This window comes from Miniopterus schreibersii (genome assembly GCF_964146895.1).
Source record: "Miniopterus schreibersii genome assembly, chromosome: 14".
Classification (NCBI taxonomy): Eukaryota; Metazoa; Chordata; class Mammalia; order Chiroptera; family Miniopteridae; genus Miniopterus; species Miniopterus schreibersii.
Genome location: NC_138114.1, coordinates 12,049,774 through 12,119,527, shown reverse-complemented (window position 1 = coordinate 12,119,527; position 69,754 = coordinate 12,049,774). Strand labels below are relative to the sequence as shown.

Sequence of the window (69,754 nt, the reverse complement as noted above, 5' to 3'; positions counted from 1 at the left end):
GAATCTCTAGAACAGGACTATCGGTGCTGGAATAAGCCAGAGCTGCAGGCAGACATCTACAGAACCTGGAGAAAGGCACTGAGAATAGGAAAGTGCGAAAAAGATACAGGCTTCCCACCGGGGGACCCACAGAAAAGTAGTGCTACCAGCCAGAGACAGTCCTGTGCTTTCCTTTGAGACAAGCATACACTATATGGGTTCTCCAGTTTTCACATAAAAATTGGAATGATACCAGAGAGTGAAATCAAAGTTTCCCTCCTTTGTTCAATAAATACTGATAGAACACCTGTGTGCAAGGCAACGAGGCAGGTGCAGAAGGAAAACTAAAGCTAAGATGTGGTCTAAGGAGTAATCTAGTGGTAGCCGTCAGACCCCTGCGCCCTGCAGAGCACCGTGTCCAAGCGGCCATGTGGAGGCAAGGCCCACTCTGGCTGGCAGGATAGGGAGGGCATTCTCCAGTGCCCTCCTCTGGGGTCAGCATGGCCTCCGTACCCTTATGGAGCTGCCCTGTTTCAGGCACTTGCTATCTTCCTATCTTTCCTGGTAGTGTGAGAAACGGAAGTCTGAGAGGATAAGATCTTGCCTCACTGGTGCTAATAAACGTGTGTAGAATTGATGTGTTGTGGACATGTCATTCCATCTTGGTCCAGAAAGGTGGGAAACAGCCTGGGAAAGGAGAGCTAAGATGGAGGTGGTATGGGTAAGGTGTTTTAGTCAGAAGGTGGGAGCAGAATATGCCAACAAGCAAATTTAGCACATGGCTTAAACCAGATGGTAGGGAGAGGCCACCAGCACAGCCAAGGACTTCAAGAAGGTAGCTGGAAGTACTCTTCCAAATAGGTTAGTCTGCAGCACTGGAAAGCTGATACCTTTTCCTGTTAGCTACTCAAGCCCAACCAGAGAGTATGACATAATGAATAACTAGAGGGTCTTAACTTTACAGAAAAGAGAAAGATGGAATAAACACCCCGTCTACCCCCAAATAAAAGTGAGGTGGGTGTCAAAGTGTAGAGAAAGCTTTTAGATATCTTCTTTAAGTGTGCTTTTGGCGTTTCGGTCTGTAAGCAATCAAGATGGAGAGGGAGGCTATCCCAAAGAGGAAAGTCTGCAGGAACCACAGTAGTTGAGCCCGACCATTTGTGATGCCTTTAGACCTAAAAAAAAGAAGAAACAATTTAGCCACCAGAATTTTAATGTTATGGTTTTATAGAAATTATTGTCTTCTATTTTTTTAAAAAAATGTACTACTTCTATCTACTTTCTTTTTAAAAAAAATATTTTAAAATACATTTTTATTGATTTTAGAGAGAGAGGATGGGAGAGGGGAGAGAGAGAAACATCGATAGAGAGAAACATCAGCATCTATCAGCTTCCTCTTGCACGCCCCCTACTGGGATCAAGCCTGCAACCCAGACATGTGCCCTGACCGAGAATCGAACTGGCGACCTCTTGGTGCATGGGTCAGTGCTCAACAGCTGAGCAATACCAGCTGGGCTTATCTATTCTCATTGGGTTTATTTTGCCATTTCCTCCAGCTTCTTAACTCAAATGGTTAGTTCATTTATTTTCATTTTTCTTGTGCGTTTAGGATGGTACATTCTTCTCTGAGAAGCAGTCTGGCTACTGCCCAGAGCACTGTATTATAAAACTGCTTCTCACATGATTCTGATGAGTGGATGGGATTAAACAGCACTGGCGTGGCTTCAGAACCAGTGTTTTGAAGGCAGGCCAGAAGTGAGCCTCAGCTTGGCCAACTAACAGCTGTGGCCCTGGGCAAGCTGCTCATTCTCGCTCAGAATCAGGCTCCTTGTCTAAAAGATAGAAAAGAGGCTATTTATCTCGAGTTTGAGATGATTCACGAGATAACAGACACAAAGTGTTTGGTAAAGGGCTTGGAATATAGTAATAATAAACACCTGTAACTAAACTGCTTAAAACAAAGCTCAAAAAAATGACCCAACTAAAGTGAATGCTTGCTGTAGTCTTGTCTGTATATAAAAAAATCTCACGTGGATGACTTTTAATTTAAAACAAAATTCAAATACAATATATGTAAAAATGATAGACGGTTGAGCCTTGAACAATGCAGGGGCTAAGGGCATTGACCCCTCCAGGTAGTTGAAAATCTGTATATAACTTTTGACTCTCCCAAAATTTAACTACAGTTGGCCCTTAGTATTTGCAGGGAATTGCTTCCCGGACCCCCTGGAGATACAGAAATCAGAGGATGCTCAAGTCCCTTATATAAGATGGCGTAGAACAATGCAGTCAGCCCTCCACATCTGCAGATTCCCAACTGTGGACTGAAGATACTATTTTCAGTCAGCAGTTGGTTGAATCCACAAATGTAGAACCCACGGAAAAAACCCTGTGTTCTTCAAGTGTCAAGTGTAATTTTCCACACTAACAAATTAAAGGAGAAAAATCATATGATAATCTTAATAAATGCAGAAGCAGCATCTGATAAATTTCAACATCCATTCTGAATTTAAGTTCTCAGCAAATGTAAAAATACAATGGGACTTCCTTATTCCGATAGAGGAGATCTACACAAGTCTAGAAAAACATGATACAAAATGCTGAGAGCTTTTCCTTTGATCAGGAACAAGGCAAGGATGCCTACTATCACCATTTTTAGTTAACACTGTATTGGAGGTACTAGCCAGTGCACTAAGGAAAGAATCATATAGAAAAGATATACAGAAGTGAAAGGAAGAAACAAAACTGCCTATAATTCTAGACGCAATTGTGTAACTAGAAAATTAACGGAATCTACAGATGAACTGTTAGAATTAATAAATGAATTCAGCAAGGTCCCTGGCCAATAGATACAAATCAACTATATTCATACATTCTACCAGCAAACAATAAAAAAAGGGCCAGGATGTATGAGAAATTCATGTTCATGCAGTGTTACTTATAATAGTAAATACTAGAATTAAAACTCCATCAGAAGAGGAATTTGTTAAATATATAAATACTAAGGCACATCCATATAACAGAATACTGTGCACAAATAAAATGAATGAGACAAACTTATAGGTATAGACATGGAAAATTAGACATATAAAACAAGAAAAAAAGTGACAGAAGAGTTTAAATCTATATGAATATATATTATGGTGGCTATAAAGTCAAACATATAGCCCAAGCTTATCTCTGGTTAAAAGGAATTCACCAATACCTTTTCATTGCTGGATGGTACGATTTGGGAGACTACAAATGTATTACATGTCTTTGTGTACTGACTCATTCACTTAAATTCATTCATTCATTCATAATTCAAAAGGAATGTTTATTCTGTTTTATAGTGACCACTGATACATTTCAACATGTCAGACCATAAAGAAATGATTTCAAGAACAAAATTATAGTGCCCTAACCTCTCCACGCCTGTTCTCCCTCCGCCCTTCAAAGAACTGGATAGGAGGGTGCCCATGAGACTTTTGGTTTTCACTAGATGCTCCAAACTGAGAACAAAATAAGTGTCAAGTACTCCAACAATGTGAGTCGAGGGGCTGGACCACACACCTCCAAGCTAAGATTTCACTGAGAGGCTGAAGAGGCCACTGGAACGAGGTCCTAGTGCTGCAGCATTTCCTATCACAGGTCAAGCCCAAATAACAGCTTCAATAGAACCACTTGGAGAACATGACACAGTCCGCTGCAATTTGGGGGAAGGAATTAACAACTGACTCAAAGTTGAAAGATTGGCCGGCTTGCATGGTGGGTACATGGCTGCAGTGGGAACAGCACACACTTGCAGATTTAGCCCACTGATGGGACAAAGAAACTGGTACTGTGAGACATACGGATCTTGGGATGGGCACTGGGCGCGGGTGGGCTTAAAAGACCCTGGCCCAGAGTCTTAACTGAATGGCAGAAGAGATCTCAATAAAAGGAATTTCCCCAATCACAGATCCTGAGGGGAAATGGTAAGTGTCATGCTGGAGGACGTGTCTGAAGGAACCATCAGGGGAACTGCGGAAGGGAGATCCCCAGTGATGGGCGGTTTCCCAAAATCCACCAGGGCCCCTCTGGAGAGAAGAGCCAACGCTGGGTACACAACAGCCATAGCACCCAGCTGCCTGCTCACAAGACAGACTGTGCCCTGTTGCCCCAAATTACTCCCACCACCTCAAGGGGCCACAAGCAGCTGTTAGTGAATAGGGGAGAAAGGTGGAAGATAAGACATTAAATGTCTTTTCCCCACAGCAGGCTCCTGAGCCCCAGCTGGATGAGAGCAGACATTGTGAAATAGAGAAAAGTTTAATAAAGAGATTGGACTAGACTGGATAATATCACAAGGAAAACCTATGAAACTGCTTCAGATTTCATCCAGGGCAAGGGTGGAAGCTAGACAACAATCTATACGGTGAGTTTATTTGGAGAGATGTGAGAAAGAAGAAAGCTGCTTTCTGCTTCTCTCCTGGAAAGTCCAGTTTGTTTAACCAACCAGAAGACAGAGTAGCATAATCTACTTAAAGCACTTAGCAGTGTCTGCCATAGTGTGTACCCAACAAATATTATTTTTGAAAATATGTTTTGATTGATTTCAGAGAGAAGAAGGTAGAGGGAGAGAGAAATAGAAACATTAATGATGAGAGAGTCATTGATTGGCTGCCTCATTTACACACCCTACTGGGAATCGAGCCCGAGACCTGGGCATGTGCCCTGACCGGGAATCAAATCATGACCTCCTGGTTCATAGGTCGACGCTCAGAGAAGAGCCAACACTAGGTACACAATGCTGAACCATGCCAGCTGGACAACAGCAATTATTTTTATTATTAAAATACAGTAGTTAACTGCATTTTCCACTTTTATACAGCAATAATACAGCCATAATAGAGGTGAGAGTTAATCTTAACCAGAAAAAAATCAATTGCAAAGCAATTTGGCATCACTATAACCATCTCTTTCATTACACCATACTTTCTGTATATGCTACATGAAATACAAATGTAAAGAGAATCTTTTCTAGTACTCTCACACAGTATTAACCTGCACTGGCATCTGCTAAGTGGCGTTTAATCAAGGGGCTTTTAGCTTGCACTGCATCCCACAATGATCTATGAAGCTTGTAAAGATACATATTCCCATGTCTGAAACAAGGCCAACCAGATCAGGATCTCGTGGGTGTAGAAACCAGGCTTGTATATTTTGGAAAAGCTCCTCAGGTGACACAGTTGTAAAACTAGGATTGAGAATCATCAGCCCTGGTCAGTAACTAAACTCGGGGATAATACAGAGAATTAAAAAAGAAAAAGAAAAAAAAAAAAAGAAAAATCATCTAAATTAAGTAACTGATTAGCTAACACAAATGAAATAAATTCATTCATTAAATATTTATTGAGTACTCCCTTCTGGGTAGGCTCAGTATTAGGTGTGGGGATTCAACTCTACCCTGAGAATGCTCTAAATAAGTACATGAATTATTTAAATGTGGCTACTCAAATTAGATACCAAGAGAAAAGTGACAAATACCTATTAAAAGCACTTACTTGCACAATACCATGGCATACAAAGACTCTCCCACGTGAATCAGCCAGGCAAACCAATACCTGAAACAAAAGCCAGCCAGGTTTAAGGTGAGGGTTATCTGCTGATGAAATCTAACACAGAAAGATCGAAGAGACAGGTGCTTAAATGTGAACCAGCACCACTCTTAGATATCTACAGGTAACTGCGGGCCTCCCAGGTCTACAGTGAGACTGGAACTGCAGGGTCCACATCCCATTTCTGCACCCCTCCTTACCCATTGTGTAGAAGGCTGTGATGATGGTCCACCAAGTACCGGGTGAAGGGGCCCAGGGGCCCTAGGCTCTGATAAGGAATGCTCTGAGGCCAGAAGACAACCCACTGGAAGAGAACCAGAGGCACACAATGCCTGTTAGGTCACTTAACCTTTAAAAGACGGCATTTAAAAGACAGCATCATACAAGCTCCATATATTTTCCAGGATCAACTGTACAAATAATGGTTTCTTTCCTTTTGCCTGTAAAAAAGAATGTATATGCTTAGGTTTCTGAGTATTTAACCTTTAAAAGACGGCATTTAAATTCCATCAGCATTTAAATTCGGCCAGCGGGACCCACTCCTTGCCGGGAACTAAAGTTCCCTTTCATCGGATAAAGGTTAAATCAGCAAACGTTTATTTTTGAGAGAGGCTATGAAATAATCCTGATTCTACAAGTACAAGAACAGACCAAAGAAACTCTGAACAAAGTCATCTGGGGTTCCACTCTTGACTTCTATTTTCTAGAAACTATTCTAGTGGGAGATTTATGCTGAGGAAGCTATGTGATTATCAGACTCAATGCCCAGGTTGGATGACTTCTCTTCTTAACGAAGTCTACCAAAACATTATTTTATACAGTTTATTAACAAATTTTAAGAGTTTATGTGCCTTGCCTAGCTTATTTACTGCAGGAACTATGGCTTGGGCCAAAGCCCCATTTGTTACAATCCCTTTCTCTTCTTTCACTTTTTCTACCTCTAAAACTGGGACTGACCCACTGCACAGAATTGGAAAATAAGTAAGATCCGGTTTGGGAAGTGCTAATAGCAACCACTTAATCACATAAGGCTTTTGTAATCTTACTAACTTTCCCTCAGTCTCTGTGTTGTAACCTCTGTCACTCTAGGCTTCTGAGAATAATTAAGTCCCAACAGCCCTAAAATTTATTGTCCCCTTCTGATTTCAACCCAGAGCAGTAGTACTACCTCTCCCACTATGTTATTACACACCTAAAACTTAAATAATGCATAAAACATCACTCCATCACTCCAAACCAAGGAGAACACGATGGGCACCATCTACCAGCTACACGGTATCCCGACTTGAAGCCACCAAAGCTTTCCTCCGCCTATGTCCTAACTAATCAGAGATGCAGAATCACACGACAGGAAGGCTCCTTCGAGGTTCCCCAGTCCCACGCGGCCATGTCCCAGACGGGGAACCCGGGCACAGGCAGGCAGTCGGCTCTCACAGCACGCGCGGCGGACACGACCGGCACGTGTCTAATCCTCGGTCTCCAGGGTCTACCGGGCAATATCCAAATGGTTTTGCCTTCATTCAAAATGACACCAACTCGGCCCACAACCTTCCTTTCCAGTTTTCCCTGATATCTCTTAAACGAAGTCTGTCGGGCAGAGAGAAGGGCTCCGCCTCTCAGAGAGACCCGGCCTTCTCGGCTCCGCGTCCAGGCCGCAACCCCGGATCCCCACTGCTCCTTCCTGCCCGTTCAGTCCTGCCTTAGACCATCCTTCAGGTTTATCTCGTTTTCCGAGCACTTTTAACTGCCTCGGACATTCAGCTTCGGAGGCCCTAAGCCTGGCTTCCCGCGTGAGCTCTCGGACTCGGGTGAATCGGGTAAATCGCAGCAACCGCGGAGCCCAGAGAAGGCAGCGGCGGGAACGCGAGAAACCCGCCTGGGAGCCGCCGCACTTCCGCTTACTCCAGTAACCTCGGCAACCGCCCGGCGCGCACGCGCAGGCCCCCGCTCCCACAGAGCCCCTCGCCCTCCGAGGGCGGCGCGGGCCGCGAACAGGTGCCCCGCCGGGTCCGTCGCCTCACCGCGAAGTAGCCCAGCGCCAGGGCCGTGACCAGCGAGGGCAAGGGTCTGGCTGTGCGGAAGTAGGCGGTGGCAGCCCCGCCGGCCTCCGTCTTCGCCGCCACCATTTTGAAAGGTGGTGTGAAGAGCCGCGCCCGCCCCCGCGTAGGGAAAGCCGGAGTAGCCGGTCTCCGGGCGCCGGGAGCACCTGCGGGGGCGCGGGCGGGCGAGTGCGCCTGCGTCTTTTACCAGGCTCCAGTCGGCTCTCCCGCGGCTCCGAGAGCGCCGGGGCCGCCTGCGCCTGCGCGACCGGCCGTCTCCGCCGGCGGGCGCGCGGACCGCGCGGAGTGGGCGCTCCCCGCTCCCCCCGCAGCCTTTACCGTGTAGTAGCCAAAGGAGAGGGTGATGATCGTGAACCAGATCAGGCTGCCTCTCTGGAAGTAAGCCTCGTCGCCGGCCGCCTTCCCCATGGCTGCCGCACGTCCCCGGGAATGCGCGACAGGGCGCCGCCTCGCGGGGACCGAGGCCGGGTCGGAGGGGGGCGGGCGAGCGCGCCTCCCGCTTCCGCCTCCCCCCGCCCCCCGCCTCCTCTCGCCTCCTCCCGCCCCCGCCTCCTCCGCCCGCCGCCCGCCTCCCCCTCCCGGGCGGGAGAAGATGTGGCTTCGGGCTGGGGAATCCCGACGGCGACGGTCGCGGGCTCCTGGCCTGGAGGGCCGGGCACCGTCTGCAGGGTGGACCCCGCCCTCAGAGCCCCTGTCCCGCTCTGACGATGAAGGTGCGGGAACGTGAGGTGCTTCAGGCACAAGTCCAAGCCCCGCGGCTCTAGTTTGTGAGCTCAGCTCGGCTGTGCCCTGCGGGAAGCCACGCGCTCCCTTTTCGTCAGACGCGGACCCGCGGGCACAGCGGTGCGAGCAGGGCTGCGGGGGGGGGGGGGGGGGGCGCCCGGCCTCGCTGGCTCCGCGCTGACGCTTCAGCTCAGGGCAGCTGCCCACCCGCCTGCCCGCAGCCTGTCTGCCAGCGCCCTCCCCACGCGGGACCGGGTCGCTGCCGCCCTTACCTCTGGGCCGTCTGTAGCTGTCCCCTCTGGTCTGTGGCTGTCCCCTCTGGTCTGTAGCTGTCCCCTCTGGTCTGTGGCGCTGTCCCCTCTGGTCTGTGGCGCTGTCCCCTCTGGTCTGTAGCTGTCCCCTCTGGTCTGTAGCTGTCCCCTCTGGTCTGTGGCTGTCCCCTCTGGTCTGTAGCTGTCCCCTCTGGTCTGTGGCGCTGTCCCCTCTGGTCTGTAGCTGTCCCCTCTGGTCTGTGGCGCTGTCCCCTCTGGTCTGTAGCTGTCCCCTCTGGTCTGTGGCTGTCCCCTCTGGTCTGTAGCTGTCCCCTCTGGTCTGTGGCGCTGTCCCCTCTGGTCTGTGGCTGTCCCTCTGGGATGGCAGGGAAACCCCTCACCCCGCTGTACTTCAGCTCTCCCCCCTCCGGGTGGGTTGATGACCTAAGCATTGAAAATAATGAAGGGAACATGGAGAAGAGTTTTACAACTTTCGAGAAAGGGGAAAGAGACATCTTAGCAAGTTTTAAAATTAAAAGCCGTAGAGGGAAAGATTGAAAATGTAACGGCACCTACATTTAAAACTTCATCCTTAGGAAAGGCACCTAAGGCCGAAGGAGCTGGAAGAAGGAATTCTTCAGTATGCGGGAGAGGAGTGACGGGTGTGAACTGGACATCCTCAGGAGAGAAGACACGCATGGGCAAGAAACGTGGAAAGACGCTCAATCTTTTAAAAAAAGTTTGTTTGTTTGTTTAGGGTTAGTGTCATTGGGTTTCAGTTGGGGGTAGTTTTAGGGGTAGGGTTAGGGTTTGAGTTACAGGGTTAGTTAGGGTTGGTGTTACAGTTAGGATTAGGGCTAAGTTTGTTGGGCTACATTTAGAGTTAATTTTAGGGGTAGAATTGGGGATAGGGCTTGTGTTCGGTGGTTAGGGTTAGGCTTAAGGTTAGGAATAGGGTTTGTCTAAGGGTTATAGGTTTAGGGTTAGGGTTAGGGTTAAGGTTAGGGTTCCAGGATTAGGGTGGTTTGGTTAGAGTTAGGAAGATGTTCAGTCTTAAGGCAATTTGGGATGTGCAAAATAAACCAAAAATAATATACTGTTTTTACTTCCCCCTGAGATTGGCCTGCAAGGTATCAAGACACACTGTAAAGAACTATAATTAAAAGCATTTGGTATTTGACACAAATCAAATAAGTCAATGGAAAATGATACCCCAGAGATAGATCTGACGTATACCCACGCCTTTATTTTATGATATGGCTAACATTTCAAATTAAGGCGGAAAGAACGATTATTCATGAAATTATTTTTTGGATGATCGGTTATCTATTTGGGAAAAACACACAAAACTCTACCCTCATCCCAACACAAAAACGTAAATAATGCCACACAACATGAGGCACAAAGATAACAGTCCGCCTAAGGAAGCTCTGAGGATGTAGAGTGTGATGGGCATGTGCTGATCCAGCAAAACCCCCACACTTTCCCAGGAGCATGGAAGGGGGGAGCAATCTAAACAAATTTATGGAAATGCATAGCATTGTGTGTCCAGAGAATTAGCAATCTATTGTTGCAAGAAGGGGCAATGTGAAATTGAGTGAAGGAAGGTGAGGCTGGGTCCCGGTCATCTTAGTTGTCAAACTGAGTTTTGATTTGATCCCTTAGCTAAGGTGAGTCAGTGACGTGTTTTTTGTTGTTTTTTGGCGGTGGTTTTTTTACATCAGTGGAGTGAAAATGTCTGGTATACATTGGGTGGAGGTAAAATTGGAAGCAGGGAAGACGAAGGGTTGATAAAGTAAAAGAATGGGAATGGAGAAAAGGGTATATGGTTCATCAGATATTCAAAAAATATTCCCGAGAACCCATTTAGCGTCAGGCTCACTGGTAGGCTCTGGAGATACAACTGTGAACAAGACAGATGCAGTCCAGGCTTCAGTTGGGCGCAGTGTAGTTCTGATGACAACCAAATCCATAGGGGTTTACTAAAGGCGGCATAACTTAATGTTTTAATACATTGACCATTTTCACCTTCAAAGTATGAGATCCTGCATTCAGAGGTTACAAAGAGAAATGCCCTCAGGGCATTGAATTAACAAATGAATGAAGGGGGCAGTGATTATCTGGTAGCGTGTGGTGAGACCAGTGTGTGCTCGTCTCGCCTAAAAATGTTCAAATTCAAATAATGATGATTGATGATGGCGATGATTTTTTTAAAATACATCCTTTCGAAGTGGTTAGTTTAGAGGTGGCATAAAGTACAATTTCAATAAATGTTAGCTATTCTTTTTACTACTGTTACACTTGAGTAAAATAAGTGCTGTAATATGGGAGATGAGGCAAGCAAATGGCTAAAATTAACTTTGAGAGAATACAGTTCATTGAATGGGCAATTTACAAAAATCATCTCAACCAAACTCAATGTGCTCAAAACCAATTTGCTGAATCATCAGTTTGCCAAATTCATCAAATTTATGGAGTGTGGCCGAATGTTAAATAGATTTGTCAGACATGTTTACTCTTGGTCATGGAGTGACTTTTCTGTTTATACAAATGTCTTGTGAATCCTTTAACATGTCATTTCTTGTTTTGTTGACCTTTAGAATTTTTAAAGGTTTTTTTAAAGCCAGTTTCTCAGGTAGTATATTGTATTAGTTAGGATTAGATATGGTGGGAGAAAGTAAACCCTATTTTTCTCCCACAAATGTTGACTTCCAGGCTTGGGGGCTCCCATAGGGCCCTTCAGGCTGTTCTCAGTTTACCCCTACTGGGCTGGTGCTGTGGTTAACCCTCTCAGGCAGCCTCACTCCTGGGTGAACGATGTTACTCTTTCTTGTGGAACATTGCTGCACATTGCATACAATTTGACAGAAGTCAACCTCTCATGAATAAACAGTATTTCATCATAGGGTAGGGGTGGAAAGAAGTGCAAATGCCTAATAATGTCCCTTTGAACACATACATTGAGAGGGAGAAAATGTTATTGGGAAACCCCAGTGGGGTTCAGGCTGCCTGTCACTGTGTCCAATTCAACGGAGGCAGGGTTGAATCACATAAGGCATTTATTGAGAAGGCCGGCCAACCCAGAAGACAGGGAGCATACGAGCATCCAAAACCTGCCTTAAGGAATGGCCTGACGGGATAGGGTTATATAGGGAAATGAGGTAAACTGAGACTGGGAACGGAATGCAGCTACTGTGCAGCCCCGGAGGTCAGCAGGCATCAGCTATTGTTCTCGGTCATCTGGCGATGTCTCAAAAGATGATGTCTTGGCTCCTGGTTGGGTTGGCCTGACCACATCTGTTCAAGGACACATTGTCCACAGCTGCGCCACCTCCTAAATTGCTTTGTCCAGAGTTAAGGGCAGTGTACGGGCGCAAAGGCCTAGGAAAAAGAAAATTAAGGAAAAAGAAACTTAAACTCTTCCTCACATGAGTATATGAGTTCTATAATTAATAAGTGGTATAATTATATTTCAGATTAATTCAGGTGCTCAATCCTTGGACATTATAAGTGCCCCTATCAAAAAGAAAAGAGTGTCACCTGGAGACAAATGTAAAATCTTTGTAAAAATAAAAAACAAAGAAAAATTGACCCAAATTTGGATAAAACAAACACATTATTGCTAATCTCTGCATAGAACAATTGTGGAACACAGTAGAAACTCAGAAATATTTATTGCATAAATGAATGAGTGAAATTCTCTGTTTCAAACATCCATAAAGAAGGAAAATGTTACATTTTTGAATTAGGCAAACTGAGGAGTAACCAGATTTTTGGGCATTTAAGTTTAATTTTTAACATCATAGAAACAATGGGGAAAATGAATTAAAAATTCATGGAATCCAAAAAGTGGAGTACAGGTCCCAAAATTCTTGGAGTGGGGGGACCTGGGAAAAAAACACCTAAGGAAAGCAGAACTACTCTACAGAGCACCAAACTCTTAAAATCACCTGTTGTTATTGTTGCCTTTTTCTTTTTAACCAGATGATCATTAATCAAATTAATCAAATTGCCATGTTGTAATCAACTTGCTTTTGACTTAAGTATTTTTTTCTAAAGTAACCTGGAATTCATCTTTGTAGTACCTGAAACAGATGTATAGGCGAAGAGGGCAGAAAGTATCTCAGTACCTGGAAATAGCCTAGGTTGATTAGAGAGCTAAGCATTTGACAGAAGGCCACAGAGTTTCAAAGGAGAGGCTGACAGGAAGGTAGGCAAGGTCATGAAACTTCCTTTTAGGCACTCTAGTTAAAGTTCTGACTTTTCCTTGCAGTTGATAATTGGGAGTTAAGAACTTAAAAGTTTGCTGAATGTTGGTTTTCTGAGAGCAGAGGCTGAATTTACAGGGCTCAGTACATACCTAGTTGTTATTGCAAAGAACCAAGGTCTGAGAAAACATCAGCATATTGCTTGCTGATACCAAAGAAATAAGCCTGAGGACTGGCCTGAAAGAGATAGGTTTATTAAGACTTATGTGTGTACCAGTGGCAGCTGGCAAGTGAAGTTTTCATCAACACAGGCTTTCCTAGATCAGGGTCATATAGAGCACAGAAAACAAAGCAAGCAGGGTGGGGATGGGGGGTGATGTTGTTTACATTCCGGGCTCACATCTAGAAGCAGTTTCTTTTTGGAGGTACCAAGGAGCTGGCCAGGCTTCCAAGGTGTCATAGTCTTCTTACAGATGGCCTTCATCATACTCTGACGGGGTGGGAGGGGGAGTTGGAGCTTGGGAAGGGGCCTATGTTTTCACATACCATACACTCCCTGCCGACATGGGTACCTTCCTTCTCAACTCCCGTACAATCTGCCCCTTACATCATCCGCATATATCCTGGGAAGGAAGAGTAGGTAAGACATTGTATCTATGTTCTACAGCAACTATATAGCATGTAGCAAAGAAATGACAGACTTACACATATCATTATCAGAGTATACAGAGGTGGGCAATGTAGGTTTATAGTTGCATTGTGATTCTTTTTAGTTAATAAAGCTATTGTAATGATTATAATCTTTTTTCATAGGAGCAGCTATACCTACTTTTGCCCACCCCTCTATAAAACTGATCGCGAGTCCCAAGACAACTTTCGAGACCACACTGTGATAGGATCATTTTGTTAGGCTGACTGGATTCATTTTCCAAGGTCGCCCAGTAGTAGCAGAGAGTGGGTATCAATGAACACACCCAATAGTTTGAAACATTGGACCAGAGAGCCACTTACTTCATCAGCCCATCTCGAAAGCTGTTAGCCTGCACTGAACTAAGGAGAATCAGACATGTTTAGTAGACACCAAGAGAGGTAAATCAGCACCAGTGGGTAGTATACAGACCCTTGTTCTCCTATGCCATGTCTTTGGACCGGTGACATCCCCCTTGGCCTAGAATGCAAGCTGTGAGAGGAGGAGTATGAATCTGCCAGGTGGAAATCATTAAGGCACCTTCCCTGGTAAGTTTCCCAGGGTTATTGCTTTAATAGTAGTTGGCCGTTTACCAGTTATGGCAGGTCTTATAAGTGAGCCTTGGGCAAGACCCTCCCCCACCATGGGGCCAGAACAGACCAGCAGGTACCAGTTTGAGTTTTCCAGGGCCAGGGTAATGCATTACCTCCAGGATATGTGTCCTGGGTTTCTGGCAACAACAGGTTATTCTCCATTCCCCAAGAAGGTCTTAGCTTAATATCTGTCGTTCAAACTTGTCCTCTCAGTGGGGATGCCAATGTCTGCTGCAGCATGTGGAACGCTGTAGGGTGATCTGGTTGGGGCTTTTCATTCATTGTTAGTAGTATGTCAGAGAGTCCTGTGGTCTGTCTTTGTAATGAGCCTCTCTCAGTCTTCAGGGCATTTTTCAACAGTCCGTTGCAATGTTTTATCAGTCCAGCTCCTGTTGGATTATAAGGGAAGTACAGCTGCCATTCAATGTTGTGGCTCTCAGCCCCGTCTTGCATATAATGTCCTGTTGTTGCCAGCAAGGAACAGGGATGCTACTCCACACATACAGACAAGCTGTTAACAAGCTATAACAACATCAGTCATTTTCAGTGGGAGGCCCCAGGCTTTAGCTGTTGCCCATAGGGTTTTCTGCCCTGCATGTTTCATTTTTCTGTGTAGCCATATAGCCAGGTGTTCTGCTGGGGCCCCTTCTAGCCATCAAATGCCAGCAAGCGCATCTGCTTTATTGTAACAGTTGATGTCCTGAGACATGATATAGGGTCACCTCCTTAGTCTGTACAATCATCCATATGTCGGGCCACATGGTTTGTCCCCACAGGGGTCTGTTGTTGATAGTCCAGTCCTGAGTGTGCCATTTAGGGGCTGTCCTTTGCATGGGCCATCAGTATACCATGCTTCAGGTGGTCCAGGGGCCATACCTACTCTCACTGGCGAAGGGCCAATAGGCTCTTCCTCAAATGTCTTTTCCTCTGACATAAAGGTGACTGGCCCCAACAATGTCTGTAATTCCTGGCTAAGAGGGAATGTTGAATGGACATGTCTCTGCTGCAGGTAAACACTCCATCTCATTATAGTTTGTGTCTGTGCTGCACCAGATTTTGGAGTGTGAGACACGTCGTGGGTCTTACCCTGTGATGGGAAGGTGGTCCAGCAGAGCTTCCAGTTATAGGCTCTGTTGCTTGCAGGGCTTGGTAGGTGGCATAGAGCTGTTTCTCCATTCAGCTGTATCTTTCTTCAGCCCCTTTCTATACCTGGGACCAAAAATCTATTGGGGTGGGTATCATCCCCTTTCATTGCCAGAGACCCCACAACACCCCCTCCTGGGTCACATGTACATCCAATTCTGTAGGTCGGTTTGGATCATAGATACCAAGCACCTGTACCTGACCTGCCTGACTGCTCTTTTTGCTTCCTCAAGAGCCCACTGATGCTTCTCCTGCCAACCCCACTGTTGCCCTTTCATGGTAAGAGCACACAGAGGTTTCAGTACCTAGGCTAAGTGAGGGATGAAGGCTCTGCAATAAGTAACCGAACACATTCTTGCAACATATTCCTCATAGCGGGGATGGGATAAGCTTGTATCTTGTCTATAACACCATCAGGTAGTACTTTCATCTTACTGGACCAGGTAAGACCCAGGAACTGGACGGACAGCCCAGGCCTTTGTATTTTATTGGGGTTTATTCCCCATGCCGGTGCTTCTAGGTGAGTTCCCACCTGGAATGCCCTCTTCTAGACTTGGAGAGAGGGAGGTTGGCATAATGTCCCTTTCCATCTTGACCTTCACTTGGACTCAGTCAGAAACAACCAACTTTAGAACAACCTATTTTTTTATTTGTTTAAAAATATATTACTATATTGCCCGACCAGAGTGGCTCAGTTGGTTGGCGGATAGTCCCATGAACCAAAAGGTTGCTGGTTCAGTTCCTGGTCAGGGCACATACCTGGGTTTTGAGTTTGATCCCTGGTAGGCGCACATACAGAAGGCAGCCAATGAAAGCTTCTCTCTCTCTCTCTCTCTCAGCATGTCCTTGGGTGAGGGTTAAAAAAAAAAAAAGAATATATATATATGTCTATATATAAATCCATATCTTAAACCTTTATTACCAAAGCCATATACTTTTTCCCAACTTAATTAGAATTCTTAATTCTTAGAAATCTTAACTTTTAGTGACAACTAAAAGTAAGTAGCATTTTTTAGATTGGCAAATTTATGAATATATTTCATAACTTCTAGAAACAGGTTTTTTCATTGGCAAATACACTCACATTTTCAAGAGACATACTTCAAATAAAGAACAAGATATATTAACAGATTAAAATTTCTTTGTTCTTAACAACTTTATGAGATTTTAAAGAAAATTATTACCCAAGCCATTTTCTTGACAAATTTTGTAACAGATAAATAACATGAACTCATTTTTGTAAACCCAGGCAAAACAAACATTCATTTTATGTTAATAACTTTAAAAGACATTCACTGAACTTAAACCACCCATTTGGATTCTTAGTGATTATTGCATTCCTTTAGTGTGTTCAAAAGTGTGTTGTTTAATTATCTAGTGCCCTTGCCAACTCTTAAAAAGGCTGGATGCCCAACCGGGCGTGGCTCAGCTGTTGAGCATCGACCTAAGATGCAGGTGATCGGGGTTCGATTCCTGGTCAGGGCACATGCCAGGGTTGCAGGCTAGGCAGCTGATCAAAGACTCACTCATCATTGATGTTTCTATCTCTCTCTCTCCCCCTCCTTTCCTCTCTCTGAAATCAATAAAGATATGTTTTTAAAAAATTTTAAAAAAAGATATATTAAAAAATAAAATAATAAAATAAAATAAAATAAAAATAAAAAGGCTGGAGGCCCGGCTGGGTGTGGTTCAGTGGTTGAGCGTTGACCTAGGATCCAGGAGATCTCTGTTCTATTCCCCGTCAGGGCACAGGCCCAGGTTTCAGGGCACAGGCCCAGGTTTCAGGCTCGATCCCCAGTCGGGGGCGTGCAGGAGGCAGCCGATCAATGACTCTCTCATCATTGATGTTTCTATCTCTCTCTCTCCCTCTCCCTTCCTCTCTCTGAAATCAATAAAGATATATTTAAAAAAAAAAAAAGGCTGGAGAAGCGGGGTGGGCGGACATCAGGCTTGGGTGACTCCACCTGCTTGAGTTTTTAAAGTGTCAGTTTTTTTTCACTTCACATTGAGATGGGGCAGTTGCCCCTACTGCTCCCACTGCCTGAACAGGGCTTGGGTGGCACCAATTCCCCCACTGTGCCCAGGACCACAGCAGCCTCCGGGCCTCCTGGAGGACTTAGGGTGCTAAAAACCCCATTTTCTTCATTTTCCTTTCATTTTGCCAGTGGCAGCTTTCGCACCACTGATTCCAGGACCAAAAATAGTACTCTTGGTGTTTTCCAGGTGTCCCTGTACTCACACGGTGGTCCCCAACTGTCAGTCAGGGTTGCCACCTGGAATTTCCCCCATCGTGTGGAGCTCCTTTTCCAGCATGCGGTTTCCCAATGCATTCCCATTGCCTCCCATCCTGCCTCCACCAGCTGTCAACTCTACAGAATTTCCCCGAATCCTGCCCACTACAGGACAATTGTTATGCAAAAAGCCAAGGACTGAGAGAACATCAGCGTGTTGCTTGCTGATTCCAAAGACAGAACCTGGAGGACTGGCTGTGAAAGACATGGGTTTATTAGACCTACGTGCACACTAGTGGCTGCTGGCCAGTGAAGTTTTCCAACACAGGCTTTCCCAGGTCAGGGTTATATAGAGTATGGAAGACAAAGCAAACGGGGATGTGGGGGGGGGGGCCCTATGTTCCCACATTCCATACCCTGGTATATGTTGGGCTCTTACAGATATGAGGTATTTTTCAAAAGCATAAAGGACTCAGTGGATATACCTTGAAGCTAAGCTTAATATAAGAATCTGAAGTAAGAGAGTTTTAAGAAAAAAGGTCTGATGACTTAGGAAGATTAACCATATGGCTGGGCAATTTAGGAGCTGATTTATTGACTTTTGCCAGTGATCTAAATAATGGAATAGGAACAGAAGCAAGACTGACTGGAGGTGAGCAAGGAATTGAAGGTCTGGCGGAAATGTGTTTTGGAAGCGGCTTGATAGAGGAGGTGCAGGGAAGGCTGCCAAAATAATAGGGCTATTTGGGGGTCTTTGTAGATTCCACATAAATCTGATGGATTTTTTTGTTCTATTTTTAAAAAAAAGGTCATTGGGATTTTGATGGGGATTGCATTAAATCTGTATATCATTTGGGTAATATAGCCATTTTAACTATGTTGATTCTGCGAATTCATGAGCACAGAATATCTTTCCACTTCACTGTGTCTTTTTCAATATCTTTTAATCATGCTTTGTAGTTTTTAGTATACAGGACCTTCACGTCCTTTTTCAAGTTTATTCCTGGGTATTTTATTCTTATGTTTGAAATTGCAAAAGGATTTGTGTTTTCATTTCTCTTTTTGAGGTTTTATTGTTAGTATATAGGAAAGCAGTTAATTCTTTTGTTGTTGTTGAGAGTATTACAGAAGCAGTGAATTTTCGTACATTGATTTTGTATCCTGCAACTTTATTGCATTTGTTTATTATTTCTCATAGTTTTTTTGGTGAAGTCGTTAGGGTTCTCTCTATATAGATCATGTCACCTGTGGAAAGTAACACTTTACTTCTTCCTTCCCAATTTGGGTGCCTTTTATTTTTTTCTCTTGCCTGATTTCTCTGGCTAGGACTTCCAGAAGTATGTTGAGTAAAAGTAGTGAGAGTGGACATCCTTGTCTTCTTCCTAATTTTAAAGGAAAAGCTTTCAGTTTTTCACCATTAAATATGATATATGGCCTTTATTATGTTGAGGTAACTTTCCTTCTATATCTCTTTTATTGAGTTTTGAATCATAAATAGATATTGTATCTTATCAACTGCTTTTTCTGCATCTATTGATAAGATAATATGATTTTTTTATTCTTTGTTAATGTGGTGTACTACATTGATCGACTTGCATATTGATCAATGTAATGCACCATCCTTGTGCCCTTGGAGTGAACCTCACTTAATCATGATGTATTATTTTTTAAATGAATTGTTGTGTCCCATTTGCTAGTATTTTGTTGAGGTTTTCTGCATCTGTGTTCATCAGAGATATTGTTCTGTAGTTGTCTTTTTCTGTGTTATTCTTGCCAGGTTTGGTATCAGGGTTATGTTGGACTTACAAATGTGTTAGGAAGTATTGCCTTTTCTTCATTTTTTTTGCAAGAGTTTGAGAAGGACAGGTATCAAATCTTTGAATGTTTGGTAGAATTTACTAGTGAAGTCACCTGGTCCTGGACTTTTATTTTTGAGGAGGTTTCAATTTCTTCACTGCTTATCAGTCTATTTAGAGTTTCCAATTCTTCTTGTTCAGTCTAAGAAGGTTATATAATTCTAGGAACGTGATCCATTTTAATCTTGATTATTGAACTTGGTGGCATATAATCTTTCATAGTATTCTAGTATGACCCTTTATATATCTGTGATGTCTGTAGTAACTTCTCCTCTTTAATTTCAGATTTTGTTTATATGAATCTTTCCTCTTTTTACTTAGTGAGTCTAGGCTTTGTCAATTTTATTAATCTTGTCGAATAACCAGTTCTTTGTTGTATTGATATTTTTGTAGTCCTTTTGTTCTCTATTTCACTCACTTCTGCTCTAATTATTATTATTTCCTTTCTTCTGTTGACTTTGGATTGTTTTTTTTGTCTGGGAGATCTATCCAGTGATGTCAGTGGGGTGTTGAAGCCCCCTACTGTGACTATATTGCTGTCAATCTCTCCCTTAAAGTCTTCCAAGAAGTTTTCTTAAGAAATATATTCAATCCCTTTTGTATTATGTAGTGACCTTCTTTGTCTCTTTTATGGCCTTTTTTTTGAAGTCTGTTTTGTCAGACATAAGCATTGCTACCCCCTGCTTTTTTGGGTCATTGTTTCCATTTGTTTGGAACATTTTTTTTTTTTACATCCCTTCACTTTAATCTTTTGTTCTGAGATGGGTCTCTTGTAGACAGCATATATATGGGTCATGTTTTCTTACCCATTCAGCTACCTATGTCTTTTGATTGGAACATTTAATCCATTTACATTTAAGGTTATTATTGATAGGTACTTATTTATTGCCATTTTTATTCTTTATGCCTATATTCCTCCCTCTATTTTTCTTCTTACAACAGTCCCTTTAGCATTTCTTGCAATGCTGGTTTAGTGGTAATAAACTCCTTTAGACTTTTTTTGTGTGTGTCTGTGAAGCTCTTTATTTAACCTTCAATTGTGAATGATAGCTTTGCTGGATAGAGTAATCTTGGTTTCAGATCCTTGCTCTTCATTACTTTGAATACTTCATGTCATTCCCTCTGGCCTGTAGTGTTTCTGTGGAGAAATCATCTGACAGCCTTATGGGAGCTCCCTTATAGGTAACTGACTGTCTCTCTCTTGCTGCCCTTAAGATTTTCCTCTTTGTCTTTATTGTTTGCCATTTTAATTATGATGTGTCTTGGTGTGGGTCTCTTTGGGTTCATCTTTATTGGGACTCTCTGTGCCTCCTGAACTTGTGCAACTTTTTCCTTCACCAGGTTAGGACAGTTTTCTGTGGTTATTTCTTCAAACAGGTTCTCTATCCTTTGCTCACTTTCTTCTCCCTCTGGTACCTCAATGTATGGATATTGTTACATTTCTCATTGTCCCAAGGTTCCCTTAAACTATCCTCATTTTTAAAAAATTCTTTTTTGTTTTTGTTGCTCTGATTGGGAGTTTTTTCTACCTTGTCCTCCAAATTGCTGATTCCATGCTCTGCTACATCTAGCCTACTTTTATTTTTTTCCAGTGTATTCTTAAAGTCAGATATGGTAATCTTCATTTCTGACTGGCTCTTATTCATGGTTTCCATGTAATTTTTCATGCTGATAGTGCCCACTAAGTTTTTTGTAGTTCCCATTAAGTTCCTTGTAGTTCTCACTAAGTTTCTTGAGCAACCTTGTAACCATTACTTTGAACTCTATTTCTGATAAATTGATGGCCTCCATTTCATTTAGCTCTTTTTCTGGAGATTCTTCCTTTTGTTTCATTTGGGGTTTGTTTCTAGGCCTCCCCATTTTAGCTGTCTCTTTGTGTTTGTTTCTATGTATTGGATAGAACTACTATGACTCCCAGTCTTTGTGGGGTGGCTTCTGTAGTAAGTATGCTGTGGGACCCAGTTGTACAGTCTCCTTGATCTCCTGAGCTGGATTCTCTAGTAATGTTTCTTGTGTGGGTTATTTGAGCTCTCCTGCTGTAATTGAGTCTTGATTGTTGTTGTCCCATTTGTGGGTGGGATGTTCCCTCAGTCTGGCTGACTGTGAGGCTCAACCAAATGCAAGCTGTTGTACTCGTGCTGACAGAACAGAATAGAACAAAACAAAACAAAACAAAAAAACAAGCAAAAACATACAAAAGAACCATACAACCACAGCAAAAACAACCACAAAAGAAGAGAGAATTCGGAAAGAGAAAGGAGAACAAGAACAATAAAAGAAAAAAACCCAAGAAGGTAAAAGTGGAAGAAAAAGGAGTATGAAAGGAAAAAATGGAGAGGAAAGTTAAGAATAAAGAATAGGGAAAGGAGAATGGTAAAAAAAAAAAACAAAACCAAAAACAGAAAAACCAAAAAACAAGAAAGGGAAAATAATTATGAAAATGAGAAAAGAAGAAAAAAAATTAAAAGGAAAAATCAAGAGAAAGAAAGAAAAAGAAAAATATTGAGTAAGAAACAGAAAGAGAAAAATAAGAGATATGAAAAAAAAAAGAGAGGAAAAAGAATAGCAACGCAATAAAAAATAAAGAAAGTAATGAAACGAAAAGTGGAGTTTGTATTCACAGAGTTTAGCTCTTGCTTGGATCTTCCTCTCAGTCCTGCTCATATGTTGTCTGAGGCTGACTGTTTTGTATACTGGTTCTAGGCTTTCTGGGAGCTAATGTCTGAGGCTTTCCACGTTTGACTCTTGGCAACTTGTTCAAAGCTTCAATCATCCACAGTTTGCAGCTGCCTCCACTGTGCTTGGCTGCACAAGCTGCATTCTAAGGCCGGCTTTTAAGCACCGCAGGACCAGGGGCAGGTCAGCAGATGTTGCAGGCACCTCAGGATCTGCCTCCACCTGTCTCCACCTGCTGGCAAGCTGTCAGACTTAGTCACTGAAAGAGCTGTTTCTGAAATGGCTTTTGGCAGAATCAGGAGATGGGACCTCTGGATCTCCTATGTGAGGGAGGTGCCTTTCAGACTTCAGGGTAGATGGTGGTTGTGTTCCCCCATCCCAGAGCCACATGTTTGAGTCTTTCTCAGAATATTTCCCTGACCTTGGCAAGGCAGAGGCCCTCTTAGGCAAGCTGTGGGGTCCCAGCAGGAAGCTGGGAGTTTCTATCAGCTCTCACATGAGGGGAAGTGACAGGGTGTCCGGAAAGTGGGGGGAATGGCATCGCCCCAAAGCCAGTTACTAACACCCCTTCAGACTACCCAGGCATGGCTTCTGCTGCTGCCTCCTCAGCAGGGGTCACGATACAAGGTGGGGTGAGTGGGATTCCAGAGGGTGGGGTAAGCTGTATCCCAAATGGTGGGATCATTGCCTTTCCCCAGGCTACTGCTGCTGGGAGGGCTTGTGCTTCTCAGGAAAAATGGCCAATACAATACTGGCAGAATGCCTGAGAACAGGTATCCTGGCAGCCACTCACCCACATCTCTCCCCAATTCCTCCCACCCAGACACTCACTTGTCAGGTGACCCCTGTCCACACTGCCCTCCCTCCACTGGAGGGTAAGTTGCTATGAATGAAAATCCTGTGATCTGGTCCTTCAAAAAAAAATGTGACTTTGATTCCAACAGGATCCAATTTTCCCTGGTGAATATAAGCCCCACTGTTTATCACCACTAGATGCTACATGGGTGGTTGTTCCCAGCTCTGGTGCTGCAGGCTGGGGAGCCCAGCCTGGGGTCCAGACCTCACTCCTCTCAGGGGAACCCCCTTAGCAGTGATATTGCTCCACACCCTCAGCCTGTTGTCTGTGGGAGTGGGGCCAGCCCCTCTTATGACCCTGCCCTTCCTACCAGTCTTGAGGTGGTTTCTGTCTCTCCTTGTTTAAGTCTCCTCTTTAGCTAGTCTTCAGTTGATAATTCAGGGTATCTGTTCCCCAATTTAGTTTTATTTCCAGTTTGGTTCTGGGAGGAGGTGTGAGAAAGATCCACCTACTCAGCTGCCATCTTGAAACTTCCGTCTTTTCTTCCCTTTATACCTATGCTTCACTCCATTTCTTTTTTTCTTAAAGCAGACCCTTTAATTTTTCTTGCAATGTGAGTTTGGTGGTAATGAACTCCTTTTGCCTCACTTTTGTCTTGGAAACTCTTTATTTCACCTTCAATTCTAAATGATAGCCTTGCTGGATAGAATAGTCTTGGTTGCAGGTCCTTGTTTCTGTTGAAAAATCAGCTGACAGCCTTATGGGAGCTCACTTGTAGGTAAGTAACTGTCTGTCTCTTGCTGCCTTTAAGATTCTCTCTGTCTTTATGATTGCCATTTTAATTATGATGTGTCTTGGTGTGGATCTCTTTGGGTTCATCTTTATTGGGACTCTCTGTTCTTCCTGAACTTGTGCAACTTTTTCCTTCACCAGGTTAGGGTAGTTTTCTGTGGTTATTTCTTCAAACAGGTTCTCTATCTTTTGCTCATTTTCTTCTTCTTCTGGTACCCCTATTTTGTGGATGTTGTTACTTTTCATGTTGTCCCAAAGTTTCTTTAAGCTATCCTTTTTTTAAAAAAATATATATCTTTATTGATTTCAGAGAGAGGAAGGGAGAGGGAGAGAGAGAGAGATAGAAACAACAATGATGAGAGAGTTGTCATTGATTGGCTGCCTCCTGCACTCCCCCTACTGGGGATGGAGCCGGCAACCTGGGCATGTGCCCTCTCTGGGAATTGAACCTTGATCTCCTCGATCATAGATCAATGCTCAACCAGTGAGCCATGCTGACTGGGCATCCTTAAGCTATCCTTATGTTTTTTCTTTTTTCTTTGTGCTGTTACGATTGGGCATTTCTTCCTACTTTGTCTTCCAAATCACTGATTCTATCCTCTGCTTCATCTAATCTACTTTTTATTCCTTCTAGTTTATTCTTTATGTCATTCATTTCTGACTGTTTTTCATGACTTCTATGTCCTTTTTCATGCTGTTGTAGTTATTACTAAGTTCCGGAGCATCCTTATAACCATTACTTTGAACTCTGTTTCTGATAAATTTCTTGCCTCCATTTTATTTAGCCCCTGTTCTGAAGGCTCCTCCTTTTCTTTCATTTGGGAGTCTCCCCATTTGGGCTGTCTCTTTGTGTTTGTTTCTATGTATTAGATAGAACTGCTGTGATTCCCAGTCTTCATGAGGTGGCCTTTTGTAGTAGGTGTCTTGTGGGGCCCAGTGGTGCAGTCTTTTTGATCTCCTGAGTTGGGTGCTGTGGGAATGTCCTTTGTGTGGGTTATGTGGGCCCTCCTGTTGTAATTGGGTCTTGATTGCTGTTGGAACATTTGTGGATGGGATCGACCCTCAGGGTGGCTGATTGTGAGGTTCATACCTGACCATGGCATGCAGGCTGCTGTGCAGGTGCAGTCTTGAGGTGTCTTGTTGGGCTAAGAGTCACAATCTTCCAGATCACCTGAGCTCTGGGCCCCAGGAATGTCTCTTCTGGGTTATGTGCACCTTCTGTTGTAGTTGAAGCTTGATTGCTGTTGGTCCTTTTGTGAGTGGAGTTAAGCCTTTAAGCTGGGTGACTATAGGGGTAAACCTCAATCACCATGTATGAGATGCTGTGCAGGCGCTGCCCTCTGAGGTGGGGTTGTTCCCAGCAGAATTTGGTGCCTGCTGTGATTCCCCCTTTGGGTGTGCTGCTTGTGTGGCTGGTTGGGATGAGCTGTGGTGAGGTCTGAAGCCCACCCCTGGTTGTGTTGGTTCTGGGTTCACTGGGATGGTTTCACGGGTAGGTTGCCTTCAATAACTGTTTGTGTCTGCATGTATTAGACCTGTGTGTGTGTGTGTGTGTGTGTGTGTGTGTGTGTGTGTGTGTGACCAATTTGTGTAAAAGGGTCAACTTCTTCCAGCTTAGAGCTGGGGGCTGATTTGTGATAGGACCAAGGCTCTCTGGCACCTCCACCTGCTAGCTACTCTACCTTCCCCTGAGGTTGCTCTCAACGAGGGAAAATTAGTCCCTGCTTCAAAGTCAGATCTCTCAGTTTCTGCCAGAGTCTCCAACTCGAGTTCCCCCTCGCGGGGCTTGCTGTAGGTTCATGTTGGGTACAGCGAGCTGTCTCCTCTGTAGGAGCAAGCTCAGCCACCCTTGGCTAAGGGGTATAGATCAAAAGAGTCTTCCATTGAGGGTGATCCTGGCCCAGCCTGCAGGAATGGGCTAAGCACTTCCTGTGGCCCCAGACAATAGCCTCCGAGGGTCTCATACTTTGAATGTCCCCTCTCTGAGCTGCTCTCCCTTCTACAACGGAACTGCACCCATCAGGGGTATTTCGGACCTGGCAGGGCTAATCCAAGTGGTGGTGGTGCCTGCAACCTGTAGGAAGGGGGTGGACACTTTTCCTCCTTCCTGGGACAGCACGTGCTTAATTGCTGGGGAGGCTGGATTTGTTTCTCTGCAATGCAGCCTCAGAGACCAGCACTGGACAGAAGCCTCCTTGAGAGACACAATCCAAAAATCCCAGCTCTGTGCAGCTCCCTGGCACCCTTGCACCACCAGACCAAGGAGGAGGGGACTGAAAATCAGCCTTGCACAGTGCTCAGCTTTCTCCACGCAGCTGGTCTCAGCAGGGCAGGCTGAAATTCCCACCTGTGTTCAGGCTCCGAACCCAGCTGGATAGACCAAAATTCCTGCTCCCCTGCATAACCAGCAGCATGGGCTGAAAAATCCCACTCCTGAGCCGTTTCCCTGTGCTGCTACACCCAGCAGCATGGAGCAGGCCAAGCAGCTCAACAGGTTGGGGAAGGGGTGCAGACTGTGTGCTCGAGGCAAGAGAGACGGTTCCTTCCCACCATGCCACACAGTTTAGCCACTGAATGGGTCTCAGAGCCTTTCCAGAGAACAGAGGGCCCCTGAAAGTCACTGCTGGGTGTAGTCAGTAGACCCCTCCACAAAACCTGAGTATGACAGTGTGGCCTGTCCAGCAGTTGGAGTGAGGAGTGAACTCTCCAGCTGGTGCTGCAACAATGGGAGCACTCCTTCCCTAGGATGGTGCAGTCCCAGTCTCCCAGGCAGACAGAATCCCCACTGAGTCCCACCACCTGATGCTATGGGAGCTCCTCTTCCAGTCTCTGTTGCTCTTGGTTGGGGATCCCTGCGTGGGGTTGAGACCCCATGCTCCTAGGGGGAGGAAGTTTTGCAGCTGCGATATCCCTCTGGCTTCTCAGCTGCCCCTGTGTAAGGGGGAATCTACCTTTCCGCTTCCCACTACTCTTACCAGTCTCTATGTGGCTTCTGTGCTCCATGGTTACAAAATTTCAGATCACCTATACTTCAAATTTTTTTTCCTGTTGATTGCTCATAATTTAGCTGTAAATCTGGTTTGAAGCTGGGAGCAAGTGGCACAGCTTTTAGATACTCTGCAGTTATCTTGGAATCCCAGCTGTTGTCATTTTAAAAAATTTGACAATCTAAGGGAAAAGAGGTCAGTGCACCTGACTAAATAGTCAGGTATTGCATGTTTAAAAAATTTTTGCAACACGCCACTTGAAAATTGCTGCCTTATGGTCTAGCATTGATAAGAGATGTAATGGGCCTGCTGAGCTGGGAGTTTCAACAGGGATGTGGGCAAGCACCTGGCAAACCAATATGAGGCCACACCTTAGATCTGACAAAAGTGCAGCTAATGAAGTCTTTAAGGGCTGCAGGAACTGCTGAGGCTGCAGTGTGGCATCAGTGGCCAGCACCCAAAGAAACCGTGTGAGCATCCTCGACCTCATCTTGGGCAGATTGTGTGGCCCATTTGTCCTCTGCATGAAAGCCATTGTAATCATCATTTAAGATCTGACTGTGTGATCATTTAAGGTCACCTGTGTTGGTGTAACTATGGAAAACAAAGGTTATCATTGTAACAAGAGTGTCTGGGTTGGATCATGAAGAAAACTAGACTCTGATATAATGTGGAGTTAGACAAAGGAAACGCTATTCTGTGCTATAGTGGGGCCCCAGGGCATTGGGAAGGAAGTATTTGACAGGCTAGGAGGTAAAAGTTAATAGAAGGCAAGTTGCAAAGAGAGAGAAAATACAGGGCTTCTGAAACAAAAATCACCATACATAGGAGTTTGTCTACCTACCAGGATAAGACTTGACAGGTAGGCTCTGTGGGGAGTGGAGAGCAATGGTTCAGTTCAGCCTCCATGCTCATTTAGATCTCTGGGAGACACATGAACATCCTAGAATGGGAAGGGCAGTGTGTAATAATGAAAGAGCTTTATCATTTGGGGCACAAGTGGCTCTACTATGGGATCCTGCTACAAAAATTGCAATATGGGAAGCAGAAGGCCTTTTCCTACCAGCTGAGGAAACCTGGCATTATAGAATCTACAATATATAAGGAGGTGCCACAGAAGCATCAAAGGCCAGGAGCAAGTCAACATCACCAATGGGGTGGCCAAAGGAGAGGACTGGAGACATGAGGTTGCTTGTGTGGGGACTTAGGCAAAGGGTTGATGCAAGATATGGAGTCACAGGCATCTAGAAGGAAGCAGAGATGACAGCAACAGCAGCAGGGCAGGCAACTGCCCCACAATCACTGGAAGTTAGTTTCCTGGGGGATGGCTGCTATAGTATATCAGCAGCTCAGGGGTCCAAGCTGGTTACTAGAGCAATACACAGAGGAAACATCAGCTAGGAAGTGGAGAGATGAGGGCAAGGGAGTTAAGGGCTGTCCTTCCCACAAAAGGCAAGTGAGGGGCTCTCCAGGATTAGAGCAGGAAGCAAAAGAGTGACCCCTGCTGGATGGAGCTCCCCAGCCATTGTCCTCACAGGCTGCTGCTGCCTCTGCCACCTTGCCACCTGCCCAACCCCTGCCCAGAAATGCCAAGAGGCTTCCAGCTTCTTCTCAGTATCTGGGTAGTAAAACTGAAGTGAAGAACAAAGAGAAGTTGACGCAGCAGGTTCTGGCTCTTGAAATCGGCAGGTGCAGGTTGCTTTTGCAATAGCTGTAGGTCATTGGGCAACTTGCTGGTCTCCTCTGGACCTCAGATTCTTGAATATCTGTAAAACCCAGGCACTGATGATGCCACTCCACTCACAGGGCTGCAGTGGGGTGCAGTGGAGGTCATAGACTGAGGGTACTTTGTAAACTCTAAGGTGATGCCTGTGTAGTGTTGGGAATACCGGTGGCAGGTTTCCAGAACCCAGCTGGGGGTGAGATGGAGTGAGTCAACAGGAAGAAAAGTGCCCTTTCTTAAAGAGTTCTCAAAAGACCAAGATGAGGTGGCTCAGGTTACAGGGCAGCATAAATAGCCACTGCCTGCCGAGGAAAGGCTAGTGTGCCTGGAGATCCTGGAGTCCCAGAGGAAGCAACAGTGAGTGTCCCTGTCCGTGCCTCTCATTTCGTTCTCTGTGTCCAGTGACTGTCCCCCTGCCCATTATGGGTGGTCTGTTTTACTGGTGCTGAGGAAGACGGTCTACATCGCTGTTCTGGTCTGGGGTGTGTGGGAGGGCTGTGGGAGGGAGGCATAGTGGGGGAACAAGGACCCCTCTTCTGCCCCTCACTCTGCTTCCTTGGCTCAGGAGGAGGGTGGGTGAGTGGGATGTAACACCCACCCAGATCCCAGATGCCATTGTCTGGAAGCCTCAGATGGAAATGCAACTCCACCTTCTCTCCTGGCTCCTCTCCATCCCTGATTTCCTCAGAAAGGAAGGGTGCTGGAGGAGAAACAGGCCAAGCATTCACACGCTTGGGCTCTAAGCCTGTCCTGGTACCAACTGCCCATGGCACATGGATAAACATGCTTTCCTCTTAGCTTCCAGTCTTTACTTAAAAAATATACTTACTGGACTGGGTCATTGGTTTTCAACCAATTTTTTCAATAAAATTTTAGTTTGAAAGCGTGACATAAAGTGAACATTGTGTGGGTTGAAGAGGCTGTGGCTCTGCACACTGACCCTATAGGCCCAGCTAAGAGGCCTCATCTAAATCACAGGTCTCAAAACCTGTGCCATAGCTCCTTTCTGCTACAACGGGCGGTGGTGCCTTCTGTGCCATCTTGAGCTGCTGGGCAGAATGCCTATTGCTTTTCATTCTTCCCCAGATTTGGGCGCAGGGCCCCAGGACTGTGGCAGCTGCAGACCAGGGGACAATGTCCTGGCTCTGGCTGGGTCCTTTAGTGTTCATGACCAAGGCCCTGCAGCAGCAAGTGCAGCAAGGCAGCTGCTACTGGCCTGTGAAGACACCTGGGGGTTTCTAGAGGTTCCCAGGATGCCCGAGGAAGTGGTAAATTCAAACTGAAAAAGAGCTGGTGCAAACAGAGCCCTCCATTGCAGGATCACCAGCACCTGAAGACAGCATTTCTCCGTGCAGGAAGCCCCTCTCCTGCCCCCCCCCCCGCCCCCCCGCCTCAGGCTGCCTGGTGACCCCTCCTCCTTTGCTCAGGTCCCTCAGGCTTGTTCCCAGCCTCTGCAATTTCTGGGAGCTCTTTTCTCGCTCATAACTTTACAGTTTCTCTCAGAGAGGCTAGAAGCCCCACATTGGGAGTGACCAATGCACGCAGCCTGATCTCAGCTCCAAAGTCCCTCTCACATGTTTACTGGATGCCTATTGGACATCTTTCCTACCCCTAGCACTACCCTTTCCCTGAGCACCTCTGACATGCCCCCTCCTCCATGACCCCCCTCTTCCAAGTCATCTCAGGTGGACTGGGCAGCACTCCAGGTGTCCCAGGATCTCTCCAGCTGCTAATATAGTACCTCTGAGAATGCTTGCCTGGGTTCCATCTGGAACTTTCTTCATAGAGAAAGCGTTTAGTCCAGGAATGGCAAATCACCTGGCAGACATGCAGCCATGTCCCCACCTTGTGCTCAGGGGAAATGTCACTAAGTATTCTGGCTTAGTGCCTCTGGACTCTGGCTCCTTTTCAGACCAGCACTCAGACTGCCAGTGCTAGTCCATCAGAGGCTACAATCGACAGGAAACCGGTTTGCCTTTTTGGAGCTCAGCCAAGCCCCTTAGCTAGGAGGAAGGAGGCTCAAAGAGGGGAAGGGACCTGCCCAAAGGCACTTCACGAATCCTTCCTGATGTGGCACATGGCCTCAGGGAGGAATCCTATATCCTAGGCGCTGTGCCGAAGGCAGTGATTGAGGGAAGCAAGTCACTGCAAGGGACAGAACAGGGCATCCACTGAGGGAGAGGCCGCTTTCACCCATGTCAGAGCCCAGCTGGGTAACTGCCGTCCTCCCAGGCCAGGCTGAATGCGCACCTTGTCCTAACCTGCTTTTGGAGTCCTGATGCTCCTGATCCCGCGGAAGGGGAGCGGAGGTAGGAGAGGTGCCTCTCCTGGCTTCCAGGAGCTGGGCCGAGGTCTAACCCATGTTCTAGAAGCAGGAACATGTCCTTTTTCTTTCTGTCCATCTGCCTAGGCCATGCTTCTCCCCCTCCTCTCCGTGCTGATCCTGCTCACACTGCCTCCGAGGTCAGTGGGGACAGAAATGAAGACCTATGCCAAGAAAATGGTGACCGATGCCTGCACCCTGGTCATGTGTAGCCCTGGGGAGAGTGGCCTGCCTGGTCGTGACGGACGAGATGGGAGAGAGGGCCCCCGGGGCGAGAAGGGGTATCCAGGTAGAGCTGGGACTTGGGCTTGTCCTGGTGGGCAGGGTGGGCGCTGGAATTGGAACCAGCTCTGCAGCGCAGGGTCCTGGCTGTGGAGGCCGTGGGGGTGGGACCCCGCTGCCTGGGGAAGGAGCCCTAGACACCCCGCGCACCTAAAACGCCGCCTCCCCGGCTGGCAAATGGCCGGCTGCCCTCAGCCCCCAGCTGTCCCCCCCCAGCCCAGCTTCCCTGATTCCTCCCCGGGGATCTTCTGATTCCTCTCGCCCCAGGAATGAGCAAATCGCGGTTAAAGACTGGTGTTGGGGCCCTTGGGAACCACGCTGCGGCACTTAGCGGGTGTTCATTGTGGCTGAGTGGTGCCTGTGCTGTGTGTTAAATATCTAACTAAACTCTGCTCCATGAAGGGTGGGCAAGGATGAGGCTCTGTGGCCCCCCACTCAGCCTGATCAGGAGCATTTGCCCTTAAATACATTACGGAGAGAAGGAAAGGGAGCTCACATCCCCTTGTCGTGCCCTGTGCTTGGGTATCTGCTCGTGCAATTCATTTAACCCTTCTTATAAGGGACATATTAACCTCATTTGACAGGTAATGAAATTGTGACTCAGGGAGGCTAAATGACACCCACTGTGGAAGGTGATACGGACATGGGCTTCTGCGTCAGACAGGTCTGTGCTTGATTGCCAGCTCCACAGCAGGGCCCCCCGGGACAAGCCGCTCAGTGTCCCTGAGCCTTGGTGGCTCATTCGCATGTGGGAGGAATATCAACCACACAGTGACAAGTAATTGAGCCAAGGCTGTATTTTTTGTTGTCTTCCGGATAACGTCTTCCTTCGTACCATCAGGTGAATTCTCCTGAGCTCTCCAAAGGCACTTCTATTGAGGGTATTTTCCAAGAAATAGCGCCCCATAGGGGAGAGGCTGGGTCTGACTGGCAAAAGGAATTAAAAAACCATTTAAGGCTGAAGGGACCCTGTGGCACTGGGCTGGCGCTACGGAGGGACTGACTGGGGCCTTTATCTTCGTGGAGTTTGCATTGGGGTTGAAGGAGGAAGAAGACATTTAATCTGGAAAGAACAGGTAACACTACCAGGCTCTGTGGGTCGAGGGTCAAACAAATACCCATTTGTCCTTTATAGAAAGTGGCTCCCAGTGAGAATGGCCTGGGCCTTAAGAAGGCTGCCTGGAAGTAGACTCAGAAGAAGGGTGGTATTCAAGGTCCGGCTCTCTCTTGGAGAATCCCAGCTCTCTCTAGCTCCCAGAGGGACCCTGAATTGAATCGTGGGGAGGAGGCCCTTTCCTATAGTGGCCCTCTGAACCTGCAGCATGGAGTACGGCTGGGATATCCCTGTTTCCTGCAGGTGACTCGTGCACGTCCCAGCCTGCCTTGGGTTGGTGCTTGGAGAGAGACCGGGGCATGGCCAGACTGACCAGGCTCCACACTGGCTCCTTAATTCCAGCCACTTTAGTCACTTAACCCTTAAGGGTCTGAGAATTTCCTGAGAGCTTGGAGCAGCCTCAGAATCCTGACCCCAGAGGTCTGGCTGGGACTTTTGACAACCTGCCCTGCAGGTTCTGATGTACTTGGTCCCAAGAAGCTGCAATAACAGACAAGATGGGTCTGAGATGAGAGACCCTTGAGCAGAGGTGGAGGGTAGAGCCGGGGTCCTGTGGTGATGTCCAGACGAATCACTGGGGGCCAGTAAGACCTGGACCCTGCTTTGGGAGCTATATTTACAGGGATAGTTCCCGTAGCCATCAGCATCTAGATTCTTGCCCAGAATGACTCAGTGAGTTCCCCCAGGGGCATGCACCTCCCTCCGAGGAAAACTACACACTTCACAGCAGCCCACGCTGCAGCTCTCTACCCTGCTTACTTCTCCTATCTCCTCTCCAAGTCACTGGCCTCCGACCACATGGGCTCCTTGCTGGCCTTTTACCACACTCGGCCCCCTGCCCCGCCAGGGCCCGGTCACTGCCCTTCCACAGGCACACGCCTCACCTCCTTCACAGCTTTACTCACAGACCCCCAGCTCAGGGAGTCCTTCTCTGACCCCCTACTCACAAGACACCCCGACAACATTCTATGCTTTGTTTCCTCTGTGCCACTTATTCTGATCCAGTAAAGTGCATATTGTACATTTAATTTTTATTATTAGTTTCTATGTAGTTGAATGTATGCTCTATGAATAAGAGATATGATTGGTTGTCTCTTTCACTACTATTTCCCTGCATTTAGCACAGAATGTAGTAGAAGTTCAGTGAATACCTGTGGAATAAATAAATGTGAGATGCAAGGAGAGGAGGAATTCTGGTACAGTTAAGAGTGACCAATATGCTGGTCCATAAAGCTTCACTAGGATGCAAAACTGGGCTGGGTGGATGCAGTAAAGGGGGGGAATGGGGAGCATCTGTAATTCTGTCAACAGTTAAATTACAAACAAACAAACAAAAACCAAAATTAGTGCTTCAGGAGGCATGAGTGTTTGCTAATGAGGTGTCTCTTCCCCCACCTCAGATCTCTGGTGGCCACTATGGTTGAGTGTCAAGGATGGGCGACCTTTAATGCTCTCTTCTAGGGATTGGCTTCTTTCCTCACCTCTCTCTCTATCTGCTGCCATCTCGGCCAGAGTGGAGCCCAAGAGAGACTCAGCCAGAGTTAGGACATCTCTGCCCCTGCATAGTGCACTGTTGAATATGGAATGTGGGGCCCATTCTGCAACCCTCTGTGTTCCATTTCGTTCCTAGTGAGGGTTGTGGCTAAAAGCAGGACACAATGCCCAGCACAGCCTCTTAAAGGCACCAGTCCCCCCACCCCCCAGCATATTTTTGCCCCAGGCAGGCCTGGCCCCTCCTGCCCTTGGAGCATGGTTTCCATATCTGAAATGGCACCTCTCCTCCACAAATTTCTCTAAACTCTCCTCCCCTTTAAGTCCCATTTCCTTCTTCAGGAAAAGAGCTCTGCGTGTGCCGGATTTGGGGTGCTGTGGTCTGATGAGGGGCATCTCACACATTGTCTTCCACACTCATTACCCGCGCCCCACAGTGTAACATTCTGCTACTAATCCCTTGTAGAACAGGACCTGGTGCTCATGTTTGCGTCTCTCCCAGTGCTAAGCATAAAGTTATGCTCCACAGATGGTTTCTGAGGGAACAAATAAATGAAATAATGAACAAATGGACAAATAAGTGAATGAACAAGTTGGCACCACCTCTCAGGTGTTATTTCTCTCTCTGTCTTTTTTTGCTTTGTTACCCCACAAGTCTTACTCATTTATTTATTTTTTATTGAATTTATTGGGGTGACATTGGTTAATAAATCATATAGGTTTCAGCATACAATTTTACAATACATGATCTGTATATTGTATTGTGTGTTCCCCACCCGAAGTCAGGTCTCCCTCCATCACCATTTATCCTTCCTTACCCTCCCCTTCCTCCCCACCCCCTTCCCCTCTGGTATCTTTTCTTTCTTTTTCTTTTTTTAAATATATCTTTATTGATTTCAGAGAGAGGAAAGGAGAGGGAGAGAGAGAGATAGAAACATCAGTGATGAGAGAGTCATTGATCGGCTGCCTCCTGCATGCCCCCGACTGAGGATCAAGCCCGCAACCCGGGCCTGTGCCCTGACCAGGAATCGAACCCCGATCGCCTGGATCCTAGGTCGACCCTCAACTGCTGAGCCACGCCAGGTTGGGCTCTTTTCTTTTTGCACATAAACATTAATAGCAGCTTAATTCACAACAACCAAAAGTCCATCAACTGATGAATGGATAAAAAATTATGTGTTCTATCCATACAATGGCATATTATTGAGTTATACAAAGGAATGAAGTACTGGGGCGTGCTACAAAGTGCATAAACCTCAAGAAGTCACTCCAAGTTTAAAAGGGCTAGACACAAAAGGTCATATGTTGTATGATTCCATTGATAAGAAATATCTGGAATAGGTAACGGAGACAGCAGAACAGTGACAGCCGGTGCTGGGGTGGGGGATAGGGAGTGACTGCCCAATGGCCATGAGGTTTTCCTTGGCCGTGATTAAATGTTTTTTAACTAAATAGATGTGGTAGTTGCATGACATTGTGAAGATGCTAAATGCCACTGAACTGTATACTTAAAGAGGTTAATTTTACATTAAATAAATTTTACCTTAATAAAAGAGACCCAAAGTCATAGAATTGAGTGTAAAATTCTTAAATGTTAATAGCCATTTTCTCCCTTTAGCCTTTTTGGGTAAATCTTGTATAATTTCAGGCTTAGGCAGCCTTTCTTCAAACATTTTTGAAATATTTGGTTATTTTTACAAAAGAAAAATACCATGTGGTCACTAAAGGTAAATAAAAAGAAGAAAAATGAAAATTCCTTGATGTGCTACTCTGAGGGAAAAAACACCGTAACATTTTGTATATGCCTTTCCTGTGGTTTTTCCAATGAGTATTACATGTGCACACACCCTACAATGTCTGTACATATTTATGAAACAGAATCATATTGAACATAGTATTTATGACATACTTTTAAAACCTAATGATGCATTAGGTAATAATTTGGTCTGTTTTCTATAGGTTCAGGGGCATGTGACGCTGCTTGTTCTGTTTTTCATCGAGATGTAATTGACATAACATTGTGTTAGTTTCAGGTGTGCGACAATGACTTAATATTCATATATACTGTGAAGTAATCATTATAACCACCCATGTTTACATTTTTTTCTTGTGATGAGAGCTTTTAAGATATATTCTCTTGGAAACTTTCAAATATATGATATAGTACTATTAAGTATAGTCACCATTCTGTACACTGCATCCCTAAGACTTATTTCTTTTATAACTTGATGTTTGTGGCCTTTGACCACCTTCACCTGTTTTGCCCACCACCCAGCTCCCGCCTTTTGCAACCACCAATAATCTGACCTCCGTATTTATCAGTTCAGGTTTTTTGTTTTGTTTTTTTGAATCCACATATAAATGAGATCATATTGTATATGTCTTACTTTGCTTGGCTTATGTAGCTTAGCATAATTCCCTCAAGATGCATTCATGTGGTCGCAGTCAGCCGGGATTTTCTTTTATGGCTGAATGATATTCCACGGTGTGCATGTGTGCATGTGTGTGTGTATCACATCTTTGTCCACTCATTCATTATGGACGCTTAGGTTGTTTCCATCTCTTGGCTACTGTACCAGTATCTTTTCACCTTAGTGTTTCATTTGCTTTGGAAAAATACCCAGAAGTGGTATTGCTGGATCGTACTGTTTTTTTAGTTCTATTTTTGATTTTGGGGAGAACTATACTGGTCTCCACAGTGGCTGTACCAATTTACAACCCCAACAGCAGTGCACAAGGTTCTTCTTTCTCCACATTCTTACCAACACTTGTTACCTTTGGTCTTTCGTATAACAGCCATTCTAACAGGTGTGAGATGATATCTTGTGGGTTTGATTTGTGTTTCCGTGATGACTCGCGTTAGGTGTCATTTCTGATATAAAGTCTGGTTCTAGGAAGGGGAAAGCAAGGAGTCCATGATCAAGGGTAAGTACAGACAGATTGCCTGCTCTAATTACTGCAGCCTTGGGGCAGGGAAGGCGCACTGCATGGAAATCAGATGGGTTCGGGCTTGAACACACCTCCAACTCGGGCAAGCCTATTTCTTCACCTATGAAATGGAGATGTGCATACCTATCTCCTGTGTCATCAATGGGCCCAGGAGTGTGGAGGTGGAATGTCTATACCCCGTAGAGCCCAGAAGGAAAGCCAGGGACCTGACCCTGTAGGTGCTGGCTCGTCCTAGGCCCAGGGCCAGGTTTATGCCCATTTTTTCTGCTGCTACAGGTTTACCAGGAGCTCCAGGGCAACCGGGGATGCCTGGACCAGCTGGCCCAGTTGGGCCCAAAGGGGACAATGGCTCTGTTGGAGAACCTGGACCAAAGGGAGATTCCGGACCTTGTGGTGAGCAGCTGGGCGTGGAATGCAGTGTCTGCAAGTGGTGCTGCTGCCACTAGGACATGCCAGCAGGATGCACGTATCCCATCCCAGGAAGAAGGATGCTCTGAAGGTGGCCCTGGGCTATTTCAGGGAAGGCTGCAAGTGCTGTTGGGCCTCATCTGTAGGATGTGCTGCTTCTCTGACTTCTATGACTGCTCTCACCTTTTCATGCACTCGCACTTCCAAGGAGATTTAGTGCACTGACTGGCTGGTGCTTCTCCCCAGGACCTCCGGGACCTCCAGGTGTGCCTGGTCCAGCTGGAAGAGAGGGTCCCTCGGGAATGCAGGGGAATGTAGGACCTCAAGGCAAACCAGGCTCCAAAGGAGAGGCTGGGCCCAAAGGTAGGTGGTTGGTATGTGGTAGTCTGGAAGGGAGAAGGGAGGAATGACAGCTGCAGTCCATGATGTGACCTCAGGCATGCTCAGAGTGCAGGGGAAGCCCAGGCCATTGGCACTGGGCAGGCCTTGCTGTGGCCCTTCCCCCACATCCCCACATTGACAGAACTTTCCTGTTAGCTTCCCCAGGGCCCACGCAGTGGGGAGCAGAGCCGCCCCAGTTCTCTCTCTCCCTGTGGGGCTGTGGGCAAGAAGTTCCGCTGCTGAGGAAGTGGTACTGGCTGCACACACTCTCAGAGCATTTGTCCCACTCTGTTCCTTCCTCAGGAGAAGTGGGTGCCCCAGGCACTCCGGGCTCTGCAGGGGCAAGAGGCCCCCCAGGGCTTAAAGGAGAAAGAGGTGCCCCCGGTGAGCGTGGAGCCCCTGGAAGTGCCGGAGGAACAGGTGAGTGATGGGAGCAGGCCCTCGGCTCTCCTGCATCCATCTGAAGCTACCGATGCCTCTTCCTCCACCATCACCCCATCAGGTCAGAGCTATAGCACTGGGCAGTGGGGAGTCTGGATGCAAGGAGGGTGCATTGCTGGGCTTGAGGGACTGTCTGTAACTGGAGAGAAAGCAGTGTGAGCAGCAGGGGCAGTCTGCATACATGGAAGGTGGGGTGCGGATGGCGATGGTCAGTGTAGAGAGAGGGTGCATGGCTGGCTTTGGCACAGACTGTAGGCAGGAGGGTGTATTGGTGGACAACAGCACAGTCCATATACTGGGAGGATGAAATGCTGAAACTGTGAGCTGAGCTCACCCACCTCTTCTTCTCTGATCAGGGCCAGCAGGGGCCATGGGCCCACAGGGACCTCCGGGTGCCAGGGGACCCCCAGGACCGAAGGGGGACAGAGGTGCTCCTGGGGAAAGAGGAGCAAAGGGAGAGAGTGGGCTTCCAGGTAAGGTCACCTCCCCAACTCCGGGTGCCTCCATTAGGGTGGGAAAGGAGGAGGGCTGTCTTTAGCTCAGGATAGCCCCTCTGCTCAGTGGTCAGCCCATTGAGGGGTGGGTGAAAGCAGGAAAGGCTGAGGGGCTGGAAGGCAGGGAGATCAGGCTCTGGGTTAGACTCTGTTACTTGGGGGAGCACAAGCCTGAGCAGTTTTTCCATCTGAGCATTGGGACAAGCACAGCTCCCTTCCCAATTCCTGGGAAAGCTTTGAGCATCAAATAACCAGGGGATTGGAAGTGCTTGAGGGACGTGCAGTCCTGCCCCTGCCCAGCCCCCACCCAGCCCCCACCGAAGTGCTCTCAGATTCTCAGAATTTGGTGTGAAATGCCATCTTGATCAGTGTCAGTGGAGAGCCAAGACTTGCTCAAGGACCAGTGTGTTCACACAGAACCACAAGGAATTCCATGGGCAGCAGGGGCCAGCTGTGTCAGCAGATGTTGGCTTCCTGGGGGCCATCTCAGCTCCTTACCCCCACTCAGTAATGCCTGCAACTGGGCACCCCTTCCTTTGAGGCCCAGACTCTGAACTGATCCCTGGCTGTGCTGGACTAGTCTTCACTTGGCCTCTCTCTCCTGCAGACATCACTGCTCTGAGGCAGCAGGTGGAGAGCTTAGAGAAACGGGTGCAACGCCTTCAGGATGCCCTCTCTCAGTGTAAGAAAGGTGAGTTCCTGGACCTGGACCTGGACCTGGACCTGAACCTGAGCCAGACACTGAGGGTAGGCCCTAGACTGGGTCTGTGTTTTGGCTTGGAGTTGGCTGGGCCTGAGGCAGGCTTGGGTCTAGAACAGAGGTGGGTTGGGACAATGGGCTGCACCTGGGACTAGGGCAGGAAGTGGGGCTAAGGATCGGGGTGGGACAGAGCAGTGAAGCCGCATGTTCCTGGAGCTAGAAGTAGATGCAAGGGACAAGTAGCAGGATGTGGCCCCTACAGTTCAGTGGGCTGGCGGAGTCATGGCCATGGCTATCAGGCTCCGGAATGCCCCCAACATCACAGCCACCTGTGACCCAAGCCAGGTCAATGTCCTGAGTCCAGTGCAGTTCACCAGATCTTCCCCCTGCCAACCTGTGCTGGCCCCTGTGGCATATGGGGACATCCCACCACCCAGGCGGCATTTCTTACCTCTGTGGGGCTATGTGTGTGAACACCCCAAGATGCTGCTGTACAGCCCACAGCAGCAGAGACTCCAGATACTGCTCTGAGAGTTGGGGCTGAGATGCTATCCTTGGGGTTCAAGGCTGGTGAGGGCCTGACCTGAGACATGCCCTGGGTCTGACAGGGGGCAGGCTGCCTCTGGGCTCTGGCCAGTGCTGGGCTCTCCCTGCACATCCCTGGGTGTTCAAAAGCAGGTTCTTCCCTAACCCTGGATGCTGAGGAGTCGGAGGCCTATAGCAGCTCAGCCGAGTGCCCTGTGCCTGTGGGAATCTCCACCTCAGGCCCTAATTTGTCCCACCCACCACCACCCCCACTTTCCCTGATGTCATCTTTGAGCTCAAATCATTCAACAAATCTCATTGATCCAAAAAAAGAAGAGTATCTGAAAGAGGAGAGCACACAGGGTGAGACATAGGGTTGGCTCCTATGTACCTAAGCCAACTAAATACCTTCCTACCAAGGATGAGAGTTTCAAGCATTTGGCACGTCTCCCTCCCTCCACAAACATCTGCATATATGCTCACTCCCTCATATGCACACTACTGCAAACAAAGCAAAACTTGTGATATGCACCTGCCACACGTGTGTGTACTTGCATATATACCATCACTCGCCTCACATCATCTACATACATGAGACACATGCATATGCAGGCATGCACACGTTCACATACACCCAGATGGACCTTCAGTGCTCCATGTACTTGCAGCTGGACATGTGGCCACATTCATGTACATACATGCACACCCACCTGGGTGCATGTAATGGCATATGGACTGTTGTTCTGACCTTGTCCAGGGCTGCTCTGGGTGCTCCCCTGAGCCTGTGGAGAATCTGCCCCCTGAACCCTTGTGGAAGGTTCACAGGAGAAGGGCAGTGGGTTGGGGTGCAGCCTGGAACCCTAACCAGCCCTGGGAGGCCCGGACTCAGCCCTCTCAGGAGCCCTGAAGATTTCTGTGCATGAGCCCAGAAGTCAAAGGGATGGAAAATGAGATGGAATAAAAAGAGATAGTTGAATGTCACACAGGTGATGCTATTGCAAAATGTATCCCCACTTCAGAGATGAGGAACTAGAACCCTGAAAAAGGAAGTGACTTTCCCTTAGACAGTCGTGGCCAAGGTGGGACTGAACGCCTGGCCTTCTGATGCCCAGACAGGGCTCTCTCCAGCACTGACTCTCTCCCTGCCCCTGACTCCCACGCACACCTCTCAGATGCCTTTCTCCCCTCACCCAGCACTCCAGCATCACCCACATGGGCACAAGAGGCCAGCACTGGGCTGCACACAGTGCAGAGATTAGCACATCACTGCTCTCAGATGGCCCACCCTCTTCTCTCCTTTCCCACACCCTGCACATGGCACAGACTCTCTCTGTCAAGGCCAAGTGCTCTGCTGTTATGCAGGGTTCAGAGGGAGGTCAGAGTGAGGACCTGCATTGTTTCCATGCGCTCAGAGACTGCCCCAGGCTGTATGGTGCCGTTTGCCCAGCCAGAGTTTTCCAATTCTACCCAGTAACTGAAAAACCGATTCTGTCTTGCAGTGTGGGCTGAAACAGAAAGAGCATGTCTCAGCTTTAGTGTCACATCAAATAAGCTTTCACCCCTAATTCTACATGTGATGGTTACATGAAGTTGAGCCTCTTACTTGACCTCAGTCTAGTGTCCTCACCTGTAACTAGACACCCAGACCCGCCTCACAGAGCTCATCGTGGAGCTGGGGCTGTCCAGGACTGTGTCTCACTTTGTCCTCTCTGGTGCCCTGACACCCTGATGGGAGGCCTGGAGCTCCAGTTGGAGCACAAAGGTCTCCGGGCCGTGGAGCTTTGGCAGGCGCTGCCAGAATGCCAACCTGACTGTCCTCTCCTCCTAGTGGTGCTCTTTCCCAGCGGCCAAGGGGTCGGTGAGAAGATCTTTAAGGCGTCCGGCTTTGAAAAGTCCTTTGAGGATGCACAGCAAATATGCGCACAGGCCGGGGGCAGGATGCCCTCCCCACGCTCGGTGGCTGAGAACGAGGCCCTGCGGCAGCTGGTCGAGGCCGAGAACAAGGGCGCCGCCTTCCTGAGCGTGTCCGACTCCAAGAAGGAGGGCACGTTCATCTACCCCAACGGGGAGCCCCTGCTCTACTCCAACTGGGCCCCGGGGGAGCCCAACAACGAAGGTGACGAGGACTGTGTGGAGATCTTCGCCAACGGCAAGTGGAACGACAAGTCCTGTAACGAGAATCGCCTGGTGATCTGCGAGTTCTGAGCCCCTGGGGTGTGTGGGCAGGCACGGCCAGGAGGCGGCGGGGCCTGGCCAGCGAGGGGGGCCCAGGCCTGTGTGCCGCCAACACCCCAACGCAGAGCTGACCCTCTGCACCCCCTTCTGTACAGAGCGTTGGTGAGGCCAGAGTGGGGCCCCGCGGAGCTCCTCTCTCAGAATAAAATGCGACACCTGCTTCACACACTGGTCGGTCTGTCAGAGGAAGAAGGGGCCAGCCTGCTTTCCACGTTGCAAGGGATTAAATTAGGTGTCAAAGCCCTCCCTGTCCCAAAATCCAATGGCTCCTCCTCAGCCCTCCGCCTCCCAAAACTGAGAGCCACATTTGACACAGCTGGTCCCTCCCCACTCCGTCCCCTTCCTCCTCCTGCTTGCCTGTCCTGTTCTGGCCTTTGCTGACCATCCCCTGTGCCAGCCCCTCCTCCTCTTCTAATCGCTTACTGGTGACATGCTCATGCCCTGACTCTTTGTTCTCTCCCCTCCTTGCCCTCGCTCAGGGATGGGCTCATCCTGTCCACGGCTCTGATTCCTTCTACTGATTGCATCCATGTCATAACCCTGCTCAGGACCTCTCGCTGAGCCCCAGACTCCTCGAGCCAATGCCAGCTGGAGCCCCAGGGCTGGGGGCTTCCAGTGCTGCTTCTTGCTTGGAGGCCTGTGCCCTAGAAGCTGCACAGGTCCTCTGCCTCCCTGGCCAGACGGTGTGGCCTTATTGCCACAGAATCCTCTGCATCCTTGCGCACCAGGACCTCTTTGTACCCATGTCAATATGACCACCTCTCGGCTCATGGGAGGGCGTCCCACCTGCACAATCCAGTTCCATCTGAAATCGCAGGCACACAGGTGTCCTGCCAGCTCAGATTCATCCCAACCCTCCTCTTGTCTGGCAGTCCCGGGAGTTCTTCACCACTCCTCCTGAGATAATCTAGGCAAATGCGCCCCCTCCTCCCACAGATATGGAAACAGAGACCCAGAGAGGGGAGGAGACTTGCTCAAGGCCACAGGTGTATCAGTGCTACAACTTGGTCTCATGAAAGGTCATCTGGCCCCAAACCTTGTACTTCCGGGCCTGTAAGCATTTAGGCCAGAAGCCTCTGTATATTAGTTGATTTTAATGACACTTGTGCTTAAGAAATTGAAATGACTCCTGGATGAACCACAGGCTCGTAGGAGACGGCAACAAAACTCCTCCCCAGACAGGACACCAACCACTCTCTGTTCCCGGGGACTGGGAAGCCTGCCCCTTCTGGCCCCTCCTGAGTGGGACCCCGAAGCCCCCCCTTCCCAAAACTCCCGCAGCCACACCTCATATGTAGGACAGCATGTCTGAAAACAAAAAGCCATATCTAATAACTGTGTCTGTGTCAGACTGGTACGAGATTTATTGGGATGATCACTTAGTAAGTTATATAATACCTGAAATGAATATAATATAGTATGTCACCTGTAATTGAAAATTTAAAAATGATTTAAATAAAGTGATTATTGATGGGTTAAAAAAAAACACACCAAAAAACCCCCCCAAAAAGCTGTATCTCCCAAGAGCATATAGCTCAGTCTCTCTGCTAAGATCTTTTTCCTGTTACTGAAAAAAATCCCCAATTCCGGCAGCTTCTGAAACATGTCAGTGATGCAACAGTGAGCAAATAATCTTCAATACAGAAGCCACCCCTGGACCCAATCAGCCAGGGAGCTTAGAAAGGCTTTTTTTATTGCAAATAAAACGAAGAAGCACTGGATATAATTTAAGCCAAAGGGAAGTGTTTTTTCTAAGAATGAAGAGGTCTGAAGTGGCTCAAGGGCTGAGGTTGCACAAGGCAAGTATTTCGGAAAATTCAGGTCTTAGCCCATTCTTGAGCACGGAGACCTCTCCTGCACTCGCATTGATGGGCAGAGGTCAACACAGATCTTAAATAGTATTAGTCCCACCCAACCATCGTAGCCATGGTCCCTAGTAACCTAGGTGCCAAGTGAAGCCAGGACTGTGTGACTTACATCTCAGGAGATGTTATTACCCTCACAGTGCCAGGCGACGTCGTGGGAGCAGGCTGGGGTCCTTCCGTCCATGGAGGGTGACAGCCGAGCAACTGCACAGGGAAGCCCCTGTTCAGCTCAATGGTATATTCTCGAGTTACTTCCTGGCTCTCGACCCTCCTGCCACTCGACCAGCCCACGTCCCATAATGAACGACAGTGGGGAGCACCCTGACGTTTGCCTTTTTTAAGGCTCTTATCTCTGTTCTGAATTCCCTTGATACAGAACACTGGGAACTGAGTTGCTTAAGTTCAGGATGTTCTCGCTCACTCTTACCTTCCGGATATTCTTAATTCAAGGTTAATGGTGTCCTTGACCTTTTCAAGTTACCTGTGTTTATATACTAGAGCCAAGAATCCAGGTATCTATTAGGGGAAACATAAGGTTAATTTATATAAGTCAAGTATTTATCTAGGCACCTGGTCATACCCTCATAGATGCTACAGCCTTACATGCCCCCAACATTAGGAATAAGCTGTAGAATTGTGTTCCTGCACACAGCGGAGTGCTCAACAGATAGATTTGAAATGAGGGGATGATTGTAACCCATCAATCATTTTTTTTAAACCCATCAATCTTTTAGCCTGGAGAATAGAGAAGATCCATCTCTTTGTGCGATCGAAGCTACTTGGAGACCAAGACCCTCTTTATTATTGTTCAATCTGACTGCGGCTACGAGGCCTCTTTATGGCCAATAGCCGGTATCTTGTGGTAGATTTTACTAGGGGTGTGTGTGTTAATATTTCAATAAGAGAGTCCTCACGAAGGCAGGTCTGTGACCTGTGTCACCTCTGGGTGGAAGCAGGCGAGGGCAAGCGCACCGTCTGCAACGCCCGCTTCGCCGCCGCCGCAGTGATGGCAGACGCGTCGGTGGTTCTAACATTGCTGTATAAATCCAGCTTCCGGAAACCGAGCAAATGCATGGGGAGCACCTGTCCTTGCAGATCACTTGGATGGATCTACCTGAATCCTTTTTTTAATATATATTGATTTCAGAGAGAGGAAAGGAGAGGGAGAGAGAGAGACAGAAACATCAATGATGCGAGAGTCATTGATCGGCTGCAGCCTGCAACCGGGCATGTGCCCTGACCGGGAATCGAACCCCGATCGCCTGGATCCCAGGTAGACGCTCAACCGCTGAGCCGCGCCCGGCCGGGCTCTACCTGAATCTTGAGTGACATTTGGGGGTTGTTACTGCAGCATACGTAGCCCATCTTTCCTGCATAAATTTTCAATATTAACCTATTTGACTTTTATTTATATAAACAATATAATCTCTCTCAGACTGCCAGGCTCAAACAATTTGAACACAGAGGGACCCATGAGGACCCTCCCTACCTGAGCAAAACAGTACTCTTCCTATTTGCTTAGTAAGTAGACAGAGAATAAATGAAACAGTTGAGCCCAGCCGGAGTGGCTCCGTGGTTGAGCGCTGACCCATGAACCAAGAGGTCATGGTTCGATTCTGGGTCGGGGCACATGCCCGGGTGGCTGGCCTGATCCCCAGTAGGGGGCGTCAGGAGGCAGCAGGTTGATGTTTCTCTCTCATCGATGCCTCTCTCTCTCTCTCCTTCTCCCTTCTTCTCCCTTAAAGAAAAATAAAACAAAAAAATAAACGAGTTGAGTGACTGAAATCCTTAATTCCTGTATGTATGCCTGTTTGTAGGTCTGAATAAAGTGTTTTCAAGATGTTTCCAGGCCCTTTGAACTGAGGAAATAGCATTGTGACCCCACTGCCAACCTCTTTGCACTTTTATTAATTCCTCGAATGCTTCATTTCACACATAAGTGGCTGGGGTCAGGCCAAGGCCAAAGGACAGATGACAACTTCAGGCCAAGTGAACGCATTCTGTGAGCGGACGGCTGGATCAGGGCGGGAAGGGGAGGGTACAAGAGGTGCTGGGTTTTGAGCAAGCCCAGGACGCCTGGCCCTGGCTACAGAGGGCCTGAGAGGACAGGAAGAGGGTGAGAGGGAGGTGAGTTCACCAAAACTCAGTTCCAAAAAAGGGTGAGTCTGGGAGGACCTCTTCAGGGGGTCTTATGAAAGAATAAATATCCCAGAACAGTCAGAAAAGTTACTTAAACAATGAGAACGGACTGGGTCATCTTATGTTAAAGGGTTTTATGCAATAGTGTGTTACTGACACAGGAAGAGATGGAACAATGTAAGAACCACCAAAAACAGGCCAAAGTATGTCTACACATATATATCATATGCATAATAAAAATAGATTACCAAGAGTATGAAAACTAATGAATGGTTCAATGAGTAATTCTCAGTTAAGTGGTTCAGCATTTATTATTTTTTCTTTTTTTAATATATCTTTATTGATCTCAGAGAGAGGAAAGGAAAAGGAGAGAGATAGAAACATCAATGATGAGAGAGTCATTGATCAGCTGCCTCCTGCATGCCCCCTGCTGGGGATCGAACCTGAAACCTGGGCATGGGCCCTGACCGGGAATCGAACCCCAATCTCCTGGATCCTAGGTCGATGCTCAACCGCTGAGCCACACTGGCTGGGCTGGTTAAGCATTTAGAGGAAAATAAAATCAGATTTTTTACTAATATATAAAATTCAAAATCAGAAGAAAACATAAGTAGTGACTTATGTAGTCCTGGAGGGGAGAAGAGCTATCTAAGAATGATATCAGAGAAGAAAACCCAGAACGATAATATTGATACATCTGGCTACACACACTAAAATATAAAACTTCTCTGCCAAAAAAGTAAGACAATGTAAGATTAAAATGGAAATGCTTATTTATTTGCAAAGTACATAACAGATAATTCAACAAGAAAATGATGAATATCTAAGTAGGAATGAGAAGAGAAATACCTAAGAATGAGAAGAGAAAATTCATGAAATAAGAAATACCGATGGCCAATAGTAATGAAACATGAAAAATGTACAATCTTAGTAGTAATTAAAGAAATTCAAATTAAACAGCAATAAGTATCCAAAATTTATGGACTAGAGTTAAAGCTGTACTCAGAGGGAAGTATCCTTTGCTTTCATTATTGAAAAGGAAAAAAGCAGAAGCATGGACACGGAGTGTGGAGTTAAGCCGTCTCCGATGCATCCATCCTTCCTCCCTCTCAGGCCCAGCGGCGCTTCCACCCCTGCCCTCCCCAGACGTCGTCCTCGGAGTGAATCCAAAGTGCACAGCGTCTTTTCTGGTCCCTGCCTTCGGAGTGCCTGGCAGGCCGCCCTCATCTGTACGGGGAGATGGTCACTAGGAACTGCAGGCGGCACGGGACGGTCAGCGCGGCTGGTCAAGGTTTGCTCCCCAGGGCATGTTCGTGCTCGGTAAAGGGTCACACACGCAGCTCTCCTGTGGCAGCTGACAGCGCTTTTGTGACTGCCGATGCCACGGTTTCCTATGTGAATAGGAAGCTGAACTCGGCAGAAGCACCAGGCAGGGCTGGACAGTGAGTTCTTTTGCATACACGCCCACCTCAGGTCCCTTGGTAATAACTGCAGGGTTGAGACGGCTTCCAGGGTCCCCTCCGGGCCGAATGGGTGGTAGTTGAGTAGCCATGTCTGCCACTGACACGGGGGAGGAGGGGGCAATATGTGTGCTAGTGTTTGCCCTTTCTGGCGTAAGAGGGCACTGCTCCGCAGGACCTGAGGGAACCAAACCAGGGGGACCCCCTGAGCTGCATCAGTGAGCCAAGTGAAGGTGACCCTGGGACCTCTGCAAGAATCCCGGTGCTTCCACCAGCTGGGCTTCCAGGAAGCCCAGGGACAGCGTTGCAGCTCGTGGGACAGCAATGGCAGCTCCATTCGAGACCTGCAGGAGATCCCCACCATCTGTCTGTGGACTGAGCCCCTCCTGGTGTCCTCGCAGGTCCCACGAGAGCCTCTGCAGTTTCCTTAGTTGCAGGTCCTCAGCCTGAACTCCTCTGCACAACCAAGATCACAAGTAAAACTTAGCAATGTTCTAAAAAAAACACCTGGTTCAGAGAAAAGTCCACGGTCTCTCCCTGCTGATGCTGAGGGTAGGGGTGGGGGAGGCCTAGGGCTTGATCTTTTTGGACTTCACAGGATACCCTGAAAGATCAAAGAGATAGCTCAGGGAGATGTCCACCAATCCAGCCTCCACAGGGCCAGTCCTGCCCTGGCGGGGATTCTGTAATCAGCCTAGACACAGAGACCTGAGGGGGGCAGGCAGGAAGCTGGGTGGGGTGGCACGTGGGTCCTGCTCTGTAGAGTTCACAGTGAAGGTTTGGACATGTGACAGACACACATAGGAGCAGAGAATTCCCCCAGTCCCGGGGCTTGCTGGACAGCGAGGGCTGACAGGTCCCCCAGCGGAGTGTGTCTGGATCTGACCCTCGAGGGCAGGGGCATTTAGGAAAAGTGTCCTAAGTGGGTGTAGCAACAGGGGCAGAGGGGAGAGGGGGGAAGCAGGAACAGCTGAAGCTGCAGGCAAGGGGCTCCGGGGACCCCACCACTCACCTGGCCCCTGGCGGGAACCTGAGTTTCCAGCCCTGTCTTAGAGCCACCAGCAGAGGGCAGCATGAAGCCACTGCTGCCGCCCAACTAAACCAAACTACCCAGGAAAAGAAGCTGTGCTCCGAGCCACACGTCAAAGTCCTCTGCTTCGCTCTGGACGTGGCTTGGAGCTGAGTCAAGTTCCGGAGAAGGTTGTGGGGTTTTCCGGGAGGACTGCACTCCACTCATTCATTCGTTTACTCATTTATTCATTTATTACTCTCAGTTACTGAGAGTGATGTGGTCCCAGGCCTGTTAAGGGCCCTGGGACTTCACTGTGTGACACAGGCTGTCCTGCTCATCATAGCAGCCGCAGGAACGAATGCCTGCCTGGCACCCACTGCGGGCCAGTGCTCTCCTGGCTGCCTTGCTGTGTCAGTCCATTTGTTCCTCACAACAGCCCTGTGAGGTGGGCACTAGCCATATCCCAATTTTACCAAGAAGGGAACTAAAGCACAGAGTGTGTCACTTGCTCAGGGTCCCACAGCTGCCACATAGTGGAGCCAAGGTTTGAATCCAGCCAGTCTGGCTCCAGAGTCCTCTGAATGACTTTGCTTCACTGACAGCTCAAATCAGTAAATGGTCAGGATGATCTCAGGTGCCTACAACTGCTAATAAGAAAATAAAACCAAGTGTTGCAATGGTGACTGGGTTGGAGTAACCTTAGATTCAGTGGTCAGACTTTGGAGGACAATGGTGATATAAGAACCAAGGCCTGGCAGGAATGGGATCATGTTATCACCCACACAATCTCTGTTGAGCCCTAGGGTTCCAGTGTACAGCTCAGGGCCCCTTTGTCCATGACCAAGCACTCACATACCTCACCCAGGGTCCCTGACACCACCCCAAGCCAATGCTCCTCAATGAGGGGTACGCAGAGTAGGGCACCTGGATATAGGCTGGGAGCGGGGCAGGAACTGAGACCCCTAACAGCAGGATGCTGCGAATTTCAAGCCCTGGGTCTGCTGGTTTCTATACAGAAACTCACACACATATGCACAAAGACCCCTAAATTCATGTACACGTAATTCTCCACTCAGTGTTTCGCTCTGACACTCGCCAGAGCTGTTCCAGGCCCAGACCCGCTGCCTGACGTCAGGAGGCAGTCAGACCCTGGACATGCAGGGGGAAGGATTCAGGTCAGCAGGTGCTTTTAACTAGTGGGTACTGATCAGTTGAGATTATTTGGGGTGCAAAATTATAGAGTTAAGCAGGACCTCCTTCACCTCATGAGGGGCCTACAAGGATGGAGAAGCCCTGGCTCCTGGCTCCAGGGCCTCCCTGCGAAGGTGAGAGGCAGACAGAAAGCAGCTATGGTGATTGTATATTTTGAGCAGTGGTTTCCAAAACTGGTCAAACTTCTGGATCACTTAGGGGAGTACAACGGGGAAGATTTCTGAGATTTTGATGCACTTGGTCCAGAGTGGAACCAACTTGACCCTATGATTTGTCAAGCCTTCCAGGCAGTTCTGCTGGCCACTACTCTACAGAGCCGCAGGAGGTGGCACAGGCACTCGGCTTGCCAGGACAGGGCAGGCTGGACCTTGGGTTGACGGTGGCCAGCTTAACCCCAAGTGTTTGTTTAGCTAACAAGTGGTTACTTGCATCCCGCTTCTTTTGAGCATGACACCTGCGTTTGCCAGGAAAAGACACTGGTCCATGGCTGGAGACGCTGTCGCCTGAGCAGTTTTCACCCAAGGTTGGGAGCATCCTTCCCAGATAGACCCCTGCCCTGAGCTCCTCCTCCCTTCCCAGAACTCCGGCAGCCACTCAGGGTTACTAAGACAACATTACTTTGCAAAGTCCCCTTCCTGGCATCCCCATGATGACATTCGGTCTCTTCCTGGTTAATGGGAAATAAATCCCTGATTCCTGGCAGGTTATAAAGCACAAATCAGTTGCACAACTGTGAGCAAACAACTTTCCATGTAAGAGGCGCTCTGCCAGGTACAAACATATAGGCCATGCTCTGACTGTGGCCCCCTGGTGCTGGTGGGCGCCCGACAGCAGCTGGCCTAGGCACAAAGGGGGGTGGAGGAATGTGAATGCTAGGCCTTTAGCTGGTCCCCAAAGTCCCCGTCCCCTGTCTTGGGCATGGCTAAAAGTGAGAACAGCAGAGCTGTAGGACTCCAAAGAAAGGTGATCCTGCAGGGATGAGACCAATTGGTCAATTTAGATCCAGAGACTGAGGCCCGGGGAGCTAATGTGCTACTCAATGTATTAGTCAGGGAGATGCTCCCAACCCTGCATTTCCCACCCACCAACTGCCTCTCCTTCAGCCTCAACATGGCACAGAGACCCAGGCCTTGCTCTCCCTTGGGCATAACCCTGGAGTCCGAACCCAGGCCCCACAGAGGTCTAGACAGCAGGCTCATTCCCAGGAATGCTCTGAGCCGTGACCGTCAGGCCCTCACTCTTCGCAGAGTCAGCAGAGGAAGACTGTGGCTCAGATGCACCTGTCAGGTTCTTGGTCCAAAAGCCAGCCAGGGAAAGGATATGGCAAAAAATGGGGTTCAAGAGGTCGCTCAGAGTCCTCCCTATTCCTGAAATCCCAAGGGGAATGTGCTGCCTAAAGCCCCAAAAGTCTGTCCTTGGAGACTCTGGTTTCATTAGGTCCCCTGTCAATCATGTCAATCATCGTAGGTCTCTTGGTGAAGGGAACTGTCTGCCCTCAGCCCTTGAGAGAGCGAGAGCCTGTCTGGAGAATCGCCTTGAATCCACAATTTCTTGTTCCAGGCTGTGGGAGGACCGGATGAACTGCAGTTTCTATCTTTAGACTCTCATGAGAATCCTGTATTTTTAGATTAATGCCTCCTCCTGAGCTAACTTGCATGGGTCCCACTGCTTGCTGGTAAGAAGAGGGGAGTAAATGTTGTGGAGGTGGCTGCCTCAACGCTAGGCTGAAGGACGAATAAGGGCAAACATTTACATTTAGAGAGAGGAGACTGGAAAAGGTGGCTGGGTGCTAAGTCAGGGGAAGAACAGGCAAAGGAGAAGCCTGAAAGGGGAGCGGAAGAGCCTGCGCTTGTCCTATAGATTTTTACTGTGTTTCCCTGACTGGGGGGCAATTACATACTGGGAAACAACCCATGTGAAGCACATGACTGCGTCTTCTACAATTTTATAGCTGAAGATACTGCTCTTTATGCACAGTATAAACAAAGGAGACCTTCCCCTTGGGGTAGACCACGAGCTCTCATTGCATAAGATAGAAAGGATCATACGGTGCTTACCAGTCCATTTCCTCATTGTTTCCTTGGCTGTGAGAAAATCCAGGTGTAACTTTCATGCTTGGCTGCAGGAATCCTTTTTTTCTGAGTCATTCTATGTGTATCTTCTTATTAAAAGTTATTATTAACTCTTCTTATTAAAAGTTTCTGGTCTTTCCTTTTTCTATCTGCCTTGTCGTATGGTTTGATATGTGCTTCTAAACTATAAGCAGTCCCACCTCCTTTGGTAAGCAGTCTGGATTTTAATTGAAAATAGGGAATTGGTCTGCTCTATATCACAAAAATACTCTCTGCATAGCCCCCAAGTGTAGTGCTTGAAGAAGAGCCAGTGGGATTGAAAATTCAGTGATGTGACAGTGTAGGTGTGCTAGAGGCCAGGGACACAGAACTGCCCTGTCACCCGCATCCTACCAGCCCCAATTCCTTCAGTATGTCCAGTCCAGCTCTCGCCCCTGCCTGGGAAGTCCTGCAGAAGGAGCACATCTGGGAGAGACCTCTCCCTGTATTCACTTCTCAGATTCGATCCACACACCCATGTGGGGATTTTTTGGTGTACCTGGTCAACAAATACTCATCAAGTACTTCCTGAGCATGAGGTGCTCTCTCTGGTTGCTCAGATACAAAGAAAAATAAAAAAGAAAACTAATTTTAAAGAAAATATTTCATTAAGTGGCCCTTGACACATTCGTGAACTATTTTTCAATCTCATTTTGTGACTCCTAGAACTGGAGCTGCAATTCACTCTCCCCTCAGTTTGCGGTATGGCCCTGCAGATCCTCAGCTCCACCAGCCCTGATATTTGCTAAAAACCATGCATGGTCATGAGCAAGACTGTGGGCCCACGGAGTCAGATTCCTTCCCAGAGGGAGGTTTGGTTTGCTGACTGAATGACGAATCATTTGACCCACAAGGTGTGAAACTCACTCTTGAGGAGTTTTTCCTCTTGTTTCTACTAAAAATGGACCTATTGACCTATAAGAGGGCAAGGACATCACAGAAGGAAGGGGACTCTGAACATGGACAGACTGAGACCGATAGCGCCCTGTGAAGAGGAAGGTCAGTGGTCTGCCTGACCTTTCGCCTCCCACCGTGATCGTGGCATTCGCCACCTTATCAGATCAGTTTTCTAAAAGCGTGCAGGAAGGAAAGGCTGTCCTTTGTCCTCATGATCACCTCGGTGACTATAAGGAGGCCACAGCCACTTGGGCAGGGGCAGGGAATTCCTGGGACTAATCATTGTTACCGGTGGTTGTGTAAGAAAAAGGGGTTCTGTGAAGAGTCACCTCACAGGGTGATCTCATCATAAATGTCTAACTGGGCAGGTTACAGCGAGTAGTCACACTCCAGGCATCTCTCTTTTTTAGTAAAAGGTTTATCTATGCCTTGAGCTAGCTGTGTCCATTGTTCTCCGGCATCTAGGTTAACACACCTTCGAAGTGCCTCTTTTCCGACCTCTCGAGGGGAATCGCCCTCCAGAGAGCACACGGTCTTGTTGTCTATCCTGTAATCCAACCCCTGCCCTCCCTTCTCCACCTTCAGGCAACCTTCCTTTCCTTCCCTCCTTAACTCCAAATGCATAAAGGAAGCTGCAAATCGTCATTCTGGGAAGCGTCTTCTCCGTTGTCTTGCTTCCAGGCCTATGCTCTGTTTGGTTCAGAAAAACCTTTTTTTTTTTTTTAATATATCTTTATTGATTTCAGAGAGAGGAAAGGAGAGGGAGAGAGAGAGATAGAAACATCAATGATGAGAGAGTCACTGATCGAGCCCGCAACCTGGGCATGTGCCCTGACCTGGAATCGAACCTCGATCGCCTAGATCCTAGGTCGATGCTCAACCGCTGAGCCACACCCGGCTGGGCCAGAAAAACTTTTATAAAAATTCTCTACAGGGTTTGGACGTTCTAATGTGGATTTTGGATATTGCCAACTTTGGAAATTGGCAGTGGAGGGCTTTCTGGTGCAGCTAATGAACAGCTAGATCAGTATCCATGGCATAGATAGGGCTGGGCCAGCCATGGGAAGGAATCGAGGGCAGCAGAGTTTGGCATCAAGCAGTGGCAACGCTTGGACAAAAGGAGGTGGGTCTCGTGGAGGCAGATGTGGCCCTCCGCTGGGCCCTCTGGGGGCCGCAGTGTCCTAGCTGAAAAAGGAGAGAGCTAGATTGGCCCCCTTCCGTGGTTGACTGTAACCCAGTGGCTTGCTCTTAGGCAGGAGAAAATGCCAACCTTTGCCAAGAACTGGACCAGAAACCCTCATGTCCCACAGCCAGCCTCTTTTCACTTCCCCAGCCCACGGTCCAATACAAGCCCTCACTTTCCTCCCACCCGCAAGAAGGAGTCAACAGGGCCAGAGAAGCCGTCACTGCTTCTCTTTTGGAGTGGCAGGGAGCTCAGCAGAGCCCGGGAGGGCTGAGGAACCTGCCTCCTCAGGCTGGGAATTCACAGACGGCCAGGTAGGAGGAAGAGCAGGACACGTCATTCCAGAGCCCGTCCCTTTGGAGGACCACACAGTCCTCCTCCAGGTTATGGTCGTTAGGCTCGCCCTTCTTCCAGTTGCTGTAGGTCAGCCTCCCTCCTGTCACATACATAAACTGGCCTTCGGTCACTTCATCTGTGATGCCCAGGAAGACAGAGTCATTGGCCACATCCTGGATGGCTGCGTCCTCCTCGGCATTCTTGGGGGTGGCCACGGTGGCCCGGAGCTCAGCGCACAGAGACTTCACTTTGGAAAAAGGCATCTTTTCACCATTGGTCACATAGAGCTTCTTTCCAGATCTTTTGCCCAACGAGAAGGTTTGCACTGAAATCCCAAAGGGTAGATGGGGTTGACTTGGCCTGGAGCCCAGTCCAGGACGGTGGGTGACAAAGCCCTTGTCTGGGAACTCGGGACTCTGAAAAAGAGCCTGTGCTCAAGGCCCCTGGGCAGAGCCTAGCGAGGAAGAGCTCCTCAGGGGTCTAGCAAGGCCCCGGCAGAACGCCTGGCCTCTCCTGGGTACCCGGTCCTGGACACGGTCACTCTGTACAAGCTGCCCCGTGCAGGTGGACATAGGGGAACAGGCTTGGGCCCCACTATCAGGCTTGGTTGGTTTCTATCAGGACAGGAAAGGGCATGGCCGGCCATCTGAAAACAGTGGGTGCTGGGGATGGAGCAAAGATTCTGCAGTCAGCAGACGTCCAGGCCACCTTTCCTCTGCTGCTTCCCACCTGCGTCCTGTTGGATGAATTATCTACAATTCCTGGACCGATTTCTCTCACTTGTAAATAAAGTAAGTGTAATGCTCACAAATAGCTATGGTGAGAGGAGTGAATGAAACCATGTTATGAGAAAAGGCCAACCTTGCACGGGCCCTGGTATATAATGTGTTCCAAATGTTAGCTCCCTTCTGCCCTCCGGAGAACCTGCAGTGCCTTGAAGATAAATGCGAGAGCCAGGACCCGGGGTGCGGGGGGCGGGGGGGTGATGCGGACAAAAGCCTTACGCTTTTTGATGTGGTCCAGTTCGGACTTCAGGCTCCTTAGCTCTCTCTCTAACTTCGCCAGCGCACTCTCAGCACCTGCAAAGCAACACGGAGAAGGGCATTTATGGAGAAAGACACCCTAAATTGGAGAGCAGAGCATTTTGTAAAAAAGCAACACCACAAATAAAAACAAGAAAACAAAAAGCAAAAGGAAAAACCCTGTCTCCCTGCCCTCCAGATATAATTCATAACTCTTAGAAGCTGTAACTCTGAAACTAACAATAACAATAACTTTTAAACTACAGCTCTGGATCCTTTTTTCCACACACCCCTTAAAATATCGCAGTATTATAATAATTTCTAAGAAAAGGCCCAACTCATTAGCCTTAGAGAAAATTTTGCTTAATCAGACACTGTCATTTCTTATTCCAGGCACACTCTCTAATATTTTTATTATTGTGAAAGGCCAGTGGACACATATTTACGTGAGGTCATCATTTGGTGGCGGTTGTTACTGATTACTGTATTTCACTGTGAATTAATTTATTTAATTACTTTTTGGTTGTTGCTAATCATCACCTGAGGTTATTTTTTCCATTGATTTTTTTTTTTTTTTTAGAGAGAGTGGAAGGAAAGGAGGGAGGGGGAAAGAGAGAGAGAAAAAGAGAGAGAGATGGAGGGAGAGAGAAATATCAACATGAGGGAGACACATGGACTGGTTGCCTCCCCCACAAACCCCAACCAGGGCCAGAAATCAAACCTGCAACCCAGGTAAGGGTCCTTGACTGGGGATCTAACCCGCCACCCTTCGGTGCCCAGGTGACGCTCTAACCATGGAGCCACCCCTGCCAGGGCTAATGACTTTATTAATTCGTTTATTGCACCAGGGGTCTTATAAAGCAGACCATTTTCATGCCATTTTTGTGACAAAAAGCAAATTCAACAGCGGAGAGGAGCCATTTCCTCCCTCACACCCTGGAGCCTCACACTGGGCTGTTCCCCCTGAAGGAGAGCGGGGCCGCCTCCTGCAACGCCCTGAGGGGGCGCTGGCAGGGTTCGAAGCCTGCACTCAGGCCCCCGTGGGAATCCCTCCAGGCCCCAAGTAAGCCTGGGAAGAGCGAGAGTGCCAGGCCAGGGGGCAGGGCTGAGCACCTGCCAGGGGGCAGAAGGGTCGCCTCCCACCTGGCCTCGAGTCCCCAGGGCCCGGGCCCCTCAGCCCCCCCGGTGCTGGGATGGGCTCCTTACCTGAACTGTCTCCGCGATCTCCTTTCTGGCCCTTGACTCCTCGCAACCCAGGAGCCCCTGTATTCCCTGGAGGCCCCAATTTCCCTGGAGGGCCCTGCAAGCCTCTGAGCGCTTGCCCTGTTGGAAGATGAAAGAAATGTGACCCAGTGGCCATTGCTCATTCCCTTCCTCCAAAAGCTCTACACTAGATTCACACTGACTCCAGAAACCACCAGCCAACTAGTGGTGGCCTGAAGAAGGAAGACCCTCCTGCATCCCAGGGCCAGCTTCCTAGGCGGGCAGCATGCCACCTCGGGTGACAACCACACCTCACCAGTTCCCACGTGGCAAGGGGGATCCGGGAGAGCCGCAGAGCTCTGCTTAGGAGAGGGTGGCACTGCGCAAGAATCCTTCGGAGCGATGCATCACCCAGCGTAACGGAAGGTGAGCCTGCTCGTGGCCCCGGGCTAGATCCCTCTTGGGACTAAAGACTGAAGAAGTCAGACCAGCCTCCCGTACCTGGTTCTCCTTTTTCTCCCTTGGGTCCGTCTCGCCCATCTCTGCCTGGGGTGCCATTGGTGACCGGGATGCCACAGGTAATCACTGAACAGGTCTTCTGCGCATCCTCACAGGTGATGGCGTCTGAGCAGGACACTGTCACCACACACAGAAGGACAGGAAGTGATACAAACCGGAACATGGTCCTTACCTGGTAGTGGAGAAAACCGAGGGAAATAATTTCATCTCATCTTGTTTAGTCAACATTTGCTACTACCTCTGGTGTGTTCGACCCTGTGCCCGGAACAGCAGACACACAGCCCTTGACCCTGAGAGGAGACACAAGTAAGTAGAATTAGATCAGTGCTCACACACAGGCAGGTGCAGAGGGCTGCAGTAGGAGCCCGTGCTCCCTGGGCCTCCAGTGCTCCTGTGGGTACGAGGCTTAGGGGCTTACGCAGTCCCTATGCATGAGAGCCCACAGGGCCTGGAAATGACAAACTAGCTCTGCTCCTGGTGGCCTGGCACAAAGGCAAGCTCACTGCCTGTGTGAGCTTTGGCTCCTCTCTCAACTGCATTTTTCTGAGGACCAAGCGAGCCTCAGATTCCTTCTTCTTCCCTTTCCTGTGGGCCTTACAGCTAGACTCAAACTAGAGCAGGTGACCTGAGGTTCCACAAGGCCCATTTCTTGGCGGGGCCTGGTTTATGACATCCATTCTCTCACTTCTCATAAACATCCCTTTTACACTTTGGGGCCCCACCTACCTTCAGAACCACAGCTGTTTCCCCAAGAGCCTGTCAGTCATTTCATCTAACCTGGCCGGGCATGGCTCAGCGGTTGAGCATTGACCTAGGATCCAGGAGATCGCGGTTTGATGCCTGGTCAGGGCACATGCCCGGGTTGAGGGCTTGATCCCCAGTCAGGGGGCCTGCAGGAGGCAGCCGATCAGTGACTCTCTCGTCATTGATGTTTCTATCTCTCTCTCTTCCTCTCTCTGAAATCAATAAAGATATATTTTTTAAAAATAGTCTTTACTTTATGATAGGCCCTTGCTGGGTGCTCAGGACCCAGAGCTCCCCAAGGTAGGGCTCTGATCCTCAAAAGGAACCTTCTTTGATCATTGATCCTGGTCACATAAAACTTAAATTTGCTTTTTTCCCTTGATTTGGAATGTTCTAATGTGAGGCTTATTCCTTCCTTCCTCCCTCCCTCCCTCCCTCCCTCCCTCCCTCCCTCCCTCCCTCCCTCCCTCCCTCCCTCCCTCCCTCCCTCCCTCCCTCCCTCCCTCCCTCCCTCCCTCCCTTCTTTCTTTCTTTCTTTCTTTCTTTCTTTCTTTCTTTCTTTCTTTCTTTCTTCTCTCTCTCTCTCTCTCTCTCTCTCTCTCTCTCTCTCTCTCTCTCTCTCTCTCTCTCTCTCTCTCTCTCTCTTTTTCTTTGTTTGCCACCAGAACCCAGAATTTCTGTTTATACTCCCTTGGCAGGATTTCAGCTCATTCTTCTTCCCCTGGCAGGATTCTCTGCTGCCTAGAGGCCTCCGCAACTCTGTACCCCACCCTGCTGTCAGATTCCCCTCCAGCCTTTGCTCAAGCTGGTCCCTCTTGCAGGAAGCCTCGGCAGCCCAGCCTGCACAGGCCTCTCCCTCTGCTCCTCTCTGGCCACTAGTCCCAATGTTGCCTAACTACTCACCTGTCCTGGCCTACCCTGTCGGCTCCCTGAGCCCTTCCCCTCCCCAGGGCCCAGTGAGAAGTAGTGAGCTGGAAAGAAACGTTATCACATTCTGCTCCATCTTTCCTTTCTTTATCTTCTTTTTTATCTGCCTTCCCTGATTGTGCTGGAGGCCAAGGTCAGGCTTAGACACACCCCATTTCCATTCTTCCCTTTGACCACAAGGACCACCCTTCAGTTTGCAGATGGTCAACTGGATCCAAGAAGAACATAAATGCCACAGGTCAGAGAGAGACAGAGGCCCTGAGTGGGCCTGACAACCCCACCAAATCCCCTGCCTGGGCCTCACCAGGATCAAGTCAGATGGCCAGGCTCTTGGCCCAGGACTCCACCTCTGTCCTCCAGAAATGACTTACTAGGGCCTCCTCAGAGCACGAAGTCTGTGGCACGGAAGCTGTCCTCCAGCCTCAGTCTCTGGCAAATGCCTCAGCAACATCAGGCCCATTTAGTCTGGTGACCAGGGACATTGTTGGACCCATGGCCTTCACCCCAGGTTAATAAACAACCATTCTTAGAACTGCTGTGTGCTGGGCAGTTCTCCAGGGCTGCTGGTGGGCTCTTCAGCACAGCACTGGGTAGCTCTCCTCCTTCTATTGCTCTGTCCCATGCATCCATCTCTGTAGCTCGGCAACTGATCCTCTAGAATCACAGATTCTCAGGATATTTTCCTACAAATATTTTTTATAGAGGGGAGGTGCATAGACATTCTACCAAACCAAACACATGCTCATGTGTGCTCATGTGCATGTGAGAGCGCGCACACACACACACACACACACACACACACACACAGAGGCACACACCTCTGTATCTGTTGTTCTAACTAATTCACCCCTCCACTTGTGTTTAGTTTACTGACAACAGTGACTCAACTCATTCCAACCTTCTCATTCAGAACATTTATCAAATGTCCTCCTTGGGCATGTCATGGGGCTAGGCCCCAGGAGAAGTATTTGTAGATAAGCTACATTCAAAGCTGAATGTGGCATTTGTATTAGCTGTTCCAGCCTAAAACACTTCCTTCTATCTTTGCAGAGTTGTTTGTCATTCAGATTTCAGCTTAAATATTATCTCTGGAGAAAGGGCTTTCCCTAACCAGTTAACTCTAAGTAGCCACTCTATTAAAATTGTAATTTTCTGCCTATAATTTATCTCTGTAAAATAATCTTTATTTGGCTGCATATCGACTTCCTGATTCCTTTAGAGCAGGAACAGAAGTATTGTTTTTCAGCTGCTGTATCCTCACCTGGAAGAGAGTCAAGGGTCAACAGACATTAATGGAACAACCAAATCTTCCAGCATCATGTCCTCGAAGCAGCCCTCTTGATTTCTCTACAGCTAGAGTAAACATCTGTGATGACTTTTTCAGGGTTCTTACTTTTCTAGGGCAGGAGCTCGATATGATTCACCTCCCTGTCTCCAGGGTGCAACCCTGGAGGTACACAGAAGGACCCACTGAGGTAGTGAGGAGAGAAGCAGAGACCATGAGCGGGGCAGATACCAGACTAGTCCATGGCTCCTCCATGCCTGGGCTTCCAGGGGTGTCCAGTTTTTATCAGCAAAGGCTGATTAAGTGGTCTTTTTCAAGTCTCTGACATGACCTTTGATTCCTGCCCTCCCCCAAACTTACTCTCACTCTTTGAAACACTTAGTTTTATCAAACAACTCAAAGGTTTGCTTTTTCCTTAGCGGGGAGCAGGAACCGGGTCACTTTTCTTTGACCCTGCTTTGTGATTGGTGTTTTGACTTCTCAAAAGTCACCGGTCCTGTGTACTCAAGTCCTCGTGCCATGTTCAGCAGCCCTCCCAGGTTCCTGTTGTAAAGGAACCTGCCAGGCACTAAGAGGGGCCCTTTGTAAAGAAGACCCTTCCCAGGGCTGTGTTTCCTGATGCCACTGAAACAAATTTGTGCCAATAGGCTCCGAGGACAAGGCACATTCAATCCATACAGCAAATGAACAGACCTCCCAGAGAGGTAGAAATTTGAAACTGAGTGACTTACATAAAACTAGGACCCTATATGTGCTATAGACTTAGGGGAAGGGGAGCTTGGGACAGAAGGAAGAAGATAAGGCAGGAGGGGGGAGGAATGTGCACTGTCAGCTAAGGGGTAATAAGAGAGCAGTGACTCTGTGGGGAAAGATCCTCCCTGAGCACGCATATCCACAAGTCTGTCTTCTCACAGATCTGAGGTTTGAATGTATGCTATCATCATTATTTGCTGTGATTATCATGAATAAATTTTTCTGTTTACCTCAAGATGAAAAATAGTGTTTCAAGGGTCTCAGCTCATCACAACCTAGTGCACCGTGGGGACGTAAAAGCATTGGAGGACCTTATCCTTAACCCAGGCACCTCAGGATTTGCCTGGATGGAATCAGGTAAATTTGAGTTCACCTTGCAAAAATTACCAAACACAGTAGGAAATAAGCAGAGTGAAAACTGACTGAGATGACAAGCTTCAGAAATAATCCTCTAAGGGAGGACCCAAAGTGGTGGCAGACTAGGTGGAGGTTACATTCACCTCCTCCCAGGACCAAACTGGAACTACAACTAAAATACAGAGCAATCAACCTGAATAACCAACTGAAGACTCGCTGAACAGAAGTCATATAACCAAGGATTTAGAGAAGAAGCCAAATTGAGACTGAGAGGAAGTGAGGAGACATGAAAAGGACTGGCCCCACTTCCACAGGTGGTGGCTGAGATTCCACAGGGATAGCTCAGCTACAGAAGTTCCCCCTGAGGAGCATGGGGTCTCAACCTCAAGCCCAGCTCAACAGCCCAGAGCACCAGAGCTGGGAAGAGGCACCCACATTACATCTGGCTGTGAAAATTCTGTCCACCAGGGAGTATTTAGCAAGCATTCTGTGCACCCGGGAGAGACAGAGTCTGCTAAAGACACACGCCTCTTAAAGGACCAATGCACAAAAATCTCATTCACAGCTACTCACCCTGAGCTCCAGCAAAGGGAAGGAAGAGTGGACTAGACTCGTGTGAGGAGAAACTAGGGTTTGTGGCTCTAGGGAGAGAGCTGAGGGGACAGCTGCCAGGATCCCTGTGCTGAGTCACTCTCTCACACCACAGATGCCATCTTTCTAGGGTAGAGCAGCCCCCTCCTTATAGCATCAGCCTGGGAGGATGCACTAGCCCCGCTTTATAGACTACATGTCACCCCACCCTGTGATGTTCATGTCCTGCTGAGGAGTCAGCTGCATGGGCCAGGTTGTAGAAATCTGGGCAGACTCAGGACATGTCAGTAACTGAGTGGTGTGGCTTTGGGGCTGGGGCCATTCCTCCCACCTCCCATAAACCTGACTGGTGTCCCCTTTTAGAGGAGACTTTCAACCCACGCTTTGAGATTCAGGTGGCCCCACCCTCTCAACTCCTGGTGGCCCCATGCTGCCAAGGTCTGGGCAGAATCCAGGACAGATTGAATTGTGTGGTTCTGGGGTGGGGGTTACCCCTCCTACCTCCCTCCAAGCCTCACTGGCACCTTCTCCTCATAGGAAATCCACTAGCCCCACCCTCTGGACTCCCCACAGCCTTGCCTTGTTGAACTTGGGCTCCTGCAGAATATTTGGCAGACTAAGTTGTGTAGATTTAAGGTAGGGGCCATTTTCCCCATACATGCCTGACCAGTGCAGAGTTCTCACTTCATGTGGCCAAATCTTAGTTTGTTCAGGCCTAATAAGCTTTGTTGGCCTCACCCTAATGATTCCCTGAGACCCCATCCTACTACAAAGGTCTGCAGGTATCTAGCAGGTGTTAGTTAGACTCAGTATACCCTAGGACATTTCATGAGATACCTTAGACTCACCACTGGCACCAAGTTTGAACATGTATTAATCTGGTGAACACCACTCACTCCTTCCTGGTGACTCATTGAGAACCTACCTCATGCAACTTGAGTACCACCAGAGGATCTTTCAGTGACTGAGCCAATCAGGCAGCCAGCAGGCTGAGGGGGCAAAGGAGGATCTCAGAGTGCTTTTGGATGTTTGCTGACATGCTGTTAAAAGCCAGCATTGGTGCATAGCTTGACCCACACACCCAGTTCCAGCAGAGGCAGCCACAAACTGTGGATCATTTTGTAGCTCCAAACAGGTTGCCCAGGGTCAGTCACAGGCAGTGTCTGACATTGGCTTGCACCAGAGTTCCTCCCAAAGAAACCCAGAACCAACATACAAATGCACAGCTTCAGACAATATCAGAACAGGCTCTAATTAGGTTCACAAGCAGCATAGCCAAAGGGAGATCTTGGCAGGCACCAGACCCTGTTGAGGTGAATTCTGCTTCATGTGGTCAGTTCGTACACTGTGGTTGGGGTTGATCTTCACAGTCAGCCAGCTTGAGGGTTGACCCCACATACAAAGGTGTCAATAGCAATCAAAATTCAATTACAACAGGAAGGCCCACACAAACCACAAAAGGACAACCTGGGGCACCAAGATCAGGTGATCAAGGAGACTGTGCCACTGGGTCCCACAAGATCCCTACTACACAAGGCCACCCTACCAAGACTGAGAGTCATAGCAGATCTACCTAATACATAGAAACAAACACAAAGGGACAGCCAAAATAGGAAGACAAAGAAACATGCCCTAAATAAAAGAACAGGAGCAATCTCCAGAAAAGAGATAAATAAAATGGAGGCAAGCAATTTACCAGATACAGAGTTCAAAGAAATGGTTATAAGAATGCTCTAAAACTTAGTGAGAACTTTAACAAAGAGATAGCAAGCATAAAATAAGACATAGAAACATAGAAAAGAACCAGTCAGGAAAAAAGAATACAATATCTGAAATGAAGAATACACTAAAAGAAATAAACAGTAGGTTGGATAAAGCGAAGATCAAATCAGCGATTTGGAAGACAAGGTAGCAGAAAACAACCAATTAGAGGGGCAAAATAAAAATAGAATTTTAAACATGAGGATAGTTAAAGGGATCACTGACACAACATGAAGTATAATTACATACACATTATAGGGATATCAGAAGGAGGAGAGAGAGAGAGCAAGGGGTTGAGAACCTATTTGAAGAAATAATGACTAAAATCTTCCTTAACCAGGTGAAGGAAAAAGACACACAAGTCCAAAAAGTGCAGAGTTCCAAACAAATGAACCCAAAAAGGCCCACACCAAGGCGTGTCATAATTAAAATGGCAAAGGTTAAAGACAAAGAGAGAATCTCAGAAACAGAAAGAGAAAAGCAGTTATCTACCTACAAGGAAGCTCCCATAAGGCTGTAGGCTGATCTCAATGAAACATTTCAGGCCAGAAGGGATTGACATGAAATATTCAAAGTGATGGAAAGCAAGGACCTACAACCAAGACTACTTTGCCCAACAAAGCTACCATTTAAAACTGAAAGATAAATAAACAGCTTCCCAGACAAGAAAAAGCTAAAGGAGTCTGTTAGTACCAAATCAGTATTACAATAAGTGTTAAAAGCAACAATAAAGAAAACTCCCAACAAACAAAAGTCTTGGACTAGATGGCTTTACGGTGAATTTTACCAAACATTCAAAGAAGAGCTCAAACTATTCCAGAAAGTTCAGGAGGAGGAAAGACTCCCAAACTCATTTTACAAGGCCAGCATTATCCTAATTCCAAAACCATATAAGTTAATTACAAAGAAAGAAAATTATAGGCCAATATCCCCAATGAACATAAATGCTAAAATCCTCAACAAAATATTAGCACTCTTGATCCAGCAATACATTAAAAAGATCATACACCATTATTAAGTGGGATTCACTCCTGGGATGCAAGGTTGGTACAATATTTGCAGATCAATAAATGTGGTACATCACACAAACAAAATGAAGGCTAAAAATCACATAATCATATCAGAAAAAGCATTTGACAAAACCTAGCACCCATTTATGATAAAAAAAAAAAAGTCTCAGCAAAGTGGGAATAGAGGAAACATACCTCCACATAATAAAGGCCACATATGACAAACCAACAGCCAACATCATACTCAATGGGCAAAAACTAAAAGTGTTTCCCTTAAGATCAGGAACAACACAGGGATGTCCACTCTTACCACTCTTATTCTACATAGTACTGGAAGTCTTAGCACAACTATCAGACAAGAAGAAATAAAAGGCATCCAAACTGGAAAGGAGGAAGTAAAACTCATCATTTGCAGATGACATGATACTGTATATAGAAAACCCTAAAGATTCTATCAAAAGCTACTATAATTTATAAACTAATTTGATAAAATAGCAGAATACAAAGTAAATATTTAGAAATCAGTTGCATTTTTATACACCAATAATGAACTATCAGAAAGGGAAACTAAGAAAACAATTCCATTCACAACTGCTTCAATAAGAATAAAATACCTAGGGATAAATTTAATCAAGGATGTAAAAGACCTGTACTCGAAAAATTATAAGACACTGAACAAAGAAATTGAAGATACAAATAAGTGGAAGCATACACCATGTTCATGGATAGGAAGAATTAACATTGTTAAAATGTCCGTACTCCCCAAAGCAGTCTATAGAGTCAATGCAATTCCTATCAACATACCAATGGTGTATTTCTCAGAACTAATGCAAATATTTCAAAAATTTACATGGTACCATAAGAGACTGAATAACAATAGCAAACTTGAGAAAGAAGTTGGAGGAATCACACTAAATGATATCAAACTATACTACAAGGCCATTGTAATCAAAACAGCAAAGTACTGGCATAAAAACAGATATATAGATCAATGGGACAGAATAGAGAGCCCAGAAATAAATTCATATCTCTGTGGTCAATTAGTCTATAACAAAGAAGGCAAGAACACATAATGGGGTAAAGATACCTTATTCAATAAATAGTGTTGGGAAACTTGGACAAATACATGCAAAAAATAAATAAAACTAGACCAGCTTCTTACACCATACACAAGAATAAATTCAAAATGGATTAAAGACTTAAATGGAAGACTCAAAACCATAAAAATCCTAGAAGAAAACATAGGCAGTAAAATCTCAGACTTTTCTTGCATCAGTATTTTTTTCTGATAGGTCCTCTTGGGCAAGGGAAACAAACAAACAAAATAAACAAATGGGACTACATCAAACTAAAAAGTTTTTTGCACAACAAAGGAAATCATCAACAAAATGAAAAGACAACCCACTGAATGGGAGAACATATTCACCAAGCATACAACTGATAAGAGGTTAATATTTAAAATTTATAAAGAATTTACACAACTCAACACTTAAAATAACAAACAATCCAATTTAAAAATGGGCAAAGAACTTGAATAGACACTTCTCCAAAAAGGACATACAGAGAGCCAATAAACATATGAAAAGATGCTCAATGTCACTAATCATCAAAGAAATGCAAATTAAAACCACCAAAAAAAATACCATTTCACATCTGTCAGAATGGCTATCATCAATAAATCAACAAACAGCAAGTGTTGGCAAGGATGCAGAGAAAAGGGAATCTTTTTGCAGTGCGGGTGGGAACTCAGATTGGTGCAGCCACTGTGAAAAACAGTATGGAGTTTCCTTTAAAAATTAAAAATGAAACTGCCTTATGATCCAGTGATTCCTCCACTTCTGGCAATATATCCGAAGAAACCAGAAAAACACTGATTTGAAAGAATATATGCACCCCTGTGTTCACTGCAGCACTATTTATACTAGCCAAGATTTGGAAGCAGCCCAAGTGCCCATCAGTAGATGAGTGGAGAAAAAGGCTGTGTTTCATTTACACAATGGAATACTACTCGGCCATAAGAAAGAAGGAAATTTTACCCTTTGTAACAGCATGGCTGGACCTGGAGAGTATTATGCTAAGTGAAATCATCCAGTCAGAGAAAGACAAATACCATATGATTTCATTTATATGTGAAATCTAATGAACAAAATAAACAAGCAAACAAAATGAAAACAGACTCATAGATACAGAAAACAGACTGGTAACTGTTAGAGGGGATGGGGGTTAGGGGCTGGGTGTAAAAAGTGAAGAGATTAAGCAAAAAAGAAAACTTATAGACACAGACAACGGTGTGGTGATTACCAGAGGGAAAGGGGGAGTGGGGGGAGGTAGAAGAGAGTAAAGGGGAGATAAATGGTGACAGAAGACTTGACTTGGGGTGGTGAACACACAATACCATATACAGATGATGTATTACAGAACTGTACATCTGAAACCTATATAACTTTGTTAACCAATGTCACCCCAATAAATTCAATAAAAAGAAAAGATGAGAAAGAAGTTGCCCTTCAAGGACTGCTGATTCTGTGCAACAGATAAATTAATATCTTTAAAAAGACAGTATAAATAAAGAGTAAAGAAAGAAATAAGGAAGAAATAGGAAGTAAAATAAAATAAATTAATAAAATAAAAATAAAATAATATATTTAATGAACTAGAGTATGAAAATAATTATAAAGCTAATAATAAAGCAAAAACTGGTTCTCTGCAAAACATAATAAATATGGCAAATATGACCATGATAGTTTGAATTATTAGTCCTCATTTTAAACTTCTCCTTTCCATAGAATTTTATATCCAGGCCCTTTGTAGAGTCTTCCACGAGGTACAGTCCTTTGAGTAAACCCCGCAGCCCCCTTGATATTTGGCTGACATCGAGCAGACACGAGGGGAGCAGCAGCTTTCAACATGCTTGTGGGTCTAGCCTGGCCTCCCCTTGAGGTTTTCAGTTATGGGAAGAATATGTTCCTGGTAGCCACTGACATCAGAATAATTATATGATGTGGAGCAGACACTTACCTGCCTGAAAGCCTGAAGTAAAAATTAGCTCTTAATATTCAGCCAAACATTAACGATTAATAGCACGGTCCCTGGAATCCGACTCCCTGTATTTATAGTCCAGTTCTACCATTAACTAGCTGCATGATCTTTGACGATTCACCTCAATCTCTATTTGCATCAATATTCTTATTTGTAAATTTGGGGTAATGGGGCTAAGGAAGATGACATGAGTTAATACAAGTAGTGTCTGGCACATAGTAAGTGTGATGAGAGTATCAGCCATGAGACCAAGTCGGGTATATCCCAGGAATGTAAGGATGTTTCAACATCAAAAAATAAATCCATGTAACTCACTAATTTAACAAACAAGTTTAAGAGCCTTACTGCTGATATATACAATCTTAAAACTTGAAGTTCACTTGGCCTCAAAACTAATACATGGTTTCAAAATTCTTTATACATTTTCTTCCCAGACCCCTGCAATAAAACCTTTTTGGGTTGATTTAAAACATAGTCCAAATGAATGATTATTGTCCTCCAGTTTTGTCATCAAGACCTCAGTTTCATCTCTGATTCATCATTACTCTGGCCATAGAGTAGTGGCCTCTTGAAGTGAAGGGTGGACAGCGGCCTTCTCTCTTACCTCTTCACACACAGAGGGAAAGCGATGGTTCCGACAGTGGACAATACCTGCTCACAGGAGGAACCGCATGTCAGTGGGGACAGTGCTGCTTCTTGGCGCACCCTGACTGGTTGTTGGGTCCCTTTGTTGATGATTACAAATGACAGCACTTCTCAGAAGCTAGTTCTTCAGATAAGGGACCCTGTAAGAGCCTCTAGCGGCGTGTTTCTGACCCTCACCATCACGTCGGGGAATGTTTCATGTCTCTTGTCCTTTCAATTCATTGTCTCTTGTCCTTTGAGCTAGTGTTCCTGCTTCAGGGAAGCAACCTGCTCACAGTTAGGGTTTAAACCCCGGCTAGGTTCCGCGGCATTGGCATTCACACAGCCCCAGGGAAGCTCCACCCAAGTGGTGGAAATGCACATTACCTCCCGACACTCCTGCTCTCGGTTCCATTCTCCCCTTTCTCCATCTCCCCATGCCTCGGCAAGAGCAGTCCACCTACAGGATTAGTACTTCAGTAATTTTAGAGCAGGATACAATCCCTCCATTTCCACCTTAGGTGACTTAATCAGGGAAGGTGGAGTAATTTGGGCATCTCTACTTGCAAAGATTAGGAAGAGGCTAGCAAAGCCTCACTCCCTCGGGGAGCGAAGAGGAAGGGATAATTCCTACCCAAGGTGCGTCAGCCTTCTTTCCTCTCTTTATTCCTCGGTACACTGACCAAAAGGGGGGAATAATTAAATCACTCATGCTGAACTGTCCACTCCCTGCAGGTTCCACAGTGGGGTCCCTGGGGCATTTCTCTGACCTTAAAAGATGAGGCACTTAAAGCCTCTTATTCCACCCTGTGGGCTCCAGATGCTGGCGCCCAGGAACGGGAGATGATTCAGCCCACACTAGACACCATTTGAGTGTTATTGCACTGAAGGAAATGCCAAAAAAATCATCTGATAAAGTTCAATACACATTCATGATTAAAATGAATCACAGCAAACTAAGAAAAAGAGGGAACTTCTTTTCCTTGGTAAAAGGTATCTATCAGAAACCTAAAACAAGCAATATTTTCAATGGTGAAATATTAGAAGTGTTCCCATTTATACATTCAGGGCCCCCCAAAAACATAACATCATTGAGTGTCTTCAACAATATATAGGGACTCTCTTGGCACCTTTAAATATATAAGAATGATATATAATAAATGTAAATATAATGAATAGGCAAAAATTTCTGTCATTTATAAATATAATCATATAGTTATAAAATATAAGATAATTATATTAGAAATATTAGGGGATAAATGAAAATTCAAAAAGATGGCTGAATGCAAGATCAACAAAAAAGAAATCAATAGTTTTCTTATAAACCATCAATAATTAATTTAAAATGTGATAAAAATATAGTAACAACAGCAAATAAAACCATAAACTAAGTAAAATATAAATTTAATGAGGAATGAGAAACATCTATTTTTGTAGGCTTAGACTATTCATCTATAAAATAGGAAAAATATACCTTTCCTTCTTGCTTTTTTTGAATTTGGGGGCAGGTTCAATAATTTGTGTGCTGGGCCCTATGCACATGTAGCAAGGTGACCAGATTTAAAATGACCATTCATGAAAGAATGAAAAATATTTCTGCTCATTCCCATCTGACTTTGTGGGTTTTGATCCAGAGCTTCCTCGTGCCTAAGAAAAGAATTCTATGCAGTGACGAAGAGCTTTAGAAGATGTGAAAGTGGGAGAAGTTAGGACACATATGTGGTTGCGTCCTCAAGCCGGTAAGGACATGGTTTTATTCCCACAGGACACTGGAACATGGTCCCATTCCTTGAGACTAGGGTGACTCACAGAGGCCCTGGACAGAGCTCTAACTATGGAAAACATCCAGATGGCTGAGTGGGAAATGGAAGACATGATATCACTACCCAAAATGGATTACAAAGACTTAGAGGAGGAGTTATCTTAATGCCAGCTATCAACACTGATGTTCTTCCAGGTGTTTTCTGTAGCTCCCCATTTGCCCATATAACCTGCGAGTGGAGAGCTGGTTGCCCTTCCATTCAACAGAGGAAGCATAACCCGAGATTGAATTTTCCTTTTTTTTTTGGTAAGTGG

At 47.0% G+C, this 69,754-nt stretch overlaps 4 protein-coding genes across 8 annotated transcripts in view; 1 reads left to right on the top strand and 3 right to left on the bottom strand.

Moving 5' to 3' along the window:
• TMEM254 (transmembrane protein 254) overlaps window positions 1-8,089 on the bottom strand; it is a 9,973-nt gene extending 1,884 nt beyond the window's left edge. The window contains exons 1-4 of one of the 2 annotated variants that reach the window (XM_081158853.1): window positions 7,937-8,089; window positions 5,759-5,862; window positions 5,505-5,564; window positions 1-1,154 (exon numbers count right to left, since the gene is read on the bottom strand). The exon at window positions 1-1,154 is cut by the window's left edge and continues 1,884 nt beyond it. In XM_081158853.1, coding sequence (XP_081014979.1) covers window positions 1,034-1,154; window positions 5,505-5,564; window positions 5,759-5,862; window positions 7,937-8,026 — 375 coding nt within the window. In that variant the 5' untranslated portion in view covers window positions 8,027-8,089 and the 3' untranslated portion in view covers window positions 1-1,033. Of the gene's footprint in view, window positions 1,155-5,504; window positions 5,565-5,758; window positions 5,863-7,579; window positions 7,853-7,936 lie in introns of those variants that run through there. The other variant, XM_081158852.1, reaches the window with a different exon arrangement.
• A 19,295-nt stretch (window positions 8,090-27,384) lies between these two features.
• On the top strand, window positions 27,385-43,357 carry SFTPD (surfactant protein D). 2 transcript variants are annotated; one of them, XM_081158850.1, is made up of 8 exons: window positions 27,385-28,642; window positions 30,696-30,897; window positions 36,721-36,837; window positions 37,099-37,215; window positions 37,537-37,653; window positions 38,031-38,147; window positions 38,776-38,859; window positions 41,222-43,357. In XM_081158850.1, exons 2-8 carry the CDS (start codon window positions 30,699-30,701, stop codon window positions 41,596-41,598), a joined length of 1,128 nt encoding a protein of 375 aa, XP_081014976.1. In that variant the 5' UTR covers window positions 27,385-28,642; window positions 30,696-30,698; the 3' UTR covers window positions 41,599-43,357. The 2 variants fall into 2 exon arrangements, with proteins under 2 accessions (XP_081014976.1, XP_081014977.1); XM_081158851.1 differs by lacking the exon at window positions 27,385-28,642 and adding an exon at window positions 30,353-30,594.
• A 9,691-nt stretch (window positions 43,358-53,048) lies between these two features.
• On the bottom strand, window positions 53,049-58,701 carry LOC308567409 (mannose-binding protein A-like). 3 transcript variants are annotated; one of them, XM_081158906.1, is made up of 6 exons: window positions 58,630-58,701; window positions 58,320-58,466; window positions 56,570-56,762; window positions 56,072-56,188; window positions 54,848-54,922; window positions 53,049-54,168 (listed from the first exon to the last, which is right to left on the bottom strand). In XM_081158906.1, the coding sequence occupies exons 2-6, from the start codon at window positions 58,332-58,334 to the stop codon at window positions 53,795-53,797; spliced, it is 774 nt and encodes a 257-aa protein (XP_081015032.1). In that variant the 5' UTR covers window positions 58,335-58,466; window positions 58,630-58,701; the 3' UTR covers window positions 53,049-53,794. The 3 variants fall into 3 exon arrangements, with proteins under 3 accessions (XP_081015032.1, XP_081015031.1, XP_081015033.1); XM_081158905.1 differs by having other exon boundaries at window positions 58,563-58,681; XM_081158907.1 differs by having other exon boundaries at window positions 56,570-56,759; window positions 58,323-58,466; window positions 58,563-58,681.
• Window positions 58,702-69,068: 10,367 nt separating this feature from the next.
• SFTPA1 (surfactant protein A1) overlaps window positions 69,069-69,754 on the bottom strand; it is a 4,954-nt gene continuing 4,268 nt past the window's right edge. Inside the window, exon 5 of the mRNA XM_081158565.1 lies at window positions 69,069-69,754. This exon is cut by the window's right edge and continues 1,490 nt beyond it. The gene's annotated coding sequence lies outside the window, so the exon portion shown is untranslated.

What these genes read in the sequence shown, in the direction of transcription:
- SFTPD (XM_081158850.1), top strand. Translation starts at nt 30,699, where the DNA reads ATGCTTCTCCCCCTCCTCTCCGTGCTGATCCTGCTCACACTGCCTCCG. An exon ending in AGGAGAGGCTGGGCCCAAAG is followed by an intron (nt 37,216 to 37,536) that starts GTAGGTGGTTGG and finishes TTCCTTCCTCAG; the next exon opens with GAGAAGTGGGTGCCCCAGGC. An exon ending in TGGAAGTGCCGGAGGAACAG is followed by an intron (nt 37,654 to 38,030) that starts GTGAGTGATGGG and finishes TTCTCTGATCAG; the next exon opens with GGCCAGCAGGGGCCATGGGC.
- LOC308567409 (XM_081158906.1), bottom strand. An exon ending in GGGAGAAAAAGGAGAACCAG is followed by an intron (nt 56,189 to 56,569) that starts GTACGGGAGGCT and finishes ATCTTCCAACAG; the next exon opens with GGCAAGCGCTCAGAGGCTTG. An exon ending in AGATCGCGGAGACAGTTCAG is followed by an intron (nt 54,923 to 56,071) that starts GTAAGGAGCCCA and finishes GTTGCTTTGCAG; the next exon opens with GTGCTGAGAGTGCGCTGGCG.